This window comes from Bubalus kerabau, chromosome 1, assembly GCF_029407905.1.
Source record: "Bubalus kerabau isolate K-KA32 ecotype Philippines breed swamp buffalo chromosome 1, PCC_UOA_SB_1v2, whole genome shotgun sequence".
Classification (NCBI taxonomy): domain Eukaryota; kingdom Metazoa; phylum Chordata; class Mammalia; order Artiodactyla; family Bovidae; genus Bubalus; species Bubalus kerabau.
In genome coordinates this window covers 37,383,560-37,455,648 of record NC_073624.1, presented here as the reverse complement: position 1 = coordinate 37,455,648, position 72,089 = coordinate 37,383,560, and the positions used below count along the sequence as shown (strand labels likewise).

General features: G+C 38.1%; 1 protein-coding gene across 1 annotated transcript; it reads left to right on the top strand.

The window, feature by feature from the left end:
- The first annotated feature begins 13,993 nt into the window (after positions 1-13,993).
- Positions 13,994-70,412, top strand: LMNTD1 (lamin tail domain containing 1). The gene is made up of 10 exons (XM_055566311.1): positions 13,994-13,999; positions 14,168-14,286; positions 20,925-21,160; positions 25,164-25,356; positions 44,657-44,843; positions 45,904-46,023; positions 50,177-50,391; positions 51,351-51,516; positions 63,637-63,700; positions 69,539-70,412. The coding sequence occupies exons 1-9, from the start codon at positions 13,994-13,996 to the stop codon at positions 63,676-63,678; spliced, it is 1,284 nt and encodes a 427-aa protein (XP_055422286.1). The 3' UTR covers positions 63,679-63,700; positions 69,539-70,412.
- Positions 70,413-72,089: the final 1,677 nt, after the last annotated feature.

Genomic DNA, 72,089 nt, shown 5'->3' with positions numbered 1-72,089 from the left:
AAGAGGCTTCTGGCTGGAGCTTTGTGGTCTTTCAATGGAAGACTGAAATGTTATGCTCTCCACCTCTCTAGGGATCTGTTAATTTCAAAGCACCCTTACATCAGGCATAAAGAAGTCAAAGGATTACATTACTTCTAGTCCATGTTTGTTTACAGAAAAGGTAACTGATATCTACTGCCAGCCTGAGTTCTCATTTTTTCTAAATATATACATATATATATATTTTATTTTTGACTACTCTTTGTTTGTGCCTTTGTTGCTGTGCGTGGGGCTTCTCTAGTTGTGGAGAGCGGGGGATACTCTCTAGTCAAGGTGTGCGGACTTCTCGTGGTGCTTGTCTTGCTGAAGAGTGTGGACTCTAGGCGCATGGCTTCAGTAGTTGTGGCTCCCAGGCTCCAGAGTGCAGGCTTGGCAATTGTGGCACTTGGGCATAGTTGCCCCATGGCATGTGGTATATTCCCAGACTAGGGATCAAACCAGTGTCCCCTGCATTGCAAGGCAGATTCTTAACCACTGGACCACCAGGGAAACCCTCATTAATTCTAGAACAATTATGGGTAGCTTGAGTAGGGTTGGAAAAATCTGAAACCATCAGTAGGCAGTTGAAACCATCAGTAGGTAGTTGAAATTGCTCGATTAGTTTAAGAGGAGAGCATAAACAAGAGATTTTAAAGTCATGAAGATACAATGTGTGTGTGCTCAGTCATGTCCAGCTCTTTGAAACTCCCTGCACTGTAGCTTGCCAGGATCCTCTGTCTGTGTAATTTTTTCAGGCAAGAATACTGGAGCAGGTTGCCATTTCCTCCTCCAGGGGATCTTCCTGACCCAGGGATTGAACCTGAGTCTTTTGCATCTTCTGCATTGGCAGGCAGCTTCTTTACCACTGCACTACCTGGGAAACCCCTAAATAGATACAATGGTTGCAAGTATTTTTTTTTTTTTTTCTTTAAGTGAAATTGTTGAAAGAAGTAGGATAGGGAAAAGGCAAACAGAGGGAAGATCCAAGGACTGACACAAAGGGATCCTCTGAACATGGAGAAAAAGAGGAGGAAGGGGAGTTGGACAAGAATTTGGAGGGAAGGAGGACAGGGGAGAATGACAGATGTCATACAGAAACAGAGAAGGAATAAAACCATTAGATGGTCTACTAGGAGGTCATTGTGACCCCTAAGAGCAAGCATGAGTGAACAAATCATACCACAGTGGATGTAACATGAGTAGGCAGTAAGGAAATGAAAGCAATATAGTTTTTTCCCCTCAAAGATACTTGGCTGTGGAAGGAAGGAAGGAAGGAGGGAAGGAGAGGCGGGGAAGGAACTCTGAGCATAGAAACTCAGAGTTGAGAGAAGTTTTTCTTTTTGATTTTCAAATCTTTGAAGTGTTGTCTTTGAAAAGAATTTTATCTAATCTTCAGTGTCTTACTGCTTCTATTTTAGGCCATGGGATTAGAGTCAGAGGGTCCTGGATTCAGTTTATGCTGCTGTGTACTAGCTTTATCTTTCCCATGGAGCATAAGGTGTATGATTTTGACACGTTACTTAATCTTACTTATTTCACATGCAGATGAACATTACGCTTTGTTTACTTTGTGATCCTTCTTCCCAGGAGAAGGTCTGATTAAATCACTTGTCATCATTCAATGAAGCACAACACTTCTGCAGAGAACAGTTCACCAAGACGTTCTCAGAGGTGCTGCTAATCTATGTGCACAAGGTTTTTACAAGATAAATGATTTTGAGTCTAGAATAGTAATACCACCTTATACATGCATTTTTCTTTAAATATTTACAAAGAACTTTCACAGGCATGTTCTAATTAAATTTGCATAACACACTCTCTGAAAGCAGAAAGAGTGAAGTAGCTGAAAAAAAAAAAAAAGAGAAAGAAAGAAAAACTATAATGAGGCCAAATAAAAATTGCCAAGTAGTAAAATAAATTGAATTTCACCTTGAATTTGTCATGGAACCTATAAGCTATAGGACCAGTTCTTTTGCCTAAGCACAATACCAAAGGGAATATTTCTTTTGTTGACTCCAATATATATTGTAAAGAGTTGAGCCAAAAGACATACAAATATTTTACTTAAGCAATATGAGAATCAGGATTTAGTAAGGGCTGCCCAGGTAATTTGGACTAATTCTCCTATACTGAAAACAAATAGAAAAACTGGGGAATTGTAATAGAACTAAAGATACCAAAATGCTATCAAGTCAGTCAAGCATTGTGTTTCCAATATACAGAAGAATGAAAAAGACCCAGAAAGATAACTAATCTGTAAAGTCAGATTTGCCCTAAATTTGTCAGGTTATTTTAGGAAGAACTGGTTGAGAGAATAAACAGAGATTTTACAGATTTATGGATACAGAGGACAAAAGTTGGAGTTCAAGGCCCAACAAAGAGAATAACTAGTAACATCTCCTTCCAGATTCTTGTTGGAACCTTGAAAGTCCAACCTAGGATTAAGAATAGACCAGACAGAGACTGGCCTTCAATGAAACAGAAACCCAGCTCCAAACTGTCATAAGTCCTAATTGAATTAATTAAGTTAATATGGATTTTCTGTGTCCCCAGCCATCAATTAGATATTCTCTAAAGGAATATATCATCTTAGGTCTAAATTAGATCTATAATTTTTTTCATAAACTATAATTGTTAATCAAGAGTACTCAGAAATATGAGGAAACAAGACGGGTGCCTAACACTAAGAAATAATAGATATAAAGAACTTACACTACTCAATAGGGAAAGATATATATGGTTGTTAGTTATTTGCTGACTTCTGTCTGACTCTTTTGCGACCCTATGGACTGTAGGCCACCAGGCTCCACTATCCATGGGGTTTTCCAAGCAAGAATACTGGAGTGGGTTGCCATTTCCTTCCCTGGTAGTTCAGACAGTAAAGAGTCTGCCTGCAACGCAGGAGAGTTGGGTTCAATCCCTGGGTCAAGAAGATCCCCTGTAGAAAGGAATGGCTACCCACTCCAGTATTCTTGTCTGGAGAATCCCATGAACAGAGGAGCCTGACAGGCTACAGTCCATTGGGTCACAAAGAGGTGGACAAAACTGAATGACTAACACTTTCACTTTTTCTTTCTCCAATACACACACACACACACATACATAGATATAATCGAGTTTAAAAAAAAAAAAATGGGAAAAGACCTGAATAAACATTTTCACAAAGAAGACATACAGATGGCCAAAAGGTATGTGAAAAGATGCTCAACATCACTAATCCATTGGAGAAATGCAAATCAAAACCACAATGAGATATCACTTCACACTTGGAGATGGTTTTTGTCAAAAAGACAAGCAATAACAAGTGTTAGTGAAGATGCTGGAAAAAGGGAATCCTTTCACACTATTGGTAGGAATGTAAAATAAAGACAAAATCTGCAAAAAATTGATGAATCTTCACTGTCTGTAATTTTTATAAGTGGGAAAAAAATCAATGAGGATAAAAATAACACAATTATTGCTGTTACTTTAATTGAGACATATAAAACCCTCTACTCAACAAATTCAGAATATGCACTTCTTTCAAAAGCAATAAAAAAAACTTTACAAAAATAGACCATATGCTTTCCATGAGGTAATAAAATTTCAAATAAATTATTCAAAGTATGAACTCTGGCCACAGAGGGATTTAATTAAAACTTACTAACAAAAAATAACTTGAAAATCTTTATATATTTGGGAATTAAGCAACAGCTATCTAAAAAACTATGTAAATTTAAAAATACATATTTAAATAAATGATAATGAAAATACTGAATAGTAACATTTATGGAATAAAGTTCTGCCTATATTAGAAAATAAAAATATGATGCAATTCTCTAACTATCCATCTCAAATATTCACAAAAATAATAGAAAACTGAACCCAAAGAAAATTTAAAATGTATAATAAAGAGAATCAAAAGCCAGTGCTTGGTTCTTTAAAAAGACTGAGCAAATTAATGAGGGGAAAAATATAGAAGAGCTAAATAACCAGTATCAGTAATGAAAAGGAGAACATCATGGATTCCACTAACATCAAAGAGACTATAGGAAAGCACAGCTTACCAGAAATCAATGAAGAAGAAATAGAAAATATAATCAGCCATATAACTATTACTGCCCAGTAAGTAAAGTCCAAAATATTTCATGAATAAATTCTACACAGGACATAAGGAAATCATAATGCCAATCCTGAGCAATGGAAAAAGAGAAAACATTTACCAATTTGTTTTAAGAGACAAACATAATCTTTCTTTTCTCTTTTTGGAGAAGGTAATGGCTATAATTACCTGTGTTGTACAATGTATTATTGATGCTTACTTATTTTATACATAGTAGTTTTTATCTTTTAACCCCTTTCCCCTAACTTGCCCCTTCCTCTTCCCCACTGGTAACCACTAATTTGTTTTCTAAATCAGTGAGTCTGTTTCTGTTTTGCTACATACATTCATTTGTATTATTTTTTAGATTCCACATATAGGTAATATTGTATCCCAACTCAGGGATCAAACCCAGGTCTCCTGCATTGCACACAGACTTCGGCATTGCAGGTGAATTCTTTACTGACTAAGCTATGAGGGAAGCTCATTTATGGCTAATATTCTATTGTGTGTGTGTGTGAATATATATGTGTATGTGTGTGTGTGTGTATAAAACACATCTTATGTATCCATTCATCCATTCTTGGACACTTGAGTTACTTCCATATATTGGCTTTTGTAAATAGTGCTGCTAAGGAATATTGGGATGCATGTATTCTTACAAATCAGTGTTTTCATCTTTTCCAGATACATACACAGGAGTGGAATTGCTGGATCATCTGAGAGTTCTATTTTTAGTTTTTTTAGAACCCTCCATACAGTTTTCCACAGTGACTGAACCAATTTACATTCCCCACCAACAGTGAACAGGTGTTCCCTTTCCCCCCACATCCTTCCCAACATTTGTTATCTGTAAACTTTTTAATGATAGTCATTCTTATAGGTATATACAATAGCTCATTGTTGATTTGATTTGCGTCTCTCTAATAATTAGCAATATTGAGCATGTTTTCATGTACCTGTTAGCCATCTGTATGTATTCTTTGGGAAAATATCTATTCAGGTCTTCTGCCCATTTTTAGTGGGTTATTTGTTTTTTGATTTTGAGTTGTATGAGCTGTTTATATATTTTTGGATATTAACACTTTGTTCATTGTCATTTGTGAATATTTTTTCCCATTCTATAGGTTGTATTTTCATTTTGTTTATGGTTTCTTTTGCTGAGTAAAAATTTAAAGTTTAATTAAGTTCCATTTGTTTATTTTTGCTTTTATTTCAGAGACCAGCATAACCTTCATACCAAAACCTGACAAGACTATTACCGGAAAGGAAGACTGCAGGTAATCCATTCTTTCCAAATTGACCCGTACGGTCAGTGCAACCCCAAACAAAATCTAAGCTGGTATTTTCACAATTGACAAAGTGAAAGTGAAAGTCACTCAGTTGTGTCCGACTCTTTGTGACTCCAAGAACTATATAGTCCATGGAATTCTCCAGGCCAGAATACTGGTGTGGGGAGCCTTTCTCTTCTCCAAGAGATCTTCCCAACCCAGGGATAGAAGCCAGGTCTCCTGCATTGCAGGTGGATTCTTTACCAGCTGAGCCACAAGGGAAACCCATAATTGACAAGATTATTCTAAAAATTCACATGGAAATCAAAGAATCTAGAGTGGTCATGATACTAGTAAATTTTTTTGAAAGACTTGTATACAATACTGGGGCTTTGCAAGTGGCTCAGTGGTAAAGAATCTGCCTGCCCATGCAGGAGATGAGGGAAGATCCCCTGGAGAAAGAAATGGTAACCCACTCCAGTATTCTTTCCTAGGAAATTCCATGGACAGAGGAGCCTGTGGGCTACAGTCCATGGGGGTCTCAAAGAGTAGGACACAACTTAGCGACTAAAATGACAACACAAAATATACTACAAAGTTACCTTAAGATAGTGCGGTAATGGCACAAGGACACATACACTCTACTCATAAAATGCATCTTTCAGAGAGTGAAAATATAAATTATAATCTGAGAGAATATATTTGTGATACATAAATTCCAGCAAAGAAATTTGATCTGGAATAAAGAGCGCCTACGAATCCAAAACAGAAAAAGAAAAACACACATATTCTTACATATAAATAGAACCAAGAAACTCCTGAAATATCCTGTTCAGTTCAGTCGCTCAGTTGTGTCCAACTCTTTGTGACCCCATGTACTGTAGCACGCCTGGCCTCCCTGTCCATCACCAACTCCCAGAGCTTGTTCAAACTCATGTCCATCAAGTCAGTATGTCAACCAAGGAAATATTCTGTAATTAATCTAACTATTGACATTGTTGTTGTTTAGTCCTTAAGGCATGTCCGACTCTTTTGTGACCCCTTGGACTGTAGCCCAGCAGGCTCCTCTGTCCATGGGATTCTCCAGGCAAGAATACTGGGGTGGGCTGCCATTTCCTTCTCCAGGGGGTCTTCCTGACCCAGGGAGCAAACCTTCATCTCCTGCATTGGCAGGTGGATTCTTTCCACGAAGCCACCAGGGAAACCCATGCAGTGCATACTGAGAGTGTATTCTACTCCTTGGCCTGGGTTCACAGCCCTCTCTGATCTGGTCTCCACTATGTATCTGACTCGAGCACTGCACACTCAGGTCATCTCTCTGTCTCAGTCAATAATATGCCTGTACCAGGCCTATCTTGGATTTGGATGCTCACAGAAAAAGTACATTCAATACTGTCAAGTCACAACAAGGAATTAATATGTCTCTGTTGAGTGAATGCATGCATGAAAGAATAAAATAATATCTTCCTTCCTGTTCTCTGCTTTTCAAAATCCTATCTATCCTTTGAGGTCCACACATACTGCATATCCCATCTCTTCTGTGAAGGCTTTCCTACTAATTCTTCTCTGAGTTCTTCTAGCTCTTAACAGAACTATCCTTTGATTTTTATCACATTCTATAATACATTATTTTTTCATACTCACAGATACTATTGTCTCATCAAAAGAATAAATTCCAGAAGAGCAAGGAACATGTCCTCAATTCATTTATATTATAAAGTATCTGTCCAACTGTCTTGTAAACAGTGGTGCTCAATATTTTTCAGGGAAAGGAGTGTAATGATGAAAAATCCAGTCCCGAAATTCAGATAGACCTGAACTCTGGCCTTGGTTCTGCTGTGTGACTCTGGGCAGTTACCTGACTGCTCTAATTGTCGGTTTCCTCGTCTGTGAAAGATGGATAATATTACATCCTTCAAAGGATGCAATGAAATAATATACCTAGAGTGCATGTGTGTGTGCATGCTCAGTCTTGTCTGACTCTTTGTGACCCCATGGACTGTAGCCCTGCCAGGCTCCTCTGTCCATGGGATTGTCCTGGCAAGAATACTGGAGTGGGTTACCATTTCCTCCTCCAGGGGATCTTCCCCACCTAGGGATCAAACCCACATCTCTTGAGTCTCCTTCATTGGCAGGCAGATTCTTTACCACTGTGCCACCTGGTAAGCCTATAATATACATAACACAAATAGGAAATACATGTTAAATGATAGCTAGCAGTAGTAGTATTCAGTATTAATTATGGCTCTGACTTGTAAAAGCATTCACTCTGAAAATTAACAGAGAGACAAACATGAACACAGAACAGTAACCATAAAACTAAGGCTAATAGAACAGCCAAAGAAAATTTCCAGCATGTAAAAATGTCCAGCTTGTCTTTCTTCTACTGCAGACGAATCTACACATGGCCAAAGGTCTTCAGGGACTTCTGTTTCCTAACACTGCAGGAATTTTCTCATTCCATCTCAGATGTCTGCTTTCTCCCCTCTTTCGGATATACATGGTCTCAAACAAATGACACAGGATAGCTTCAAACACAGTATTATCCACCCCAGTAATTTCTTTTCTGTTCTTAGTGAAGGTCAGAAGTGTCCTTCTCTTGCAAAAGACATAATGCAAACCTCAGGGTTCTTATATCCTTAGGATTCTCTCAATTTCTTCTCCTGTCTCATTAGCACACGAGGAGAAAAGCTGCTAAACAACTTACATTTAATTTACTGATTTATATTTGTTTATACTTCAAATTAAATGGTTAGATAGTATCACCGGCTCAATAGCAAATTCTGGGAGATAGAGGACAGAGGAGCCTGGCATGCTACAGTCCACGGGGTCACAAAGAGTCGGACACAACTTTGCAACTGAATGACAACAAAAATACCTTCAGATTGTCAGGAGAATAATGAAAGCATCTTCATTTATGTATCTAGTATTCTCACGGGATTTCTCAAGAGTAACTGATCTATCCTTAGTAAACTGTACCCCTTATTGCCACCTATTGCCATCATTATCATCAATGATGAATAATGCTGAGAGTAGCTACCACAGATAAAATTTGTTATGTGTGCCCTAACCAAGAAGGAAGGGGTGAGTCGGGATTGAAGCCCTTCTTACCTGGATATGCTTCCACACTGAGTTGGGAGAGGCTCCATTCAATCTTATATTTGTGCTTAACACCATAGGCAGAGCCCATATTCAGATTTCTAATAACTCTCTTTCATACTCCTTTAATCCATGGCTACTCACACTTGTTCCCAAGGGGCACTAGTGTTCCAAGCTGTAGAGAGCAAGCGTTTGACTGTAATATTGAATGATTGCCTTTACCCTGTTTGCAAAGGAAAAATGTTAATGGATCACATATTCTCAATTCAAATTTTTTCTCCAATCATTTTTTACAAGTCCTTGTCTCCAGACACCACTTTCCTGCTTAAGGTTGCTAGTAGATGAGAGAAGAAAATGAAATTGCAAATTCCTATGAATAAGAAATCTCAAAACCAATCATTTGCTCTTGGCTGAACACTTTGTTGGGTGAAATATTTTATTTTAAGATGTTTGAGCTGGTAGTTGTGAGTTTATATGGTATCCAAATAATATAGGTACATTTCTTTTTGCTAGTAAAATGTATATAAAACTAGTGTGTAGAGGAAGTAAAAATGTATTGATTTGTATTTTTGAAAATATTTAACAAAGAAAATGTTCTGCAAATAAGAGCATATGTTCTGGATCTCTGCCCTTCTGAACAAGTCTGAGATGCCCTGTCTCAGAATAGATATTTTATTCCTCCAAAGAACATGGATAGAAATGATTCATGGATAAAGGCTGAGCCTCAGTACATGTACTTATTTATTTTACATGTAATTGCATGTATCTATGTAGTTATTTATGAACTGTTGCTGAAACTGATATGAATGTTTGAGGATTCAAGCCATTGTTTGACATTTAGTATCGTGTAAACAAATCTGAGTTCTTAGTGTTTTTTGGCAATAGAATTTTGTGATTGGGAAGGGCCATGAAGGTATTCAGAGCAAGATATCTGAAACTTGAACCTCCTAATAACTGGCCCTCTGTCCTCTCCTGTGAACACCTCCAGTAGAACCTTCACGTGACCCTGACTTCAAGGTGAAATAATAGCATCTCTGTCCAAGGCTGTGTTATTTACATGTGGATCTGTGTGAAGGATATGAAGCAATACAGCACATTTTTAGACTAGCAAGATGCTTTACAATAGGAATTTGTACTATAATATGTGTGCAAATGTGAAAGTGTATCCCTATATATACAGATTCTTTGAATCATAGATAGTGGAGCAAAATCATGTTTTAAATTGTAATCTTCAATTACATGATACTCAATTTGGAAATTTCCATCCATGGCCTGAGAGGGGGAGTAAACTCTCTTTATATATACTACCTTCATTCCCACAAGACATTTTATTTATATTACTGATTTAATAAAAATCTCCTACTGTGCAAATGTTCTCCATATGGGGAAACAGAAGACCAGAGTGCATAAAGCCAGTTCTTTGTGTCTTTCAACTTTTAAAAAATTATGGACATATAATGTTTTGCCTACTTTTTTTAGATTACAGAATATGGTATTTTTTTCTTAATCAAGGTAAAAGCTCACAATATAAAACTCATTTATCATCATCTTATTTTGCCCTATATATACTCTTTCAATTTCTTATGCAAAATTCAGATGTCTTCCCAATAGAGGATATGGCCAAAGAGAAATGACACAGAGTCTGGATAATGGGAGAGAGTGATCTGAGACCATAGCAAAGAGAAAGATCAGGACTGAGCTGGTTCACGGGCAGAGAAGTAGTAACAAAGATACCATGGAAGGAGTTAGGAAGCTATTGGACAGTAATTACAGCAGAGAAACAGGAAGTAGAGTGAAGGAAATTTTGTAAGAAATGGATGTGAGACCAAATCCTGGCTCAGCCATCCAGTGGTCATATAGCCTTGAAAGAGATTTTCATCTCTTTGGACTGTCACTTCCTCAAATGGGGAGACTCCCATCTTCCAGAGCTGTGGTGAAAGGACCTGTGTGAGGCCGGTGAACCTCATAAACAGTGTTTTTGCTTTTCCCTTTCAGCTCTAACTTGACTCTGTCCTTCCTGAATTAGAGACAGCCATGAAGATGATGATATCAATGTAAGGAGTCTGTTGTTGCTATTGTTCGGTTGCCCAGTCGTGTCCGACTCTGCGACTCCATGGACTGCAGCACACCAGGCTTCCCTGTCCCTCACTGTCTCCCAAAGTTTGCCCAAGTTCATGTCCATTTCATTGGTAACGCCATCCAGCCATCTCATCCTCTGATACCCTCTTCTCTTTTTGCCCTCAATCTTTCCCAACGTCAGGGATTTCCCAGTGAGTCAGCTGTTCATATCAGGTGACGGAAGCTTCAGTATCAGTCCTTCCAATGAATACAGAGTCTACACACCCCCAAATGACCCTCCCTTTTCACTACAGAGAATTTCAAAATTTATAGAAAAAAATAAACAAAATTTATAGCAAACCTCCATGTACCCATTACCTAGCTTCAACAATTACAAGCCACTGCCCATCTTTTTCATCCACAACTCCATCCACTCTCTACTTTGTGCATTATTTTGAAGCAAATCTAGACATCATATCATTTTATCTACAATGTTTTAGGATGTATCTCTAAACAAGGAATCTTTTTTTAAAAATACAGTCATAATACTATTGTTGGTTGTTTTGTTGCTAAGTCGTGTCTGATTCTTCTGCAATCCCATGGACTGTAGCCTACCAGGCTCCTCTACCCATGGGATTCCCCAGGCTTGAATACTGGAATGGGTTGCCATTTTTTCTACATAATACCATAATGCATATTAAATATGTAACAGTTACTCCTTAATACTATTAAGTATCCAGTGTACTTAAATTTCCAATGTCTTTTGCATTTTTTAGTTTGCTTGAATTCAGATATAAGTTATATCCACAAATTACATAGGTTGTCTTCTAAATATCTTGATCTATTAGCTAACGTGCTCTTCTGTTTTCTGTATTTTATGTAAATTAGAAGATCTATCAGATTCATGTTGATTTTGTTATTGTTGCTACTGTTATTACCTATGTCAGATAAATTATATCACATGAACACACCAAGTGGTACTGCCTTTGATGATGCAAAATTTTCCAACTGATGAACAACTTTTGGAAAAGGTCTAAACAAACCAATCTACAATCTTCCCTCACTGTAAATAATGCATAATTACTTCCTGTAAAATTTGGTAAATATTAAAATGTTACAAAAATATTCTTCACTTATATGTAATACAGAGTTGGGCTTTAGACTCAGATAATTATAAATTATTTTTCATCTCCATTAATGTCTGGCAAGTCAGATGGTACATGGGAAAATTCTTTACCAAGGAGGATTATCTGCCATGTTGTAGAAAGTCTAACATTTCTGGATCCTGTCCACTAAATGCCAGTAGCACCCCACCAAATCTTTATGACTACTATTAATGTCCCTTCCTGGGATTTCCTGATGGGTCAGATGGCAAAGAATCTGCCTGTGATGTGGGAGACCCAGGTTCAGTCCCTGGAAGACCCTCTGGAGAAGGGAATGGCTACCCACTCCAATATTCTTGCCCAGAGAATTCCATGGACAGAGGAGCCTGAATAATGTCCCCTCATATTCACAAAATTCCCTGTGATTCACTTCATCTCCTGTTGAAAACTACTGGCTTAGTTTGAGCAGCAGCAAAAGAGGAAATTGATTTTAATTGCATTTATGTTCTAGCTTGGGAAGTAGATAAAGAAAACGTCTTGTGTGGGGAATAACTATTGAAACCTTCACAGTTTTAAAGCTTTTCAATCTTTTTCCCCATTGGCAGATTTTTCTTTTGCCAAACAATATTGGAAAATGTGAATAGGTTTTCTGATAAAACATCACGGGAATATATGTATTTCAAGTACAAAATTGTTTAATAGCTAGGAAACCATCCCCATAGGAAGATGTAAGGAAACTGGGATGGTGGCAAAAAGTAATAAATTCATTTTAATTCTTTTCTGAACATAAATATAAATTTATAAATCTCTTTGTGCTGATATAATTGGCCTGTAAGCCTAATAAGGAATTTCCCTTCATCTCTGAGATGAAGAAAATATAGTTAAATGTTTGCTCTCCTTAAGTTTACTTGTATCATTATGTGATATACTTCTTGCCTTTTTCTTTTATTAAAACAGTTACTTTCTTCATTGTCCTTTGTATTGATATTTAAATACTACTGTGCATCATTCCAAGATGGAAACCATTTTCTAATCTAAATTAGAAGATATTTTATCATTATTCCTTGAGGCAGGAACTGTTTGTTCATAGCACCTTGATGGTTCCTGGTAATAGTAAATGCTTGTTTAAATATCTATTGAATGAACTTACTCATCCGGTAATCATCATTAATATATCTTATTACTATGACCAACCTAGATAGCATATTCAAAAGCAGAGACATTACTTTGCCAACAAAGGTCCGTCTAGTCAAGGCTATGGTTTTTCCTGTGGTCATGTATGGATGTGAGAGTTGGACTGTGAAGAAAGCTGAGCACCAAAGAACTGATGCTTTTGAACTGTGGTGTTGGAGAAGACTCTTGCAAGTCCCTTGGACTGCAAGGAGATCCAACCAGTCCATCCTAAGGGAGATCAGTCCTGGGTGTTCATTGGAAGGACTGATGCTGAGGCTGGAGCTCCAGTACTTTGGCCACCTCATGCGAAGAGTTGACTCATTGGAAAAGACTCTGATGCTGGGAGGGATTGGGGGCAGGAGGAGAAGGGGACGACAGAGGATGAGATGGCTGGATGGCATCACTGACTGGATGGACGTGAGTCTGAGTGAACTCCGGGAGTTGGTGATGGACAGGGAGGCCTGGCGTGCTGCGATTCATGGGTTCGCAAAGAGTCGGACATGACTGAGCGACTGAACTGAACTGAACTGATGCACAATTATGTACTTTCATATGTGTTAATTGTATCTCCATGCCATTATTATTATGACACATTAAATGTGGATCTTTTACTCAAGGTAGAATCTTAATTAAGTGATCTCTTCTAAATCATTTTGCTGGAATAACTAGGAGAAGAATTTAGAACTCCTGGCTTTGGTTTCATTATTTCTACCAATAGGTTTCTTTTTGCCTCAAAATATACAAGTTTTTAGTTGTTGCCATGTCCTCAAAAAGCATTTGTCAAAACAAATGAACCAACCCACCCACCTCCAGAACAGTGAGTAACTCCCCTTAAATTTGCATACTAGCTTCAACCCTCAGAAATTCAAAATAGGATAACAAACATTTTGATGACAAAATTTGCCTGGTAGGAGAAATGGCTCTCTTAAAAGCAAGTTATGTTATTTGATGTGTGCAAACTGCAAAACAGGTGCAGTATTAACACAGCAATTGTTCAGAGGCTGGAACTTTGTAACTATGGAGACATTACCTCATAGCGTTCTAACAGGCAGTGTCGGCCAGATGTGAAAGTTGTGATCATAAAGGTAGCTTTGCTGGGTTACCGCCCTGTCTCTTGAGTTGCTTCCAGTGAGTGCTACACACCTTCATCTTGATTTATTTAACATTCTTAGCCAGCATCAGTGTTGGCTATGTCGGTACTTACACATTCACATTAGAATCCTGGCATCAGCTTGGTGAAGAAATAATAATGTCTGGAGAGTGCTTTAAGGTAGTTAGATTAACAAGTGAGGTCACTTGAAAAAGAAAATCTGTCTTGAATCTCAGTTCTCTTCATTGTCTAATGCCATAATTTATTTTTCCAGAAAAGAAAAGATTCTTGTTTTCCAGCCAGTGCGAGAGACTCAGAAACTGTTCAGGAAATGTCAGCTGTGCTGCAGAGTGGAGTCCATGAGCTAGAAGATAAGATGGAGACTCAAGCACAGTAAGAAAGTCACAAATGAGTTTCAGAGGATGAGGATGGAGCATTTGACCTTTTTGTTTCAAAACAGCTTATAAAATAGAACTAGAATTGAGTCTACAAATTTCTTAAAATTAATGATAACATACTACAGTTTCCTCAACCACTGTTTTATAATGTTTTGTCCCTGAGTAATAGAAAAAATCACCTAGACAAATCTCCATCATATCAGACCTGGTAGAGTTTCCAAAACTCATATCTAAACATGTTAAAGTAATTTGCAGTTTCTTTTTTTTTTTTAATTTAAATTTATTTATTTTAATTGGAGGCTAATTGTTTTACAATATTGTATTGGTTTTGCCATACATCAACATGAATCTGCCACGGGTGTACACGTGTTCCCCATCCTGAACCCCCCTCCCACCTCTGTCACTATACCATCCCTCTGGGTCATCCCAGTGCACCAGCCCCAAGCATCCTGTATCATGCATCGAACCTGGACTGGTGATCCGTTTCACATATGATATTATACATGTTTCAATGCCATTCTCCCAAATCATCCCCCCCTTCCCTCTCCCACAGAGTCCAAAAGACTGTTCTATACATCTGTGTCTCTTTTGCTCTCTCGCATACAGGGTTATTGTTACCATTTTTCTAAATTCCATATATATGCGTTAGTATAACGTATTGGTGTTTTTCTTTCTGGCTTACTTCACTCTGTATAATAGGCTCCAGTTTGATCCACCTCATTAGAAAGCTGTGGTACATATACACAATGGAGTATTACTCAGCCATTAAAAAGAATACATTTGAATCAGTCCTAATGAGGTGACAGACAGTTTCTTTAAACTACTTTACTAACAGAACTGCTTGAGAATTTCGGTTTAGGAAATGTTTAGGAGGATATTAAAATTACAACTCTCTGTTTTTACTACTAATGTAAATCGTTTATCAACTAAAGCATCAGCATTTGTTTTCCAATGTTTTTTTAAAAAATGATCTTTAAGAAAAACAACCGTATGTTAATGCATATATATAGAACCTAGAAAGATGGTACTGATGAATCTATTTGCAGGGCAGCAGTGGAGACACAGACATAGAGACCAGGCTTGTGGACACAGTGGGGGAAGGAGAGGGAGGGACGAATTGAAAGAGTAACATGGAAACTCGTGGATTACCATATGTAAAACAGATAGCCAGTGGGAATTTGCTGTATGACACTTGGAGCTCAAAGCTGGTGCTCTGTGACAGCCTAGAGAGCTGGGAGGGAGGGGACATATATATATCTATGGCTGATTCATGATGATATATGGCAGAAACTAGCATAATATTGTAAAGCAATTATCCTCCAATTAAAATTTTTTAAATGATCTTTAATACTGAATATACAAAATTTAAACCTAATGTTACTTTGGACCTGGATGTCCTGTGTTTACTGATCAGTTCAAGTCCATTTTAAAAATATTTGTTCGTAGAGGTCATCTGAGAAATATTAGTAATTGTTGTCAATATGACCAATGCCACATTGAAATAACATTGAAATGCTGGAATTGAATATTTATAACTACCTCTGTTTAGTGTTAACTAGTTACAGAGGAAGCAAAATACCAAGTAAGGGCCTGGAAAATTCCACATGGGAAAGGGAAACCTAACCAAGCACCAGGAAGAAAGTCTCATCTTCCAAAAGGAGTCTAAGAGGTCTGTGAGGGCAGGGTTCAAACAATGGGCTGCCCCATGCTCATCCCTTCCTGAAATGTTTTAGCTTTTCCAACAGTGCATGCTGCCATTAGAAACTTCTTGTTCAGCTACAAAAATAAGAACCCCCCTGTGGCCTTAGACCAGATTTCTTTGATCACAACATTTGCAAAAGCTCATTGGGAATCTTTCATGGAATTAAATTTATTTGGAAATGCAATTATTTTATCAAAGGAAGAAAAAAAATCGGAGCTTATAAAATGAACATGCTGAAAAGATAGTCAGTCGTCTTTAATGAAACCCAGATGTAAGGAACTTTGAAAGAGAAAGGTCCTTTTCCTGCTTATTCTAGACAGTGTCAGGGAAAAATTATGTCATATGATCTGTCTCATTTTAGACAGAGATGAAATGTTTGCAATTTGACAATAGACCTCTGTAGTCTCCTTTTCATTACCACCCCTGTCATACTCAAGAGGGTGTCTTCATGGGTTAGAGCTTCTTTGACAAAAGATGAGTGGTTGGGAAGTCAGTAGAATGGCATGTGCCGAAGCTTTTTAAGTTTTGAACAGTAATAATGCAGGCTTTCCAGGTGTCACTTGTGGTAAAGAACCTACCTGCCAATACAAGAGACACAAGAGACATGGGTTCTATCCCTGGGTGGAAAGATCCCCTGGAGAAGGGCATGGCAACCCACTCCAGTATTCTTGCATAGGCAATCTGGTGGACAGAGGAGCCTGGCAGGCTACAGTCCACAGGGTAGCACAGAGTTGGACACGACTAAAGCAACTTAGCATGCAGAGTAATAATGCAGCTGCCAATGCCATTTAATTCTTTTTTAAAGTTGCCTGAGATCTGTGCCTTGTGAGAAGGACACTTAGAGAAGTCTGATTTTGAGTAGAAAGCTCTCTAGATATACAACATTTCTGATGAAGGAACTTACCAATTATAGAATAAAACAATTGTGACTACCTCTTGGTAAACAAAGAGATTGAGAGCAACACCAGAAAGACGGCAGATTAGGAAGTTTCAGGCCTTTGTTCCCTTACATAAAGATTTGGAAAAACAAAAGAGTACTGGCTCAAATAACATTATGGAAACTCTGGAAAATGAGATCAAAATAGAGATGGTGCATAGAGGCAAAACACTTAGTTCATAACTTATAGATATGTGGCCCCCAGGAAGGCAGGGCTTAGGCTGGCCGTGAATCTGGTTTTTCAGAGCTAAAGGATGGGACTCCGGGACCTTGCATTAAAAACACACACAGTCACAGGCACATGGATTGCTTTGAGGTTACTGAGAACAGCCTCAATATGAGTCATAAAAAGCAGTTGCCATAAGCCTTTTCATGAACTACCCCATGAAAATATTGTTTTACTCATAAAATATCTGTATTGTGGTTTACGGACTTTGTTTAAATCAATGCATACTATACTTTTATATTTATAAAAAAGAAAAAAATCTCTTTATTCATAGTAAGATTTACTTACAGAAATAATGTCTGAAAAGTAATCCTTTCTTCTCTCTTTTGTGCTATTCCCTTCAGCATCCACACACACACACACACATACACAAATACACACACACGTACACATGTGAGCTGTATTTGTAGTTATTAATTTGTAGCATGTATTTGAAAGCATACATTAACTGTAGAATCTTTGCAAATGCAAGACAATTAAACAACAGGAGAAAATAAAGGGAAAAGGTATAGTAAACAGTGATATATTAAACAGAAATGATAATCATGTTTTTTCATGTTAATGGAAAGGGGAGACATAATACGTGATGAAAGTGGGATGGATGAATTTAATTCAGAAGACCATTATATCTACTACTGTGGGCAAGAATCCCTTAGAAGTAATGGAGTAGCCCTCATAGTCAACAACAGAGTCCAAAATCCAGTACTTGGGTGCAATCTCAAAAATGAAAGAATGATCTCTGTTCGTTTCCAAGGCAAACTATTCCATATCGCAGTAATCCAAGTCTGCCCCAACCACTAGTGCCAAAAAAGCTGAAGTTGAACAGTTCTATGATGACCTGCAAGACCTACTAGAACTAACACCAAAAAAAAAGATGTCCTTTTCATCAAAGGGGACTAGAAGGCAAAAGCAGGAAGTCAAGAGATACCTGGAAAACAGGCAAGTTTGGCATTGGAGTACAAAATAAGCAGGGCAAAGGCTAACAGAGTTTTGCCAAGAGAATACACTGGCATAGCAAACATGCTCTTCCAACAACACAAGAGACAACTCTACACATGGACATCACCAGATGGTTAATACCGAAATCAGATTGATTATATTCTTTGCAGTTGAAGATGTAGAAGCTCTCTACAGTCAGCAAAAATAAAAAGACTGGGAGTTGACTATGGCTCAGAATCCTGAGAATCGTGAATCCTTTATTGCCAAATTCAGAATTAAATTGAAGAAAGTAGGGAAAGCCACTAGACCATTCAGGTATAACCTAAATCATATCCCTTACAATTATACAGTGGAAGTGACAAATAGGTTCAAAGGATTAGATCTGATAGAGTGCCTGAAGAACTATGGTTGGAGGTTTATGACATTGTACAGGAGGCAGTGATGAAGACCATCCACAAGAAAAAGAAATGCAAAAAGGCAAAATGGTAGTATGAGGAGGCCTTACAAATAGCTGAGAAAAGAAAAGAAGTGAAAGGTAAGGAGAAAAGGAAGATATACCCATCTGAATACAGAGTTCCAAAGAATAGCAAGGAGAGATAAAAAAGCCTTCCTCAGTGATCAATGCAAAGAAACAGATAAAAACAATAGAATGGGAAAAACTAGAGATATTTTCAAGAAAATTAGAGATACCAAGGGAACATTTCATGCAAGATGGGCACAATAAAGGACAGAAACTGTATGGACCTAACAGAAGAGATTAAGAAGAGGTGGTAGGAATACACAGAAGAACTATACAAAAAAGATCATCATGACCCAGATAACTACTATGGTGTGATCACTCACCTAGAGCCAGACATCCTGGAGTCCAAAGTCACATGGCCCTTAGGAAACATCACTACAAGCAAAGCTAGTAGAGGTAATGGAATTTCAGCTGAGCTGTTTCTAGTTCTAAAAGATGATGCTGTTAAAGTGCCGCACTCAATATGCAAGCAAATTTGGAAAATGCAGCAGTGGTCACAGGACTGGAAAAAATCAGTTTTCATTCCAGTCCCAAAGAAAGGCAATGCCAAAGAATGCTCAAACTACCACACAATTGCACTCATCTCACAGGCTAGGAAAGTAATGCTCAAATGTCTCCAAAGAAGACTTCAACAGTATGTGAACTGAGAAATTCCAGATGTTCAAGCTGGATTTAGAAAAGGCAGAGGAACCAGAGATCATATTGCCAACATCCATTGGATCATCGAAAAAGCAAGAGAGTTCCAGAAAAACATCTATTTCTGCTTTATTGGCTATGCCAAAGCCTTTGACTGTGTGGACCACACAAACTGTAAATTCTGAAAGAGATGGGAATACCATACCACCTTACCTGTCTGCTGAGAAATATGTATGCAGATCAGGAAGCAACAGTTAGAACCAGACATGGAACACTGGACTGGTTCCACATTTGGAAAGGAGTATGTCAAGGCTGTATATTGTCAACCTGCTTATTTAATTTATACACAGAGTACAACATGCAAAATGCCGGGCTGGATAAAGCACAAGCTGGAATCAAGATTGCCAGGAGAAATATCAAAACCTCAGATATGCAGATGACACCACCCTTATGGCAGAAAGTGAAGAGGAACTGAAGAGCCTTTTGATGAAAGTGAAAGAGGATAGTGAAAAATTTGGCTTAAAATTCAACATTCAAAAACCTAAGATCATGGCATCTGTTCCCATCACTTCATGGGAAATAGATGGGGAAACAGTGGAAACAGTGACAGACTTGATTTTGGGGGCTCCAAAATCACTGCAGATGGTGACTACAGCCATGAAATTAAAAGATGCTTGCTCCCTGGAAGAAAAGCTATGACCAACCTAGACAGCATATTCAAAAGCAGAGACATTACTTTGCCAACAAAGGTCTGTCTAGTCAAAGCTATGGTTTTTCCAGCAGTCATGTATGGATGTGACAGTTGGACTACAAAGAAAGCTGAGCGCAGAAGAATTGATATTTTTGAACTGTGGTATTGGAGAAGACTCTTGAGAGTCCCTTGGACTGCAAAGAGATCCAACTCGTCAATCCTAAAGGAAATCAGTCCTGAATATTCATTGGAAGGACTGCTGCTGAAGCAGAAGCTCCAATATTGGCCACCTGATGGGAAGAACTGAGTCTCTGGAAAAGATCCTGATGCTGGGAAAGATTGTAGTCAGGAGAAGAGGACGACAGAGGATAAGATAGTTGGATGGCCTCAATGACTTGATGGACGTGACTTTGAGCAAGCTCTAGGAGTTGGTGATAGAGAGGGAAGCCTGGCATTCTGCAGTCCATGAGGTGGCAAAGAGTCAGACATTACTGAGCGACTTAACTGAACTGAAAAGTGGAATATAAATGGTTTATAGAGTCTCAATTTTGAGTGAAAAAAAAAGTCCTGGAAGGAAAAAATATTGAATCAGTACGTTGTACATCTGAAACTAATATAATATTGGAAATCAATTGTATTTCAATTTAAACATTTTTAATAAAAATAAAAAGCCTGGAAGGAAATGGTAAAAATTTTAGTTGGTGGAATTGTAATAATTTTTATTTTCTTCTTTCAGGTTTTACACTTTAGTAAAACTATCTGAAATAGGAGTTTATTGATTTTTAAATAGAAAAAAAGCTTGACTTTATGCTGAAGTGTTTTATTCAGATTGTTAAAACTAAAAATATAAGATACTCTTCTGTTAGATGCATACCTTTGAAAAGCAAAATCTTGAGTAATAATGACAGTTAATGCTTCTTGTGTTCATAGTCTATCATTTTGACTGTCTCACTTTGTTTGTTATACTCATTTTTGTACACAGAATAGAAGACTCACAGGACGACGTCCCAAAGAAACTGCCATCTTTAGTACATTTCTTTCCAACGTTGACAGATTCAGATAGCACGACACTGGCATGTTCACGGTCATTCTCTGATGAAATTCCTCTCAGTTACTGTCTGTCTAGCCCTCAAGTTAGTGGAGCAACTATATCAACAATTGGACCAAAGCCTCTTAAACCTGCTCTAGTGACCCATTCCCACTCAGAAAACAGCTTGGGTAAGCAAAACACAAACTTTTTTAGAGTGTTTTTAAAGCATATAGTTTGAGTAATTATACGCCTCAAAGTCAGAATGATGTTTTATTATTTATCTTCAGTATCAATCGGTCAGTTCAGTTGATCAGTTGTGTCTGACTCTTTGTGACACGATGGAATGCAGCACGCCAGGCCTCCCTGTCCATCACCAACTCCCGGAGTTCACTCAAACTCATGTCCATCAAGTCAGTGATGCCATACACCCATCTCATCCTCTGTTGTCCTCTTCTCCTCCTGCCCTCAATCTTTCCCAGCATCAGGGTCTTTTCCAATGAGTCAACTCTTTGCATCAGGTGGCCAAAGGATTGGAGTTTCAGCTTTAGCATCAGTCCTTCCACTGAATATTCAGGACTGATTTCCTTTAGGATGGACTGGTTGGATCTCCTTGTGGTCCAAGGGACTTTCAAGAGTCTTCCCCAACACCACAGTTTAAAAGCATCAATTCTTTGGCACTCAGCTTTCTTTACAGTCCAACTTTCACATCCATACATGACTACTGGAAGAACCATAGCCTTGACTAGATGGACCTTTGTTGGCAAAGTAATGTCTCTGCTTTTTAATATGTTATCTAGGTTGGTCATAACTTTCCTTCCAATAAGTAAGCACCTTTTAATTTCATGGCTGCAAGTCACCAACTGCAGTGATTTTGGAGCCCCCAAAATCAAGTCTCTCACTATTTCCACTGTTTCCCCATCTCTCCCATGAAGTGATGGGAACAGATGCAATGATCTTTGTTTTCTGAATGTTGAGCTTTAAGCCAACTTTTTCACTCTCCCCTTTCACTTTCATCAAGAGGCTCTTTAGTTCTTCTTCACTTTCTGTCATAAGGGTGGTGTCATCTGTATATCTGAGGTTCTTGATATTTCTCCCGGCAATCTTGATTCCAGCTTGTGCTTCATCCACCCAGCGCTTCTCATGATGTACTCTGCATGTAAGTTAAATAAGCAGGGTGACAATATACAGCCTTGACATGTTCCTTTCCATATTTGGAACCAGTCTGTTTTTCCATGTCCAGTTCTAACTGTTGCTTCCTGACCTGCATACAGATTTCTCAAGAGGCAGGTCAGGTGGTCTGGTATTCCCATCTCTTTAAGAATATTCCAGAATGTCTCCAGTATACTCATTTCTTAATGCCAAATGCAGAATAATTTAACTATACTCACCATTTATTCTAGCACTGGGAATCATATTCAGGTCACATAAATATATTGGCCAAGTACATCATCTCTATGATTAAAATATCTTATCTTGTCATAATGGTTCATGGCTTGACCAACTAGATGATCTAGAATTGCTGGATAACTGAAAATTTTGTTGTATGGAATTAACTGCCCTTCCTGTGAATGCCACCAGGAAGATTAACAATATTGTCCATATTGTGCTTTAGAACTATGGCTTAGGGAAGGAAAGACAGATAAGAAAAAGAAGAAATACAAAGTAGGTAATAAAATGGTGGAGAGAAAGGGAGAAACAATCATTTGGAAATGAGGAAAATAACAGTAAAGTTTTGGCAGTTGCGGCAGTGCACTCAGCAGTGTTCACAGTATGAGGTGTATGTTCCCTACTGTGTTTGGGAAACTTTGAGTTTTCAGTGTTTAATGAAAAGACCACTGTCTTTGGAAACAGAGAACCTTGGTTCAAACCTACAACATGAAACATTTGGAATTAAATTAGTTCATTCCCACTCGAAGGAGAATTTGCTTAATCTTTACATGAGACATTAGTTTAGATATTTGGTATCTCTGAGTCTCATTTTCCATAACCACAAAATGCAGGTTAAAATATCAACTCCAAGGGCTATTTTAAGTATTAAATGAGATATTTATTAAAATCACCTAGCACATAAGTGTGCTCAATAAAGTTGTGAATCTGAACGTATCTGTACCTTCTCATGCTGCTGCTGCTAAGTCGCTTCAGTCGTGTCCGACTCTGTGCGACCCCACAGACGGCAGCCCACCAGGCTCTCCGGTCCCTGGGATTCTCCAGGCAAGAACACTGGAGTGGGTTGCCATTTCCTTCTCCAATGCATGAACGTGAAAAGTGAAAGTGAAGTCGCTCAGTCGTGTCTGACTCCCAGCGACCCCATGGACTGCAGCCTACCAGGCTCCTCAGTCCATGGGATTTTCCAGGCAAGAGTACTGGAGTGGGGTGCCATCACCTTTTCTGGTACCTTCTCATAGAATAGGCTAAATTTGAGGTTTGTATTACCTCAACTAACAAATTTCAAAATTGTTAGCACAAATACACCCATGACTACTTGATGTCTTCATTTTCCCTTACCATTCTGTGTGCATCTACAACCTGTATATTTCACTTTGTTCCTGATATCGTCCTAAGATTTTGACACAGTGTCACACAAGATTTTGATCTTCTGCCATTATTGCCGTATTCCCTGTGCTTCAGTGTTTGTATGCCTAAGGTACATTTTTCAAAGCAGCCTCCTAAGTTCACCCTGACCTTGAGCAATGACCAGTATCTCCATGCTTAAAAGTAAAAATACACCTTTTATGTCTAAGGAGGTAATATTTCTCATCCTTTGACACTGTGTCATTGTGTATGTTCTCTATTTGTGTTGAATTGTGGAAGCTCCTAGTATGGAGGGAAAAATAAATATACTGGTTTCCCCTTGCAAGATGAGAGTGGTGCTGGAATAGAGTCTTTTCCTTCAATTACTGTAGATCCTGACTCTGCAGATAGGTATCTGAGTCTCCCAAGACTTGTTTTGCATTTGGTCCATTTCATTTCTAGATAAGATGACAAGTGGAACCCAAGATCCATGTGCCTTCTTCCCTTTCAAAGTACAAAGATTTTCATCCCTCAAGATGAGCTGTTAACAATGCTAAATAGTCTCTTTCGTCAAAGGAATTTAAAGATTTAGCAAATACTCACTTGAATAGTAATGAACTAATTTAATTCCAAGTATTTCTTCTAAACAAAATCCTCTAAGGAATCCTCTTTAGGAACTATGTGTTTTTGTTTTTTTTTCATATTTTGCCTTGCTTTGGTTTTGTTAAAGACAGAAGATAAAGCACACTCTAGATTGTCTTAATCCTTTGATGATTTTGGACCCAGGGTCACGTTAGCCAAAGTCCCTGTGCTACAACAATCGCCATCCTTTACTGAGTACCTGCTAAATGCCAGACACTCATCTATATTATCTGCAATCCTCACATTGCCTCACACAAGGTAGTATTATCCTTATTTTATTTTCAAGAAAACCGAGAATTAGAAGGTTTAAATCATTTGGTTTAAATCAGTAAGTGACAAAGCTGGGATACAAGTGTGTCTAAATCAAAGACACAGTGCTCTATTTCATCATGATGTCTCTCTGTAATGTTCCTCTCTGCAGATACACAATTAGATTTATCCAGCATGATTCCTTCTATGCAAAATAATGAAACCCATTTTATGTTTGAATCTTAGTATTGAGAATTTTAAAAGAGTAAATTTCCAAGAGGACATTAGAATCTGATTAAGTATTACTTTATCTTCCTAATAAAGTATTTCAGTTGAATAGAGGAAATTTAAGTCTGCCTGGGAAAACATACACCATTTATAGGAAATAACTCATTTGAGACTTTAATTTATGCATAGCAATTTGGGGAGAAGAGGTAATTATAAAATAGAATAAACTGTACATATCCAAATTTGAGAGACTCAAATGTTTTATCTACTCACAAACTTACACTGCTTCTATTACATCTTAATTAAATTATAATTATGCTGGTGATTTGATAGTTTTAAGATAACTGAAATAATCTCTAGGAACTGAGTGTCACTAAAAATAATCAATTACTGGTTATTTTACAGACTTTGGTTTAAAGTTTCTAACTATCCTCATTGAGTTTGACTGTGACAGTAAAGTGTATAAGGAATATTGTTTTGTATAGAAGCAAGGAATAAAGATAGTAGCTTTGGGTCCTTTTACTCTTTTATCTACTTCTCTATATTTGGTTTCTTTGAAAGGACTCAACGTAGTCAAAATTCCAAAGAAACACTCTATTCCAGTCCTTGCTGGTGAGCCAGCTGTGATTGGGGAAGGGGAAGATTATTTCCTGTCTTTGTTTGGTGATAAAAGGAAACTTGTGCACTCATTCCACGAGAAAAGTTGGAAGCACTTCTCTACGATTCTTGAAGAAGTGGGCCAATCTAGATCCAGGTATATACTCTATTTGAAATATTTTTGTCTTCTATTGGAGTAGGAGTAATAAATTAGTAGAAAATAAAGATCTAATCTGTTTTTAGATCCAAGGTCTCTTCTACAAACCCTAAGCAATCCATTAAATATAACTATTTAATATTCTGGGCAATTAAAAGGGATAAATACAACTTTCTAGGGAACCAAACAAGGAATGTTAATTCTTCTAAGATGCCAGAGAAAACAGCACTACATAAGTCTTACCAATAAAGTTAACTCTATATAAGAACCTTTTTATTATTAGCAAATCATTCAGATGGATTTAGAATCTTTTTTTCATCTGCTTTGAGTTCAAGACAGAGGGAGAAAGGTGGACCTATAACTCACTTATAAAAATATCCATTTTTATGGTTGTTAGTATCTACAGAAAAAAGAATTGTCAGAAAGAAAGTTGATGTTAGAATCAAAATAAAAGATGACTCATTTAATGCATTTACTTCACCCTGGTTTTCTTGTTGCATGAGCAACAGATTAAATTGTGAATTTTTAGTAATAAATATATTTTTTAAAACTTTTCTAGAAGAATCGTTGGTTTACAGTGCTGTGCTAGTTTCAGATGTACGTCACATTATTTGTGGACTTTTTAACGACAGCCACTCTGATAGGTATGAGGTAATTCCTCATTGCGGTTCTGATTTGCATTTCTCTATTAATTAGGAGTGTTAAGCATCTTTTCATGTGACTGTGTCTCTTCTTTGGAGAAACATCTATTTAGATCTTTACCTATGTTGGATACATTTTTTTTTTCCTATTAAGTTGTATGAGCTGTTTGTGTACTTTGGATATTAACCCCTTGCCAGTTGCATCATTTGAAAATGTTTTCTCCTATTCCATAGATGTCTTTTCCTTTGTTGATAGTTTTTGTTGATAGTTTCCTTTTCTGTGCAAGAGCTTTTAAGTTTGATTAGGTTCCGTTTTTTAAATCTTCCTTTTCTTTTTGCCTTGGGAGATTGATCTAGGAAAATATTTCTACAATTTATGTTAAATTATGTTCTGCTTATGTTCTCTTCTAGGAGAAAATGGCAATCCACTCCAATATTCTTGCTTGGAGAATCCCATGGACAGAGGAGCTTGACAGACTATGGTCCATAGGGTTGCAAACAGTCAGACATTACTGAGCAACTGATCATGCATGCACAAAGCTACAGCAAACAAAATGGTGTGGTATTGACACAAAGCTAGACATAAGGATCAATATAACAGGAGAGAAAGCTCAGAAACAAACCCACACACCTATTACCAATTAATACTATGACACAGGAAGTAAGAATATACAATGAAGAAAAGACATTCTTCAACAAGTGGATATGTTTTTACAAGTGAGTTATACATCCACTTTTCTCCCTCTCTTGAAATCAAGATAGATGAAAAAAAAGATTCTAAATCCATCTGAGTGATGTGCTAGTAAGGTTATGGTCAAAATCATTTAAGCTAGGCTTCAGCAGTATGTGAACTTTGAGATGTGCAAGCTGGGTTTAGAAAAGGCAGAGGAACCAGAGATCAAATTGCCAACATTCATTGGACCATAGAGAAAGCAAGGGAATTCTGGAAAGATATCTATTTCTGCTTCATTGACTACACTAAAGCCTTTGACTGTGTGGATCACAACACACAGAATATTCTTAAAGAGATGGGAATACAAGACCACCTTACCTGTCTCCTGAGAAACCTGTATGCAGGTCAAGAAGCAACAGTTAGAACTGGACATGGAACAACAGACTGGTTCCAAATTGGGAAAAGAGTATGTCAAGGCTGTATATTGTCACTCTGTTTATTTAACTTATATCACAGTAGATCATGTGAAATGCTGGCTGGATGAATTACAAGCTGGCAGCAAGATTTCCAGGAGAAATATCAGTAACCTCAGATATACAGATGATACCACTCTAATGGCAGAAAGTGTAGAGGAACTAAAGAACCTCTTGAAGAGGGTGAAAGAGGAGGGTGAAAAAGCTGGCTTGAAACTCAACACTAAAGAAACAAAGATTATGGCTTCTTGTCCCATCACTTCATGACAAATAGAAGGAAAAAGAAAAAATGGAAGCAGTGACAGATTTTATTTTCTTGGGCTCCAGAATCACTGGATGGTGACCACAGCCATGAAATTAAAAGAGGCTTACTCCTTGGAGGAAAGCTATGACAAACCTAGACAATGTATTTAAAAGCAGAGACATCACTTTGCCAACAAAAGTCTGTGTAATCAAAACTATGGTTTTTCCAGCAGCCATGTACAGATGTGAGAGCTGGACCATAAAGAAAGCTGAGCCCTGAAGAACTGATGCTTTTGAATTCTGGTGCTGGAGAAGACTGTTGAGAGTCCCTTGGACCAAAAGGGGATCAAATCAGTCTATCCTAAAGGAAATCTACCCTGAATAGTCATTAGAGAGACTGATGCTGAAGCCATAGTTCCAGTACTTTGGTCACCTGATGCAAAGAGCTGACACATTGGAAAAGACCCTAATGCTAGGAAAAGTTGAGAGTAGGAGGTGTGGCAGAGGATGAGATGGTTAGATAGCATCACTGACTCAATGGACATGAATTTGAGCAAACTCCAAGAGATAGTGGAGGACAGAGGAGTGTGGCATGCTGCAGTCCATGGGTTCACAAAGAGTCAGACATTACTTAGCAACTGAAAAACAAGAAGAAGGAGCTATATGGTGTCATATCTTACATTTAGGTCTTCAAACAATTTTGAGTTTACTTTTCCATATGGTGTGAGGAAATATTCTAATTTCATTGATTACACCCAGCTTTAGCTGTCCAGCTTTCCAAACATCACTTGTTTAAGAAATGGCATTTTCTCCATTGTATATTCTTACATCCTGTGTCATACATTAATTGATGTTAGGTGTGTGGGTTTATTTCTCGGCTCGCTATCCTGTTGCACTGATCCATATGTCTGTTTTTGTGCCAATACAACACTATTTTGATTACTGTAGCTTTGTGCATGCATGCTCAGTTGCTCAGTCAATTCCAACTCTTTGCAACCCCATGGACTGTAGCCAGCCAGGTTCCTCTGGCCATGGGATTCTCCAGGCAAGAATACTGGAGTGGGTTGCCATTTCCTCCTCCAGTGGATCTTCCCAACCCAGGGATCAAACCTAGATATCCTGTGTCTCCTGCATTGACAGACAGATTCTTTATCACTCTGCCTTCTGGGAAGCCCACTATAGCTTTGCTTTGTAGTATAGCCCAAGACTGGAAGAGTAAAACTGCCAACTTTGTTCTTTTTCCTCAGGATTGCTTCAGTAATTCTGGTTTTGGTTTCTTACTCTTGTTTTGGCAGTTCCATATAAATTTTAGGATTATAAAAGTTCTGAAAAAAAAAATGCCATGGGTATTTTGATAGAGATTGCATTAAATCCGTAGTTTGCTTTGGGTAGTAGGACCATACATTTGAATCAGTTCTAATGAGGTGGATGAAACTGGAACGTATTATACAGAGTGAAGTAAGCCAGAAAGAAAAACACCAATACAGTATACTAACTCATATATATGGAATTTAGAAAGACGGTAACAATAACCCTGTATACGAGACAGCAAAAGAGACACTGATGTATAGAAGTCTTTTGGACTCTGTGGGAGAGGGAGAGGGTGGGATGATTTGGGAGAATGGCATTGAAATACGTATAATATCATATATGGAATGAGTCACCAGTCCAGGTTCGATGCACGATACTGGATGCTTGGGGCTGGTGCACTGGGACGACCCAGAGGGATGGTAAGGTGAGGGAGGAGGGAGGAGGGTTCAGGATGGGGAACACATGTATACATGTGGCGGATTCATTTCAATATTTGACAAAACCAATACAATAGTATAAAGTTTAAAAATAAAATAAAATAAATAAAAAATAAAAACAAACAAAAAAATAATAATATTCTTCCAATCCAATAGCACAAGATAGCTTTCCACTTCTTTCAATCATTTTTATTTTCCTTTATCAGTGTGTTCTAGTTTTTAGCATAGAAATCTTTCACCTCCTTGGTTAAGTTTATTCCTAGGTATTTTATTTTTTTGATGAGATTTGAGGGTTGTTTTTGAGGATTTAAAAAAATTTTTTTCTTTCTAATATTTCATTATTAGTGTATAAAAATTGAAGAAATTTCTGTATATTAATCTTGTATCCTGCTACCTTGCTGAAATCATTAATGAGTTCTAATAGTTTTAGAGTGGAGACTTTAGGGCTCTCCATATAGAGTATCATATCATCTGCAAATACGGACAGTTTTACCTTCTTCCCTTCCAATGTGGATATCTTTTATTTCTTTTTCTTTTCTGATTGCTATGGCTAGGACTTCCAGTTCTATGTTGAATAGAGGTAGTGAGAGTTGGAATCCTTGTCTTGTTTCTGAATTTAGCAGGAAGGCTTTTAGCTTTTCACCATTGAGTATTACTTGGCTATGGGTAGCTTTAACTATGTTGAGATATGTTCCTTCTATGTCTTGTTTGGAGAAATATCAATTTAGATCTTCCACCCATTTTTTTATTGGGTTGTTTTTTGTTGCTGTTATTAAGCAGTATAAATTGTTTGTATATTTTGGAAATTAATCCCTTGTTGGTAGCATCGTTTGCAAATATTTTCTCCCAATCTGTAGGTTGTCTTGACATTTTGTGATGATAACGTCCTATTTTACATTTTTTTTTTTTGCGTTTATCATTGTTTTTTTATTTTTTTATTTTTTTATATAATTTTCTGTATTATTCAAATGCTCCACATAATTGTTAAATGCTTATCCTTTTATTGTTTATTATCATTATAATCACTTTTACAATTTTTTCAATTTTTAAAAATCTACGTACTAACTTATTTAAGTGATTTTCAATCCTTCTATATATTTGCCTTTCCTATTGTGATTTTTTTCCCCTTTCCTATAGATTATTCTTTCTTTTCTATTTAGAGAAGAGATTTCAGTATCTGTTTCAGGGTAGGTTTGTGGTTGTTCAGTCGCTAAGTCTTGTCTGACTCTTTGTGACCCTGTGGACTGCACCACACCAGGCTTCCCTATCCTTCACTATCTCCTAGAGTTTGTTCAAACGCATGTCCATTGTGTTGATGCCATCCAACCATCTCATCGTCTGTCACCCCCTTTTCCTTCTGCCTTCAATCTTTCCCAGCATCAGGGTCTTTTCCAATGATTTGGCACTTCACATCAGATGGTCAAAGTATTGGAGCTTCAGCTTCAGCATCAATCTTTCCAATAAAAATTCAGGGTCGATTTCCTGTAGAATTGACTGGTTTGATATCCTTGCAGTCCAAGACTCTCAAGAGTCTTCTCCAGCACCACAATTCAAAAGCATCAATTCTTTGGTGCTCAGCCTTCTTTAGGGGTTCAAACCTCACATCTGTACACTAGTGGAAAAACCATAGCTTTGACTATATGGACCTTTGCAGCAAAGTGATGTCTCTGCTTTTTAATATGCTGTCTAGGTATGTCATAGCTTTCCTTCCAAGGGGCAAGAGTCTTTTAATTTCATGGCTGCAGTCATTGTCTGCAGTGATTTGGAGTCCAAGAAAATAAAATCTGTCACTATTTCCATTTTTCCCCCATCAATTTGCCATGAAGTTATGAGATCAGATGCCATGATCTTAGTTTTTTTGAATGTTGGGTTTCAAGCCAGCTTTTTCACTCTCCCCTTTCACCCTCATTAAGAGACTTTAGTTTCTCTTCACTTTCTGCCGTTAGAGTGGTATCATCTGCATATCTGAGATTATTGATATTTCTCCCAGCAACCTTGATTCCAGTTTGTGATTCATCCAGCCTGGCATTTTGCATGATATACTCTGCATATAAGTTAAATAAGCAAGATGACAATATAAAGCCTTGACATACTCCTTTCCTAATTTTGAACCAGTGCTGAATTCTTTTTGCTTGTCTGAGAAATTTTTTCTCTCTCTTTCCGTTCTAAATGATAATCTTTCTGGGCAGAGTATCCTAGATTTTAAGTTTTTTTCCTTTCAGGACTTTGAATATAGCATGACACTCCTTTCTGGTCTGTAAACTTTCTGCAGAGAAACCAGCTGATAGCCTTTTAGGGGTTCCCTTGTGAACTGACTTTTTGTTTTTCTCTTGCTGCTTTTAGAATCCTCTCTTTATTGTTAACTTTTGTCATTTTAATTATGACATGTCTTGATGTGGGTCTGTTTGGTTTCACCTTGTTTGGTACTCTCTGTGCTTTCTGTGCCTGGAGATCTTCTTGCTTTAAGTTTGGGAAGTTTTCAGCCAAAATTTCTTCAATACCTTTTTGATCCCCTTGTCTCTCTCTCCTGCTTCTGGAACCCCTCTTATGTATAGGTTCACATGTTTTATTTTATATTATTCAGTAGATTTGTTGCTTTCTTTTCTTCTTCTTCTTCTTCTTTTTTTTTTTTTTTTTTTTTTTTTTGGTTTTTCTGTCTGCTGTTCTGATCGGTTGATTTCCGTTATTCTACTTTTCAGATCACTTATTTGTTCTTCTGTGTTATTTAATTGGCTACTCATTGCTTCTAGATTGGTTTTTATCTCAGCAGTTGAATTCTGTATTTTTGATTAGTTCATCGTTATCATTTCTAATTTCTTGTTTCTGTGATCTGCATTTATATCAATAATCTTTCTTAGCTCATCATTTTTATTATCACATTTTCTGAACTTGGGAGTCTAGTAGACTGGTGAACTCTGTTTCATTATTCTTGCAGAGATTTCTCTTGTGCTTTTAACCAGAATTAACTCTTCTGCCTTTTCATTTCACTCAACTTTCTCTGTCTGTATGAATTCAGGAAAAATAGTTATCTAATGTAGTCTTGAAGAGGTGTTTTTATGTGGGAATATTCCTGTGTAGATGTTTCCAGTGTTCTTGGTGTGATGACTGCTTTTGCTATGGATACCTGCGTATATTTTCTAAGGGTATGCTGGCCATTATCCCTGTGATAAGTGTGTGGTTGGTGTTACAGTGTCTAGAGTCTGTGCAGGTTGTGAAACAGGGCTTGCTGCTGTGCTCCGTGGCTGTTGCTGTACACCTTACCAGAAGCAAGTTGTACTCCTCAGTTATTGGAGCAGAAGCCCTGAGTGTCAGACTCTGTTGCCCTTAAGTGCGTGCCCCGCCTCAAAGGAGGTAATTGCTGAAGCAAATGAGGTCTGTGCAGTCTCAGAGGACCTTTGAACCACCTGTGTAGGTGTCGGCAGTTCTGCTCAGAAGCAGCCCCAAGGTCATGTACCTTTCTTTGTTTTGTTTGTCCCAGATCTAGTGCAAAGCTGATGTGGAGTTGCCTGGGGTTAGGGCTTGAGGTATTGTGGCTACTGAAGTTGAGGTGGTTCAGCTGCTGAGATCTGGGCTGCTTCTGTGCCAGGGCACTCTCACTAGGAGAGCTGCTGCATACTCCTGACTGTGCTGACCGCGGCCACTCCACCCAAACCACACTTCAGGCTCTCCTTATTGTCTCTGCATAGTGAGACTGAGTCTTCTTCCAGGGCCTGTCTGCCCAAGATTCAGTGCCTACTGATGGCATCAAAATACTTGCTAGTTTCCATTTTTATGTCTTCTTTGTTCCTTGAGTATTTAGAAGTGCATTATTTAGTTCCCAAATAATTTTACAGATTTTCCATTTCTAATGATTTTCCAGATAGCCTTTTAAATTAATTAATTAATCATTATTATTATTGGCTGTGCTCAGTCTTCATTGCAGCACTCAGGCTTTCTCTAGTTGTGGTGAGCAGGGGATACTCTTCGTTGTGGTGCACAGGCTTCTCATTGTGGTGGTTAGCCTTGTTGCAGCTCACGGGCTCTGGAGTGCAGGTTTGGTAGCTGTGGCACATTGGCCTAGCTGCCCTATGGCAAGTGCACTATTCCCAGACCAGGGATCGAAGGATCCCCTACATTGGCAGACGGACTTAATCACTAGATCACCAGAGAAGTCCCAGATATCTTTTGTTATTGATCTCTAATTCAGTTTCATACTGGTCAAAGAATATAATTTGTATGACTTAAGTCATACAATTTTAAATGTATTTAGACTTACTTTTTAGCAGGATATTGTCTATACCGGTAAATGTTCATTTTACAAAGGATGTATATTCTGATGGTGAGTAAAGTGTTTCATAAGTATCAATCAGGTCAAATTGGTTGATGGTGCTTTTTGTCTTTTTTTTTTTTTTGATGTTGTTGATTTTATGTCCATCAGTTATTGAGAAAAAGGTGTTAACATCTCCAACTCTAATTGTGGATTTGTTGATATCTCTTTGCAGGTCTTTCAATTTTAGCTTCGTGTATTTTGAAGCTCTGTTTTTAGGTGCATAAACATTTAGGATTCTTACTTCCTCTTGATGAGCAGATGTCTATATCATTATGAAATAACCTTTATCCCTGGCATTATTCTTTGCTCAGAAATCTGTTATGTCTGATATCAATATAGCCATTCCAATGCTGGTATTAACATGGTTATTTTTTTATCCTTTTAGTTTTAGCCTGTCTCTTTATATCTAATGTTATGTTTTATAGGTAGCATGTAATAGGCTTGCTTTTTCACCTTCTGACAATCTCAGTCTTTTAATTTGGGCCTTTAAACTATTCACGTTTAAAGTAATTATTAATATGGTTGATAATGTATGTTATTTGTTAATTGTTTTTGATTTGCTGCAACTGTTCTGTGTTCTCTTTTTCCCTCTGTCTTCTTTGGAATTAATTATTATTATGAATTCCATTTTGTCTCCATTGTTGGCTGATTTACGACAACTGTTATTTAGAAGTTCGTTCCAAGTTTATAGGATACATCTCGAGACTATTGCAGAATACTTTCATGTTATCTTTTACCACTTCTCAAATAGTATAAGAGCCTTCAGTTCAGTTCAGTTCAGTCGCTCAGTCGTCCCTGTCCATCACCAACTCCCGGAGTTTACTCAAACTCATGTCCATCGAGTCAGTGATGCCATCCAGCCATCTCATCCTCTGTCGTCCCCTTTTCCTCCTGCCCCCAATCCCTCCCAGCATCAGTCTTTTCCAATGAGTCAACTCGCCGCATGAGGTGGCCAAAGTATTGGAGTTTCAGCTTTAGCATCAGTCCTTCCAATGAACACCCAGGACTGATCTCCTTTAGGATGGACTGGTTGGATCTCCTTGCAGTCCAAGGGACTCTCAGGAGTCTTCTCCAACACCACAGTTCAAAAGCATCAATTCTTCAGAGCTCAGCTTTCTTCACAGTCCAACTCTCACATCCATACATGACCACTGGAAAAACCATAGCCTTGACTAGATGGACCTTTGCTGGTAAAGTAATGTCTCTGCTTTTGAATATGCTATCTAGGTTGGTCATAACTTTCCTTCCAAGGAGTAAGCGTCTTTTAATTTCATGGCTGCAGTCACCATCTGCAATGATTTTGGAGCCCAAAATAATAAAGTCTGTCACTGTTTCCATCATTTCCACATCTATTTGCCATGAAGTGATGAGACCAGATGCCATGATCTTAGTTTTCTGAATGTTGAGCTTTAAGCCAACTTTTTCATTCTCCTCTTTCACTTTCATCAAGAGGCTCTTTATTTCCTCTTCACTTTCTGCCGTAAGAGAGGGCTCATCTGCATATCTGAGGTTATTTGTATTTCTCCCAGCAATTTACTTTTCTATAATTGCTTTTGTTGCCTATGCTTTGGTATCTTACCTAAGACACCAAAGAATGTCAGAGTTCTTGACAATAAGAAATTATTGTCAAGACTGATGTCAAGAAGGTTTTCCCCTATGTTTTCTTATAGAAGTTTTATGGTTTCAAGTCTTATTAAGTCTTTAACCCAGTTTGAGTTGACTTTTATGTATAGTGTGGGGTAGAGGTGCAGTTTATTCTTTTGCATGTGGATATCCACTTTCCAGCATTTTTTGAAGAGACTATCCTTGCTTTTGGCCCTCTTGTTGAACAGCAGTTGACCATAAATATATGGGTTCATTTCTGGGTTTTCTATTCTGTTCCACTGGTCTATATGTCTTTCTTTATTCTAGTACCATATTGTTTTAGTTACTTAAGCTTTACAATATAATTTGAAGTCAAGAAGTGTGATATCTCCAGCTTTGTCCTTGCTCAAGAATGCTTTGGCTATTTGAGATCTTTTATAGTTTCACATAAATTTTAAGATTGCTTTTTTACAGCTTCTGTTTAAAAACATCATTTATATTTTGAGAGGGACTGAATGGCACCCCACTCCAGTACTCTTGCCTGGAAAATCCCATGGACGGAGGAGCCTGGTGGGCTATAGTCCATGGGGTCGCGAAGAGTCAGACATGACTGAGCAACTTCACTTTCACTTTTCACTTTCATGCATTGGAGAAGGAAATGGCAACCCACTCCAGTGTTCTTGCCTGGAGAATCCCAGGGACGGTGGAGCCTCGTGGGCTGCTGTCTATGGGGTCGCACAGAATCGGACACGACTGACGCGACTTAGCAGCAGCAGCAGCATTGATTTGGTTAGTATAAACACTTTGACATTACTTCTTCCAATCCATGAACATAGAAGAATATTTTTTCCATTTTCTTGTGTCTTTTTAAATTTCCTTCATCAGTGTTTTATGGTTTTTGGTATATAAGTCTTTTATTTTTTGTTTAACTTAATACCTAAGTATTTTGTTCTCTCATTGCTAAGGTAAATGGGATTTTTTAAGTTAATTAATTTATTTTAATTGGAGGCTAATTATTTTTCAATATTGTAGTGGTTTTTGCCATACACTGACATGAATCAGCCATGAGTGTACATGTGTCCCCCATCCTGAACCCTCCTCCCACCTCCCTCCCCATCCCATCCCTCTGGGTCATCCTAGTGCACCACCCCTGAGCACCATCTCATGCATCAAACCTGGACTGGCGATCTGTTTCACATATGGTAGTATACATGTTTCAATGCTATTCTCTCAAATCATCCCACTCTCACCTTCTCCCATGGAGTTCAGAAGTCTGTTCTTTACATATGTATCTCTTCTGCAGTCTCGCATATAGGGTCATCATTACCATCTTTCTAAATTCCATATATATGCATTAATATATTGTATTGGTGTTTTTCTTTCAGACTTACTTCACTCTGTTTAATAGGCTCCAGTTTCATCCACCTTATTAGAACTGATTCAAATGCATTCTTTTTAATAGCTGAGTAATATTCCATTGCATATATGTACCACAGCTTTCCTATCCATTCATCTGCCGATGGACATCTAGGTTGCTTCCATATTCTAGCTATTGTAAACAGTGCTGTGATGAACACTGGGATACACGTGTCTCTTTCAATTCTGGTTTCCTTGGTGTGTATGCCCAGCAGTGGGATTGGTGGGTCATATGGCAGTTCTATTTCCAGTTTTTTAAGGAATCTCCACACTGTTCTCCATAGTGGCTGTACTAGTTTGCATTCCCACCAAGAGTGTAAGAGGGTTCCCTTTTCTCCACACCCTCTCCAGCATTTATTGTTTGTAGACATTTTTTGATAGCAGCCATTCTAACCGGTGTGAGATGGTACCTCATTGTGGTTTTGATTTGCATTTCTCTGATAATGAGTGATGTTGAGCATCTTTTCAAGTGTTTGTTAGCCATCTGTATGTCTTCTTTGGAGAAATGTCTGTTTAGTTCTTTGGGACAAGTAAATGGGATTGTTTTCTTAATTTCCCTTTTGGTTAGTTAGTGCCCAGAATCATCACTGATTTTTGTATGTTGATTTTTGTATCCTACAATTTTTTTTTAATTTTATTTGATTTTTACATTTTACATAATTGTATTAGTTTTGCCAAATATCAAAATGAATCCGCCACAAGTATACATGTGTTCCCCATCCTGAACCCTCCTCCCTCCTCCCTCCCTATATCATCCCTCTGGGTCTTCCCAGTGCACCAGCCCCAAGCATCCAGTATCGTGCATCAAACCTGGACTGGCAACTCGTTTCCTACATGATATTTTACATGTTTCAATACCATTCTCCCAAATCTTCCCACCCTCTCCTTCTCCCACAGAGTCCATAAGACTGTTCTATACATCAGTGTCTCTTTTGCTGTCTCATACACAGGGTTATTGTTACCATCTTTCTAAATTCCATATATATGCGTTAGTATACTGTATTGGTGTTTTTCCTTCTGGCTTACTTCACTCTGCATAACAGGCTCCAGTTTCATCCACCTCATTCGAACTGATTCAAATGTATTCTTTTTAATGGCTGAGTAATACTCCATTGTGTATATGTACCACAGCTTTCTTATCCCTTCATCTGCTGATGGACATCTAGGTTGCTTCCATGTCCTGGCTATTATAAACAGTGCTGCGATGAACATTGGGGTATACGTGTCTCTTTCCCTTCTGGTTTCCTCAGTGTGTATGCCCAGCAGTGGGATTGCTGGATCATAAGGCAGTTCTATTTCCAGTTTTTTAAGGAATCTCCACACTGTTCTCCATAGTGGCTGAACTAGCTTGCATTCCCACCAACAGTGTAAGAGGGTTCCCTTTTCTCCATACCCTCTCCAGCATTACTTGTAGACTTTTGGATCGCAGCCATTCTGACTGGTGTGAAATGGTACCTCATAGTGGTTTTGATTTGCATTTCTCTGACAATGAGTGATGTTGAGCATCTTTTCATGTGTTTGTTAGCCATCTGTATGTCTTCTTTGGAGAAATGTCTATTTAGTTCTTTGGCCCATTTTTTGATTGGGTCATTTGTTTTTCTGGAGTTGAGCTGTAGGAGTTGCTTGTATATTCTCGAGATTAGTTGTTTGTCAGTTGCTTCATTTGCTATTATCTTCTCCCATTCTGAAGGCTGTCTTTTCACCTTGCTAATAGTTTCCTTTGATGTGCAGAAGCTTTTAAGGTTAATTAGGTCCCATTTGTTTATTTTTGCTTTTATTTCCAATATTCTGGGAGGTGGGTCATAGAGGATCCTGCTGTGATGTATGTCGGAGAGTGTTTTGCCTATGTTCTCCTCTAGGAGTTTTATAGTTTCTGGTCTTACGTTTAGATCTTTAATCCATTTTGAGTTTATTTTTGTGTATGGTGTTAGAAAGTGTTCTAGTTTCATTCTTTTACAAGTGGTTGACCAGATTTCCCAGCACCACTTGTTAAAGAGATTGTCTTTAATCCATTGTATATTCTTGCCTCCTTTGTCAAAGATAAGGTGTCCATATGTGCGTGGATTTATCTCTGGGCTTTCTATTTTGTTCCATTGATCTATATTTCTGTCTTTGTGCCAGTACCATACTGTCTTGATAACTGTGGCTTTGTAGTAGAGCCTGAAGTCAGGTAGGTTGATTCCTCCAGTTCCATTCTTCTTTCTCAAGATTGCTTTGGCTATTCGAGGTTTTTTGTATTTCCATACAAATTGTGAAATTATTTGTTCTAGCTCTGTGAAGAATACTGTTGGTAGCTTGATAGGGATTGCATTGAATCTATAAATTGCTTTAGGTAGTATACTCATTTTCACTATATTGATTCTTCCAATCCATGAACATGGTATATTTCTCCATCTGTTAGTGTCCTCTTTGATTTCTTTCACCAGTGTTTTATAGTTTTCTATATATAGGTCTTTAGTTTCTTTAGGTAGGTATATTCCTAAGTATTTTATTCTTTCCGTTGCAATGGTGAATGGAATTGTTTCCTTAATTTCTCTTTCTGTTTTCTCATTATTAGTGTATAGGAATGCAAGGGATTTCTGTGTGTTGATTTTGTATCCTGCAACTTTACTATAGTCATTGATTAGTTCTGGTAATTTTCTGGTGGAGTCTTTAGGGTTTTCTATGTAGAGGATCATGTCATCTGCAAACAGTGAGAGCTTTACTTCTTCTTTTCCAATTTGGATTCCTTTTATTTCTTTTTCTGCTCTGATTGCTGTGGCCAAAACTTCCAAAACTATGTTGAATAGTAATGGTGAAAGTGGGCACCCTTGTCTTGTTCCTGACTTTAGAGGAAATGCTTTCAATTTTTCCCCATTGAGGATAATGTTTGCTGTGGGTTTGTCATATATAGCTTTGATTATGTTGAGGTATGTTCCTTCTATTCCTGCTTTCTGGAGAGTTTTGATCATAAATGGATGTTGAATTTTGTCAAAGACTTTCTCTGCATCTATTGAGATAATCATATGGTTTTTATTTTTCAATTTGTTAATGTGGTGTATTACATTGATTGATTTGCAGATATTGAAGAATCCTTGCATCCCTGGGATAAAGCCCACTTGGTCATGGTGTATGATCTTTTTAATGTGTTGTTGGATTCTGATTGCTAGAATTTTGTTAAGGATTTTTGCATCTATGTTCATCAGTGATATTGGCCTGTAGTTTTCTTTTTTTGTGGGATCTTTGTCAGGTTTTGGTATTAGGGTGATGGTGGCCTCATAGAATGAGTTTGGAAGTTTACCATCCTCTGCAATTTTCTGGAAGAGTTTGAGCAGGATAGGTGTTAGCTCTTCTCTAAATTTTTGGTAGAATTCAGTTGTGAAGCCATCTGGACCTGGGCTTTTGTTTGCTGGAAGATTTTGATTACAGTTTCAATTTCCGTGCTTGTGATGGGTCTGTTAAGATTTTCTATTTCTTCCTGATTGAGTTTTGGAAAGTTGTACTTTTCTAAGAATTTGTCCATTTCTTCCACGTTGTCCATTTTATTGGCATATAATTGTTGATAGTACTCTCTTATGATCCTTTGTATTTCTGTGTTGTCTGTTGTGATCTCTCCTTCTTAGGGTTTTTTACTTATAAAATCATGTCATCTGCAAACAGAGATGATTTACTTTTTCCTTTCTTATTTGACACCTTTTATTTCTTTTTCTTGCCTGAATGCTTTGGGTAAGATTCCCAGTGCTATCTTGAATAGCAGTGGTGAGAATAGGTGTCCTTGCCTTGTTTTGGATATTAAAGGAAGTTTTATCTCATTGATTGTGTTAGCTGAGGTGTTTTCAAATATGGCCTTTATTATGCTGAGGTATGTTTTTTCTTTACCTATTTTTTGAGTTGTTATAGTGAAAAGATGTTGAATTTTGTCAAAAAAATTTTTTTTCTGCATCTGATGTAAAAAGTGTGATCATGTGGTCTTCGTCTTTCCTTTTGTTAATGGCAGCTATAAACATAGGTGTCAGTCTTCTCAGATAATGTTAGATACATGCATATTGGAGGAACTGAAATGCTAAAGGTAAGTTTAGTAAGCTTTAGAGTAGCAAAACCCTAAAGGCAGATAAGTAGCATGGAGCTATCTAGTAGAACCCTACAAGTAGAGAAATTAGAGCTTAAATAATGAAAAATTATCATTTAAAAAATAAAAGTTATGGCCATTTGTCTTTTCAATATCTATAAATCAAGACCATGCAAAGGCTACTGACAGACTGTTTAGTATATCACTCTACACTCAACCCATCTCACTCAACTTATAAGCAGAGGTTTCAAGTCATTTTCCCACTAAAGAAATAATGGGAGGGCTTACAGGGAAGAAAAAAGATAACTATAAAAGGCTGTGTGATAGATTAACAGCCCTGGCTCTGTGAATTTCCTTGTATTGTATGAAGTATTTTTCTGTAACTTTTGGCATTATATCAAAAGGAAGGCAAATGAAATTACTAGCTCTGATATGGACAATAGTATTTTTTCTTTCAGACAAGCTAATCTATGCTACTTATATACATAAAATAAAAATTTAGCATCACTGAATAAACATTTCACTTGAATAATAGAACATTTTTGAAAAGCAACTATACATATCCAAATACATACAGATACCAAAGGGATAACTGTTGAAAAGAAAAACTCAACCTACTGCTCATCATCCCAGGCAGAAAAGGCAAGTATGAAAAACAAAAAGGAATTCTGTCAAGAAATGAAAACATCCCACAGAGAATTCAATAGCACTAGAATGAGGATGACACTGAGAAATTCAAGGGCTATCAAAGAACCGTAAAAATGTTATATATACAACTTAGTAAGAACCATAATGCTAATGTAAAAGAAAAGAACTGGTATATAAATTGCTCACAAATGAACCTCTACAAAATAGGCATCTTTGTACAATGTAGTATGGGTATAAAATGAGACTGCTGAAAGCCATTTGCTAGTGTAGATTAAGATTTCATAGATCTTAATTTATTCTCCTTTATTCTCACATAAATCATCCTTTATTCTCACAAGCCCTCTTCTAGGAGAGGGAACTCAGAGAGATAGCCTGACATTTGGAGCCACTTTTCTCCTCAAAACAGTTGTCGATTTGAAAGCAGCAGCTAAGAGGCTGAGAATTTAATCAGAAATTTTGGCCGTCTCACTAGCTTTCCTGGTGGCTCAGCAGTAAAGAGTTCACGTGCAGTGCAGGAGACTCAGGTTCGATCCCTGGGTTGGGAAGATCCCCTGGAGAAGGAAATGTCTATCCACTCCACTATTCTTGCCTGGGAAAACCCAGAGACAGAAGAATCTGGCAGGCTACAGTCCATGGGGTCGCAAGAGTTGGACACAACTTAGTGACTAACCTACCACCACCAAGAGGCTGAGAATTTAATCAGAGACTTTGGCAGTCTCACAAGACTGGATGAATAAAAACTGAATTTCAGGGCCTGTCAAGAAGGAGGGTCATCCCAGATTTTCAGTTATGACTTCAAAAGTACATCCAATAGTAAGGCTATATTCAAAATAAATGGCTGGCCACCTGAAGAAATGCAGTTCCAATATTGTAGAGAAGCGGGAAGAAGCGATCCCACTGCCACTTTATGTGTGTGATACGAGAACTCGCTAAAGAAGGACGTTCACTTCACCCAGTGAAACCTGTACTTAAAACTCTAATTCCACCTGAACATACATGCAAGCACCTAGCATAAATTCTTTGTAATATGTGATACTTTATTAATGTATTAAAGATTACAACTAGCTAAATTTATTGTCACTATGTATATAATGTTTTGAAGTGACATATATTTTTATAAAGTACTGTTTGGTTGGGGAAAAGTTGCCTTAATGTTTGAAATGTGTGAATTTTTTGGAACTTACTGGACAGAATGATTTAACTTTTAGCTACATTATTTTCAGATTTAGTATTTTTAATGGTGGCATGTTTGGTTTTTAAATTTTTTGCTTCTTAAATTAATAAGACCCTGACCAAACAATATACTCCTCATTTCTGTGGGTTACAACCCATGCATTCAAAAAGTAAAACTCAGATTCTAATTTTTATATCATAGATTCTTCAGATAAAACATTTAATTGATGAAGCACTGCATAAGAACATTATAAAGTTTTATTTTCTAGTGTTCCTCTTACATAATTGCTGCTATGTAGATGATCTCTAATGTATACATAATATTTAAATTATGAGTAATGTTGATAATGCCATTTATCATGTTTTAAAAATAGTACACAAAAATGTTGTCACCTTATGTATTTACACCTTTCATACAGAGAGTGACCATATTCAGCCTTTTTGGTTAAATGCCACATCCAAAGACTCATGGCAGTATGTTACAGATTAAAGCAAAATCAAACCAAAAAACCCCACCCTGTTAATTTAGTTTAATTTGAAACTGTATATAGTATTATATATTTGCTAGGAATTTGATATTTGGAGAAAAGAAAGTATAGCTGACTCTTCATATGGAAAATATTTGAAAAAAATTCCATGAAATTCCAAAAATTAAAACTTGAATTTGGTACTCTTCTTCAACTATTTATATAGCACTTACATTATATTTGGACTTCTCTGGTGGCTTAGACAGTAAAGAATCTGCCTGCAATGCAGGAGCCACAGGTTTGATCCCTGGGTGAGGAAGATCCCCTGGAGAAGAAAATAGCAATCCACTCCAGAATTCTTGCCTGGAGAATTCCATGGACAGAGGAACCTGGCAGGCTCCAATCCATGCAATCACAGAGAGTTGGACTGAGCGACTAACACTACTAGTAATTTGGGCCAAAGCTTAGTGTCAAATTATTTTACACCTTGATTGGGTTAAAGTGATTTCCCCTCAATGTCGATGGCTGCCAGAGCTAAAGTAAATCCTCTGTGGACTGAGAAAACATTATACATAGCTTTATATTACCTCTGCAAAGTTCAATATATTATACTGATACTAGGCACTAAGTCAAACATAACAAGATACAGTTAAAACTTGACCCAAAGCTAAGATTAAAAATGAACACAAAAAACAGGCCTAGGTGATCCAGATATTATGATTATCTGATAGGGATTTTTAAATAACATTGACTAAAATAGTCAAGAAATTAAGTGGCAAGATAAACATTTTTAGCATAGAATTGGAAACTAAAATTAAAGAATCAATAGGAAATTCTAGAAATAAATCCAATAACAGAAATTACTATTTCAAAAGTATATGAGTTTAACAATATATTTGATGCAACAGAAGAGAGAATTATTGAACTGGAACATTCTCAGAAAAAAAATCCAGACTGAATTATAGAGAACAAAGAGATTTGGGAGAAAAAACAGAAAAAATAAAACCAAGCATAAGGACAAATTAGGCCAACATTTTAAAAAATCTAAATTCTTGCAATTGAAGTCACTAAGGAGAAGCGAGATTGAGGTAGAACAGTACTGGTGGAAGTACAGCAGAGAATTTGCCTTCCTATGGCATCTTTGGACTTCCTAGGTAGAGTTAGCAGTAAAGAACCTGTCTGCCAATGAAGGAGACATAATGAGATGCAGGTCCAATCCCTGGGTCAGGAAGATCTGGAGGAGGACATTACAACACACTCCAGTATTCTTGCCTGGAGAATCCCATGGACAGAGAAGCCTGGCGGGCCACAGTCCATAGCATTGCACAGTCAGGCATGACTAAAGCAACTTAGCATAGCATGGCATGGCATGGCATCTTTAGGGCTTCCCTGGTGGTCCAGTGGTAGAATCTGTCTTGCAATGCAGGGGACACAGGTTCAACCCTGGATCAGGAAGATCCTTTGGAGAAGGAAATAGCAACCCACTCTAGTATTCTTGCCTGAAAAATCCCATGGACAAAGATGGTGGGACAGAGGAATCCCATGGGCTACATCCATCCATGTCCACAAAGAGTTGGACACGACTTAGCAACCAAACACCAACAATGGCATCTGTACCTTGGTATCTGAAGCATTTTTTAAAGCTTTCTTTAAATATTTTATATAAAAATAATTCTTTTCCACAGATAAACATGCAGAACTAAGAAATCACACCATTTGCGTAGGGCACAAAATACACTATTTCTACATGGAATTTGTCCAACAGGATACAGTGCTCAGCAACAGCTTCCAAAGCATATTTATTTTTCTGTTCTTAAAGTGAGCTAAACACCCACTCTTCTGAATGCAGTTTGTAATCTTTGCATTTTATTTGCTAGTGCTCTTGGAGACATTAAAATAGCTGAGGTGAATGTCAAGGGTTTATTCGTGAAGCTCATTAACTCTTCCCGTGACAAAGAGCTGGAAATTGGAAATCATACTCTCCGACAAAATGTGGATGGACAAACAATCTCTCTCTACCGATTCCTTCCCGGTATCATAATGCAGGCCAATTCCACAGTAACCGTGAGTATAAGATATAAATAGATATATAGATATATATCTATATATCTATAGCTAGATATATAGATATATATATAGAATTGTACAGGAAACACTTCATTTCCTCAGTCAGACTGTGGCTTAAGCGCTGGTGGTTTCTTTGATCTCTCTGTTAACTGTGACTTTTGGGTTGTTGTTAGTTAATTGTGTCACTTTGTCCATCTCTGAAAATAAATTCTTATAATTAAATTTCTGTAGCTTTCTTCAATTTGGCGTACAATACTTTGTGTTTTTATGCTTTAACTATCAAAACGAAATATCTAAGTTCTTAAAACTAAGCAGCATAGTCTTTAAAAGAAAGGAAAGAGAAGGTTTCCTTAGGTGATACTAAAGAGCTCCTCCCTCTTTCTCAGGCATCCCTCTAAACCACATACACTAGCTTTGCAGTTATACAACTTGACATTACAGATTATTGTTGTTGTTCAGTCGTTAAGTCATGTCTGACTCTTTGCGGCCCCATGGACTACAGCACGCCAGGCCTCCCTGCCCCTCATCATTTCCTGGAGTTCGCCCAAGTGTGTGTCCATTGAATCAGTGATGCTGTCCAACCATCTCATTCTCTGCCAGCCCCTTCTCCTTTTGCCTTCAATCTTCCCCCAGCATCAGGGTCTTTTTCAATGAGTCAGCTCTTCGCATTACGAAGCCAAAGGATTGGAAATTCAGCTTCAGCATCAGTCTTTCCAATAAGTATTCAGGGTTGATTTCCCTTAGGATTGACTGGTTTGGATGTCGGTATATTTTAAAGACCTCTGGGACCTCCCTGGAGGTCTAGTCATTAGGACTTCACCTTCGGATGCAGGGGCTGCAGGTTCAATCCCTCATCGGGAAGCTAAGACCCCACATACCTTGCAGCCAAAAAACCAAAACATGAACCAGAAGCAACATTATGCCAAATTCAATAAAGACTTTTTAATCTTAAAAAAAAAACTCACCTGTTTAAAAGATGTGTTGCAATAACTCTTACAGTTATAAAACTACATTAAACTCCACTGGCAACTGTCATTAACAAAATCTTTTCTTACAGGTCTGGACAGCAGCATCTGAAGTAAAGCATCAGTCACCATCTGATTTTCTTTGGAAGGAACAAGACAGGTTTCAAACAGGCCCAAACTGTACCACAATCCTGTGCAAACCTAACGGTGAAGTCAGTGTCCAGTCCTTAATAATGGTTTTTAATAAGAACAGATAGCTCTGCTTGTGTCCTCCTTTCCCCTCTTAGCTCGCTCAATGAGTTTTTCATCTTTAAAAGCTTGGAAAGAACCGTCACTAACTGTCATAACATGTCAGGCAAATCAGTAGCAGCCTCTCTTGAGTGCCAAAGAGGTGCTTATAGTTTGGCAAAGATAATTTTAATATCCTGTATTTCTAGAAGTGACTTCAAGTTTCAGAATCAAGCATGGATTTTATTTATGGCATTTGGCCTTCTCCTGAAGAGAAGGATGAGAAAGGAAGGAACTACATGTGGGCTTTTTTCTATTAGTTTCTTCATTTCTCAATTGCTTGTCGAGATTCTTCTCTATTCCCAGGGCTGTGATAAGTGTGATAAATGTGGGGAATATAACACAGGTCAAGATTCCTACTCTCAGAGGACTATAGACTCTAACTTGTAGCGACTATATAATTTATTCGGGCTTCCCAGGTGGCGCTAGTGTAAACAATCTGCCTAACAATGCAGGAGACGCAAGAGACGCTAGGTCGATCCCTGGGTGGAGAAGATCTGCTGGAGGAGGAAATGGCAACCCACTCCCAGTATTCTTGCTTGGAAAATCCCATGGACACAGGAGCCTGGTGGGCTACAGTCCACTGGGTAGCAAGGAGTTGGTCATGACTGAGTGACTAAGCACACACACACACATTATACTTTATTCACTGTAAAATTAAGTCTCCTAGAAATAACTCCATGATTCAGGAGGGAAGGGACCTTTTTTTAAGGTCACATCTTATTGGAATTTCCACCCCATGGTAAAGCAATCAGCATTGTTTAATTCAAATAGAAAATATTTCTATTAAATACACTGAGGTGTGACATTGTCAATCGAAAAACCCTAATATAAGCACAAAATTCTCCCCCTTTTTTAAAAAAACAATTAATTCCTGTTCTCACCTCAGTGATACTGGATCTCACTATCTGCAGTTGGCAGACAAATTTTCCTTGAAATTAGACATGCTGAAAAACAGACAGATCCAAGCTTTCTTTGCGATCCTGGAATGGCTTTGTGTTGATATAACTTGTGTGTTGAAAATAATGTATATCTTGTGGGAAAAGTTACGGAGCCTGAAATCTGACTAAAACAATAGTAGACAATGACATAGTAGACAATGACATACATTAGAACAGGTCCTGAGTCTGGACTTGAAAAATACTCTTAAAAAAAAGTGTGGCAAAGAGAAGTTATATTGCTGTTCAGTCATATCGTTGTTCAGTCACTAAGTCATGTCTAACTCTAAAAATAGAAACCTAAATAAAGTATGACAGACTGCTTTTTGGTTCATCACTAACTTGCCAATGGTTAATATTCAATCAACTACAAGCCATATGGTGTAATATAAAGGTAGATTTAGTCCTGCTCTGTCATGAGTTTATGTAAGATTATGTAGCACAATCACTATGATTCTATGAGGCTACTGATTTTTAAACAAGGCTAGATTTTTTTCACCAACCACATTTTTGTCCTATATGATTTTTAGCCTCTACATTACATGCCAAAAATGTAATAGGCATCTCATATGACTGAATGCCTTGAATTTTCCCAATACATTGTTCTCAGAAAATATGGAGCAGCGAATTCCAGTGCTGTAGCAACTCATGAAGGGCTGTTTATATGTGCATTATCTCCTTTGGTTCTCAGATTAAGCATTTTACAAAGGAAGAAATTGGGGCTTGGAAAGTTAAATGGCTTTCTCAAGGTCACATGACTGGCAAAATGGCAAAAGTAAAATAAAACCAGACATTCCAACTCCAAAAATTTTTCTATTAGGCACTAAAAATAGCCCACAAGGTTCATATGGTCAACATTTCAGAAGTGAGATTAAAATTATATCATTTTATTTGATCACATTATCATTATCAGTAGATATTTTTAAGTCCCTTATAATACAGGAAGAAATTAAATATTGCTCTTAGCTAGGAAAGGCTTACAATCTAATTGAGAGAGATTTCACTCAAAAGATGATTAACATATTTTCCACAAAAATATCTATTTGAGCTGCAAAAGAGGAGAATCCCTAACTGATGACCTGAACCAAAAGTGGGGTTTCCTGCTGTGATCTATGAAATTAAATTTTTTTAAAAAATCTTTCATCTTTCTCTTTCTTTGCCTAGCTGAACTTGCCTTGTGTTGTCTTTACGTGTGTTTAACTTATCAAGGCAAACAGAGGGTTTTTCAAAGGATACAACATCAATCTAAGCCTCTATAATTTTATAAACTAAAAACAAAACACAAGAACAAGTAGATCGCTTGTGTATACTGCACTGCTTAACTTTCTCTGTTGAACAAAGACATAATTATCAGTCCCTACACAAGATTTTTCTGAATGATTTTTGCACATATATGTTGTATACATGCCACATATTCAGGAAACCAAAACAAACTGCCCACCTAGAATTCTAGCTTGGAGAACATGGTTTCCTCTTCATGTCTTTAGTTTTAACACCCATTTCCCATTTCAAATAATATATGTATATATTTATATATGTTTGTGTGTGTATATGCTAGTCACCTGGGATTTCTTTGGAAGGAATGATGCTAAAGCTGAAACTCCAGTACTTTGGCCACCTCATGCGAAGAGTTGACTCATTGGAAAGGACTCTGATGCTGGGAGGGATTGGGGGCAGGAGGAGAAGGGGACGACAGAGGATGAGATGGCTGGATGGCGTCACTGACTCGATGGACGTGAGTCTGAGTGAACTCTGGGATATGGTGATGGACAGGGAGGCCTGGCGTGCTGCGATTCATGGGGTCACAAACAGTCGGACACGACTGAGCGACTGAACTGAACTGAACTGAACTGATGCTAGTCACTCAGTTGTGTCTGACTCTTTGTGACCCCATATACTATAGCCCGCCAGGCTCCTCTGTTCATGGAATTCTCCAGGCAATAGTACTAGAGTGAGTAGCCATTCCATTCTCCAGAGGAGTTTCTCCAGGGGTCAAATCCAGGTTTGAAGATGAAACCCTGAATTGTAGGAAGATTCTTTACCATCTAAGGTGGATTCTTTACCATCTGAGCCACTAGGGAAGCCCATATTTATATTATCTAATATATATTTTATATTTATACTATATTTAACATATAATATATTTAATATTGTTGCTGTTTAGTCACTGGGTCGTGTCTGATGCTTTTACGACCCCATGGACTCTAGCCTTCCTGGCTCCTCTGTCCATGGGATTTTCCAGGCAAGAATACTAGAGTGGGTTGCCACTTCCTTTTCCAGGGGATCTTGCCAACCCAGGGACTGAACCTGTATCTCCTGCCTTGCAGATGGATTCTCTGCCACTGAGCCACGAGGGAAGCCCCATATTTAATATATTTATATTTAATATTTATATTATATTTACTCTATATAAATTAGTATATAAATATATAATATACAAATATATTAACTAATAAAATTTAACTTATTAATATAACTTTTTGCACAGTTCCTTTTAATTATGAAATTCAGTAGCTTAACTGAATCTCAAAATGCCATCATATAGCCACCACCTTCCCCATTTTATATATGAGGATATATTCCAAGGGAATAAGTGATAACCTGCCTGAGGAGATGCAGCTTGAAATTTTCAGAGTTGGAAACTAAGGCAGGATGTCTCACTATAGCCTCATTGTGTGTTTCACTAATCATTTCACAGTACATAAATGACATTACAGTTTGACTGAAATTTTATTGCAATGAGCGTGAAGTGAAGTGAAGTGAAAGTCATTCAGTCATGTCCGACTCTTTGCGACCCCATGTACTGTACAGTCCATGGAATTCTCCAGGCCAGAATACTGGAGTGGGTAGCCTTTCCCTTCTCCAGGGGATCTTCCCAACCCAGGGGATCGAACCCAGGTCTCCTGCATTTCAGGCAGATTCTTTACCAGCTGAGCCACAAGGGAAGCCCAAGAATACTGGAGTGGGTAGCCTATCCCTTCTCCAGAGGATCTTCCCAACCCAGGAATCAAAACAGGGTCTCCTGCATTGCAGGGAGATTCTTTACCAACTGAGCTATCTGGGAAGCCCACAATAAGCCTATGTCATTTTAAAAACCTAACTCTAATAGTATTTAATATTAATGAATCATTTTTATTAGGCTGTTGCCTGGTACACTCCCATTCACTGGAAGCAAGCGTGGGAGAAATTAGAGACTGACATCGAATTTGACAGATGCTCAATAATAAGTGCAACCCCTCCAAGGCACGTGTTTCATTGGCCAGCAGTTGTAACTATGAGTAAAGAAAAACAAGATCAGTGTAAGCGAGATTCCTCAAAATGCCAGGTGGAACAAGTTCAAGCTTTTCTTAAGAGGTAAAAGTTGCTCTTTTTTTCCATCTCATTTTTGGCTGTGCTGGGTCATTGTTGCTGCACAGGCTTTTCTCTAGTTGTGGAGAGCGGGGGCTACTCTCTAGCGGTGGTAGGCAGGCTTCTCATCGTGGTGGCTGCTCTTGTTGCAGAGCACGGGCTAGGGCATGTGGGCCTCAGGAGTTGCAGCACATGGGCTCAGTATTTGCTGCCCCCAGGCTCGAGAGCACAGGCTCAACAGTTGTGGCACACGGGCTTAGTTGCTCCTTGGCATGTGAGATCTTGCCAGATCAGGGATCACATCCATGTCTCCCGGATTGGGAGGCAGATTCATTACCACTGAGCCACCACGGAAGTCCGCTTGATTTTTTTTTTTTAATTGAGTCCTTCCCACAATTAATAAGGGTTGAAAAGGTGGGAATGACTGGGTGACAATGTGATGAACAGATAAATTGATAAAGACAAAAAAAAAACTTCTATTTTGAATTTTTTGAATAGGACCATAAAAACCATAATAGCTTTTATGTTTTGAAACACGATAACACAGAGCAAGCAGAGATACACTCATGAGAAAATAAAGGCTGGCAATTTCCACAAGTTGATATTAAGACCCCCTCTGGTTGTTTCATTTCATAACAGCCCTGCTGTTAGAGGTAAGGCCAAGGAGCAGTGCAGAGAGGAAGTCATCACCATGCCTTTCATAGTGCTTAGGTGGAGGAAGATTTGCATCATCTAGAACTTTCATCTTGGATCAAGAGCTGGCTGTGGCTGAAAGTACAGAATTTATGTTATTTATTTATATGTAGTCAAATGCTTCTGATGTAATAACAGTGATGCCCACAAGACTGGAAAAGCCATGCTGTCTGATCTTGGAACATGCTTTCACTCTAATGGAGCCTTCATTATTCACATCACTGGATGAAGTGGCTTTTGAGTTCAATTTGGGCTCAATTTTTCTTTTACAGAGAAAAAGAAATCCCACCAACCCTTTTCCCCACTCGTAGCCCATGGTGCCGCAGTCCTAATGTCCCTGCACACCCCTACTGTGCACTGACCAAAGCTCACAACACCTCCGTGGCTGAACACAGCTTAAGCAGACAGCCCAGGTCAACCCAGACGGATCCAGTCCAGGTAGGTCAAAGGGATACTATTCCAGTGGAGGGTAAGTGATGTATGTGTGTGTGTAGAACTAGTAAAAACGTGGTTAAGTAGTAAAAGTGTTAAAAATTATTCATATCCTCAAGAATAGATGGCCTCTAAAGTCAGTACCATGAGCTTGTTGACTTATGTCCATTCGGGTTTTCCATGCAATGGCGTGGAAAACCCCAAACAAACTTTTAGCCAACCTAGTACTCCTGCTCTAGCATAGTGTCTGAGTTACTGTTGTTGCTGTTCAGTTGCTAAGTCGTGTTCGACTCTTCGAGACCTTATGGACTGCAGCATGCCAGGCTTCCCTCTGCTTCACCATCTCCAGCAATTTGCTCAGATTCATGTCCAATGAGTGGGTAATGCTATCTAACCACCTCATCCTCTGCTGGCCCCTTCTCCTTTGGCCTTCAGTCTTTCCCAGCATCAGGGACTTTTCCATTGAGTTGGCTCTTGGCATCAGGTGTCTGAATGCATCATCAAAAGAACATCATGAACGACAAGAGGACATAGGATTCTTTAAGTGTTGTTGAAAGTATATTTTGTTTCTCATTAGACAGGATAAATGGGACCTATAAGTTAAGCTGTGCTAAAAAAAAAATCCATTTTTTCTGAACACATTCTAATATGAATCCCAAATTCTTACTCTTCTTTCAACCAGAAGTTTCTTATATAAGTCCTTTAAGTAACGCTTTTAGAGTTGGTGTTATTAGCCCAGGATCTGTTCATGGACTTCAGGAAGTCCACGAATCTGTTAAACTTGGAGGAAAAAAAAAAAGTAAACCTATGTGATGTTTTCTGGCAAGAAAGTTCACAAGGTTCACCAGGGGCTCCCAAATAATTAATAACTGATTAGATATGGTGCCAGATCCTAAGCTTTCATATAGTAGTGAAATCCTGGAGAAGTTAAAATTATTTATAAACATATTTAGCAGAAAGATGCTTTTTTAAGTGAAATCTTGGGCAGAATCCCAATATATGAAATGGATGAAAACAGACCCATCCAAGTTGAAGAAAAGTGATTCCCACTACCCACTACAGCTATCTTCTTCTTTTATTTACTCATTTATATTAATTTTGGCTGTGCTGGGTCTTAGCTGCCATGCACAGGCTTTCTCTAGTTTCAGTGAATGGGGGCAACTCTCTAATTGTTGTGCTCGGGCTTCTCATTGCAATGGCTTCTCTTGTTGCAGAACTCAGGCTCTAGGGTGCTTGGGCTCAGTAGTTGTGGTGCATGGGCTTAGTTGCCCTGTGGCATGTCGGATCTTCCTGGACCAGGGATCGAACCCATGTCCCCTGCATTGGCAGGTGGATTCTTATCCTCTGCACCACCAGGAAGTCCCATCCATTTTCTTCTCTCCTTCTTCCCTGTGACCTCTGAGGCACTTATTTGGAATCACAGGATTCTGTACACTTAGTATGAAAACCACCATGCTAGTATGCTAACGCATGCTAGAAATAGCACCCCCCAAAATAATGCCTTTTAGAAGTGGAATGATGGAAATTCTGTAAATTCCTAAATATATTCCATTTCATAAAATTAAGTATCCTATGTCTTTGTGCCTGAGTTGCTTCATCTATAAAGTATGAGACTTGGATATGAAATTTAAAAAGCTTTTTCAGCAATAAGTTATATGTGTGTATATATATATACATTTAATATACATATATATTTTATAGATACACATTTTTAGGACTTTATGACTTAGACTTGAGATTTTAAGAAGTATCTTCATGTTTTTCTCCAATTATTGATAGCCTTCACTTATTCTCAACAACTTGTTTACCAAAGAAATTTGACTTCAAATTTTCTTGATACACCTTTCTATAGTGATGGCAACTTACATTGATTATTCAGTAAATTTTTTGTTCAACATAAATTGCACTGTATTTGTATATTATAAAGTGATAATTTTAAAAATTTATTTATATTTTTTACTGTGCTGGGTCTTTGTTGCTGTACTGGGGTGTTTTCTAGTTGTGGCCAGTGGAGGCTACGTTTTGTTGCAGTGTGAGGTCTTCTCGTTGTGTGGCTTCTCTCACTGCAGTGGCTTCTCTTGTTGCAGAGTATGGACTTTAGGGTGCATAGGCTCAACAGTTGCAGCTCACAGGCCCTAGAGCACAGGCTCAGTAGTTGTGGCTTACAGACTTAGTTGCTCTGCAACATGTGGGATCTTTCCAGATCAGGGTTCAAACCTGTGTCCCCTGCACTGGCAGGTGGATTCTTAACCACTGGACCACCAGGGAAGTCCCATGTAACGATAATTTTAAAAGACAATTGCTTTAATGTTTTCAGCGCGTCTGTTCATTACATACCTTTAAAATTTTCTATTCATTAAATTTTCGCTATTAACAGATATACATCAGAATTTTAAGAGGTTTTCTTTGACTTCAGTTGAGAAAATTGCAAATACATTAATTCATAAAATATATTGTATAATTGAAATATTTTAATTTACATAAACAACACTAAATACGGCACATGACATATAGTAATTGTTTAATGCATGTTGATGAAGGACAGAGTAGGTGACACTGAAGGTTTTTAAAGACAAATCTTTTAGAGTTTTATCTGCATTTTAAAAGAGAATTTTATTTATTTTATTTATTTTTTTTGTATGCGAGACAGCAAAAGAAAGAATTTTAGAAGCAGTGTTGAAAATGAAGTGGAGTGGAAAATATTCCAAAATCTAGGAGGAAAGAAGGAAGGAAGGAAAGAATAGAGGAGGAAAAATAAGGAAAAGAAGAACAAAGCAGGTTTGAAAAAGAGACGGGACAAGAGTTGTAATTTGAGTCCCAAAAGGACAGGAGAGTAAGTTTGAGGCAAGAGTTATAATTAAAGAAATAATGACAAACGTCTCAAAAACTGATGAAAGACATCAAGCCACAGAATTACGAAAAATAAATTCTAAGCAGCACAAATTCAAAGGTAGCTCTATATTATAATAAAACTTTACAAACCAAATACTGGAAATCTGAAGACTAGGGAATGATATCTTCAGTGTGCTAATGTGCTAAAAGAACTCCTGCCCTAACATAGAAAGATACATGTGAGTGCACGGCTGCGTCACTCTGCTGTGTGCCTCAAACTGTCATAGCATTATTAATCACTATACTCCAATATAAAATAAAAAGCTAAAAAACTTTTAAAAGAACTATTATCCTAGAGTTCTATACCAATTAAAAATCAACTTCAAAATATGAGATGAAACAAAGACATTCTCAGGCCAACAGAAACAGAGAATTCATCAACCACAGACCACATTAAGAAAATACTTCAGCTGGAAAGAGAATGATCCTAGAAGGATGCACAGAGATGCTGGAAGAAGTGAAAAAAATACAGAGTCAAAACATGGTTCAACATAAATGCATATTCACTGCACAGAATTATACTAAGATTGCCTTGTGGGGGTAAAATAGAGAATTTAAATACGTGACAGCTGTGTTAGTTTCCCAAGGCTACCGTACAAAGTACTACAAACTCGGCGGCTTAAAACACATCTATTCTCTCACCGTTCTCGAGACTAGCAGTCTGAAATCAGGTTTTCAGCAGGGTCACGCTATTTCTGCAGGCCTTAGGGGATTATCTTCCTTGCCTCTTCCTACCTTCTGATGGTTGCCAGCATTCCTTGGTGTTCCTTGTCTCATGGATTGCATCACTCTAACCTCTGCCTCCATCTTTCCACAATCTGTGCATCTGTATCCATATTTTCTTCTTCTTATAAGGACATCAGTCATTGAATTAGGGCCCACTCTAATCTACTAGAAATTCTTCTTAACTTGATTACATCTGCAAAGACTCAATTTTCAAATTAAGTTACATTCACGACTTCAGTCAAGAGGTTAGGACATATACATATACATATACATATACATATACATATACATTTGGAGGGATACTACTTAACCCAAATAACAACATCAATAGCACAAAAATTAGGAGTGGAGAAAATGGAGTTAAAGTACTCCAAACGTCATGATTTGTTCAGTAAGTTGTAAAAATATCCATTTATATTAGACTTTAGTAAACCAATTATGCATGTTGGAATTTTGCATAAACACTAAAAGAATAGTATATGAAATGTTGTGTTTCTGGCATGATGTATGCCATACTTTCATTATCATTCAGTTCAAAATATATCCTAATTTTCAGTGTGATTATCTTTGATATGTGGGTTATTTGGGGATTATATCATAAAGTTTATTTTAAGAATGCAAAGTTGATTCAAACTTTGAAAATTAATTAACAAAATAAAAAATAAAATTATATACTTTCTTTTATGTCTACAAAATTCCTATCATACTAAATGGTAAAGTAATTGAAGTTTTCCCCTTGAGATCCAGCTCAAGGTAAGAATTTTCATTATTACAATTCCCACTCAGCATTGTACTGGAAGTCTGAGTGCAATAAGACAAGAAAAATAAATTAACAAATATCCCATAATTCATCAGTTTTAGTCCCAGGAATCATATATGCCTAACAAATAGACACATATGTGGACCAAATGACAAAGACGATAATAATCACAGCAACTCTTTTTGTAATAGGCAAAAATTAGGAGCAATACTTGGAGATCAAACCAGTCAATCCTAAAGGAAATCAGTCATGAATATTCATTGGAATGACTGATGCTGAAGCTGAAACTCCCATACTTTGGCCACCTGATGCAAAGAACTGGCTCATTAGAAAAGACCCTGATGCTAGGAAAGATTGAAGGTGGGAGGAGAAGGGGACGACAGAGGATGAGTTGGTTGGATGGCATCACTGACTCAATGGACATGAGTTTGAGTAAACTCCGGGAGTTGGTGATGGACAGAGAAGCTTGGTGTGCTGCAGTCCATGGGGTCACAAAGAATTGGACACGACTGAGTGACTGAACTGAACTGAGAAGCAATACAGTTGTTCATTAAGAATATCATGGATTAATTATGATATATTAATACAATCCCATCAGCAATGAAAATGAACTACTGTTATATGCAATAATACCAATGAATTATATAAGCATGATATTGAACAAAAGATGCCAGTCTGAAAGGAACATGCAAAATATGATTTCATTTATATAAAATTCAAAAACATGAAAATTAAACCATGGTGTTAAAGGTCATAATAACATTATCTCTGGAAGAAAAAAGGAAATAGTACTTGACACTTAAACAAAACTGCTTCTAGAATACTAACAATGTTCTGATTCTTGATCTGAGTGGTGTTTACATGAATCACTGCTTTTATCATGCTGTGCAGTTACGACTTGTGAACTTCTCTGCAAGTAAGTTATCCTTAAATAAAAGTTTATTTTTAGAAGCTTGATAACCAAAAACGGCATATTAGAAAGGAAAGGAAGCATAGTTACAGTAATGAACCCTGACAGCTTATATCTTGTCTAGGAAGGAGAAAGAAAACCTAAAATTATAGATCATTTATTAATATTCAAAGTAATATTCACTTTGAATAATAATAATATGAGGCACATTTAGTGTAAGAGAAAAATAGTCTTACCTGAAACATATCTAAGCATATCAGTATATTGCAATGTATTAGTCTTACGATGGTTCATCAGAGCTCAGTTATTTCCGGAAACACTCATGGCAAAGATGGCTAATTACTGCCCCTAAACTATTGTTCCTTTAGACACAAGACCCATAGGTCCAGGGAAACCTAAACTCATGGCCACCAAGAATAAAGCCTGTTTTTCTCAGTCTCTGCAGCTAGGCAGGACAATGTGTCTACATTCTGTAGGACGGAACATGAACAGAAGTTGTGTACACAGCATCTGGATCATGGCCTTGGACAGTGCGTTCCTCCGTGTCACCTCTGTACCATGATTACAGAGTGGAGCTGCCATAGTTCAACCTAGGGATGAAGCCATGTGTTGAGGATGCAAACGCCATCCTGAACGCCTGTTGGCACATCTCCAGACTAAGTGAGAGAGAAACCATCTTGTGTAGGCCATTATGATGTCTGAACCTGATGGCCCACATGGGGTCACTACCTTTTAGTTTTACTTAATAGACTATTGGCCAGAAAGAAAGCAAAGCAAAATTCTCAGCTAGATAACACATTTTAAGATAATTAGGTAAATTTGAATATAGAATGATTAGATTTGACAAATCTTTGTTCTTTCCTTAGCTGTGTTTATTGTGTTGCAGTCATATTGATTGTTCTTAGATCAAATACAGAATCTTTGCTTGATTCCTAGTGGTTTGGTGTGACATAAGCATGGATAGATAATGCAAATGTGCCAAACTATTAATTATTGAATCTGGGTGACAGGTATACAGATGTGCTTGTGTTATTCCTTCATATTTCCTGCATGTTTGGAATTATCCATAATAAGAATTTGAAAAAATAAAACAAGTAAAATATTTTTGATAGAATGTAGTATGCACTTGGCACCCCACTCCAGCACTCTTGCCTAGAAAATCCCATGTACGGAGGAGCCTGGTAGGCTGCAGTCCATGGGGTCGCGAAGAGTCGAACACGACTAAGCGACTTCCCTTTCATTTTCACTTTCATGCATTGGAGAAGGCAATGGCAACCCACTCCAGTGTTCTTGCCTGGAGAATCCCAGGGACGTGGGAGCCTGGTGGGCTGCCGTCTCTGGGGTCGCACAGAGTTGGACACGACTGAAGTGACTTAGCAGCAGCAGCAGCAGTATGCACTTGGAGCTATCAGAGCACTGACTACAGCATAAAAGACTCATTCTTGGAAACATTAAAGGCCCTTCAAGAAAGCACATGTGTTTGCATTGTGCTGCCACCATTGTTCCCAGACCAAGTGTGTGCTTTCATCTTGCTGAGAAGAGCCAACAGACTATGGACAACTTGATCAACTTTCTTCTGTTAACTCAAATGGCAGAAACTAATTGGAAGAGAATATCCTACAGACACTGCTACAAGCTAACAGTGTGGGTGTGTGTACTGTTTGAGGCATTTTCAGTTCAGTTCAGTTGCTCAGTCATGTCCGGCTCTTTGCGACCCCATGAACTGCAGCACACCAGGCCTCCCTGTCCATCACCAACTCCCAGAGTTCACCCAGACTCACGTCCATCGAGTCAGTGATGCCATCCAGCCATCTCATCCTCTGTCGTTCCCTTCTCCTCCTGCCCCCAGTCCCTCCCAGCATCAGAGTCTTTTCCAATGAGTCAACTCTTCGCATGAGGTGGCCAAAGTACTGGAGTTTCAGCTTTAGCATCATTCCTTCCAAAGAAATCCCAGGACTGATCTCCTTCAGAATGGACTGGTTGGATCTCCTTGCAGTCCAAGGGACTCTCAAGAGTCTTCTCCAACACCACAGTTCAAAAGCATCAATTCTTTGGTGCTCAGCTTTCTTCACAGTCCAACTCTCACATCCATACATGACCACAGGAAAAACCATAGCCTTGACTAGACGAACCTTTGTTGGCAAAGTAATGTCTCTGCTTTTGAATATGCTATCTAGGTTGGTCATAACTTTCCTTCCAAGGAGTAAGCATCTTTTAATTTCATGGCTGCAGTCACCGTCTGCAGTGATTTTGGAGCCCCCAAAAATAAAGTCTGACACTGTTTCCACTGTTTCCCCATCTATTTCCCATGAAGTGATGGGACTGGATGCCACGATCTTTGTTTTCTGAATGTTGAGCTTTAAGCCAACTTTTTCACTCTCCTCTTTCACTTTCATCAAGAGGCTTTTGAGTTCCTCTTCACTTTCTGCCATAAGGGTGGTGTCATCTGCATATCTGAGGTTATTGAGATTTCCCCCAGCAATCTTGATTCCAGCGTGTGCTTCTGCTAGCCCACTTTATTTGCTCACTAATGCATTTACCTACCATCTGTGATCCATATTGCACATTGCAGTGCGTTCATTTTAACTGGGGACTCAACGGCTGCTACCATCTTCCATACCAATGTTGTTACAGTGTTGTTTTGTTGCTAAGTCATGCCCTACTCTTTGGCAACCCCATGGACTGTAGCCCACCAGGATCCTCTGTCCATGGGGTTTCCCAGGCAAGAATACTGGAGTGGGTTGCCATTTCCTTCTCAGGTGATCTTCCCAACCCAGGGACTGAACTTTCGTCTCCAGCATTGCAGGTGGATTCTTTGCCACTGAGCCACCAAGGAAGCCCATTATTATAGTAAGAATGACAATAGCGTTCCTTGATTTCTGAGGCTTACAAAGCCACACTTAAAAAATCAATTAAAAAACAGATGAAACCAGAACATAGATTACGCAGGAATGAAAGAGTTAAAATTTCATCAGTGTAAGCTCTATATTTAGATCACATTCTTGGAATTTTACTTTAGTTTAGACTGTGGGCCATTTCTGACTCATTACAGTTCAATAAATTCAGCTTTATCTGTCCTGAGATCAAAGTGTTTTTCTCCCATAAGAATATACTTCCAATCCGTAATGGTAACAAAGGGAAAAAAATGCATCCTCCATATTAGTGTCTGTTCTGGTTACTACTGTTTAGACTTGTATTGCATTATTTACATTTATCAGATTAAGAATTTAGAATGTCATATGTCACTTTGCTATGAATGGCCATATTTTCAGTTAATATCATATATATGTATATATGTATACATATATATGTGTGTGTGTGTGTGTGTCTATACATATATACAGATGGCAGTATTAGTCAACAGTATTACTATAATTGATACACAGAAATTTTAAAACAAAACTTGACTGTCATGTGGAGTATAGAAGGCCAATTAGTTGGACCTTTTAAAATCAGACTGAGTAGAAAATAATTGCTTGTAAGAATATTACAAAATGCCAAAGCTTTCTGTTCATTTTTTATTATTGAATAATAGCATCAAGAAAAGGAGGAGCTCTTACAAGAAAAATTATATTAAATCATATGTTTAAAAGTAATTATTTTTCTCTTCTGCATGATTTCAGAAGATTTAGATTGTAATATCACTATAACTTCTGTAGGAGTTTCTTTTAAAAAATAGAAAGGAGAGAACCATTTATGCATCTCTTCTTACAGCTGAAATACAGGTTTGTTTAATGACCATATAAAGAATTCCAAGATATTAGCCCTAATGATAAAATGATTAGGTAACTTCCTGACTAGATCTTGTATTTCAAAACATTTCAACATTATAAAACAGAAGTGTTTTAAAGTTATGAAAGATTATAATCTAATTTATGAAAATACATCATTAATGACCCCTTGCTTCAGAAAAGTAAAAATACTATTTTCGGAAGTCAAAACATTCAGATTAAAGTTACTAGGTGCTAAATATTTCAGGATCAAATAACCCAAGAAATTACCACCATCACACTCTGAAATGAAAGCACTACCAGTAATAATCCCATCATTAAAATTCAAGACATTATAGATGGGAATTTTCTGTAAGTGTTTGCAGCTCTAAAATACAATACTCTGCTGAATAACAAGCTTTTGGGGTGCAATTCAAAACCTTCATCTTCAGGCTCGTCATTCTGGAAGGACACACATAAAATATTTACAAGAGTGTTTCACGCCAACAAATTGCTCCAGAAGATGAGTAGCGATGGCTAGATTGTTCTGTCTAAACAATTGCCTGTATAAGGAAAATATCTTAGAAGCCTGTTTATATTCCAGGTCCATAACTCACTGTTCAGAAAGTTAACACTATGATGTGCCAAACAGCATCCTGATTCATTAGATTTAGAAACCTATTAGTGGCTAAGAGAATCACTGTGTTAACCAGCAACACCCTGTGTTTTTGTTATTCTTTCTTGCACATCACATTTTCACACTTTGTAATCAGTTCAGTTCAGTTCAGATCAGTTCAGTCGCTCAGTCATGTCTGACTCTTTGCAACCCCATGAACCACAGCATGCCAGGCCTCCCTGTCCATCACCAACTCCCAAACCCATGTCCATTGTGTTGGTGATGCCATCCAATCATCTCATCCTATGTTGTCCCCTTCTCCTCCTGCCCTCAATCTTTCCAGCATCAGGGTCTTTTCAAATGAGTCAGCTCTCCACATCAGGTGGCTGAAGTATTGTCCTGGAATGTCAATGTTCACTCTTGCCATCTCCTGTTTGACCACTTCCAATTTGCCTTGATTCATGGACCTAACATTCCAGGTTCCTATGCAATATTGCTCTTTAAGCAGCGAACCTTGCTTCTATCACCAGTCCCATCCATAACTGGGTGTTGTTTTTGCTTTGGCTCCATTTCTTCATTCTTTCTGGAGTTATTTCTCCATTAATTTCTTTTTTTTTAAATTTAATTTAATTTTATTTTTAAACTTTACATAATTGTATTAGTTTTGCCAAATATCAAAATGAATCCACCACAGGTATACATGTGTTCCCCATCCTGAACCCTCCTCCCTCCTCCCTCCCCATTCCATCCCTCTGGGTCGTCCCAGTGCACCAGCCCCAAGCATCCAGTATCGTGCATCGAACCTGGACTGGCAACTCATTTCATACATGATATTTAACATGTTTCAATGCCATTCTCCCAAATCTTCCCACCCTCTCCCTCTCTCACAGAGTCCATAAGACTGTTCTATACATCAGTGTCTCTTTTGCTGTCTCGTACACAGGGTTATTGTTACCATCTTTCTAAATTCCATATATATGTGTTAGTATACTGTATTGGTGTTTTTCTTTCTGGCTTACTTCACTCTGTATAATAGGCTCCAGTTTCATCCACCTCATTCGAACTGATTCAAATGTATTCTTTTTAATGGCTGAGTAATACTCCATTGTGTATATGTACCACAGCTTTCTTATCCATTCATCTGTTGATGGACATCTAGGCATTGATTTCTAATAGCATATTGGGCACCTACTGACATGGGGAGTTCATCTTTCAGTATCCTATCTTTTGGACTTTTCATACTGTTCATGGGGTTCTCAAGGCAAGAATACAGAAGTGGTTTGCCATTCCCTTCTCCAGTGGACCACATTCTGTCAGACATCTCCACCATGACCCGTTCATCTTGGGTGGCCCCACATGGCATGCCTTAGTTTCACTGAGTTAGACAAGGCTATGGTCCACGTGATCAGATTAGCCTGTTGTCTGTGATTGTGGTTTCAGTCTGTCTGCCCTCTGCTGCCCTCTCTCAGCACATAACATCTTACTTGGGTTTCTCTTACCTTGGATGTGGGGTGTCTCTTCATGGCTGCTCCAGCAAAGTGCAGCCTCTGCTCCTTACCTTGGACGTGGGGTAGCTCCTCTCGGCCGTTGCCCCTGACCTTGGACATAGGGTAGATAGCTCCTCTTGGCCACACTTGTGGGCTACCAAATACTAGCAATTCACTTGACAATTCTTCTGAACTCACAGAGAAGGAAAAGAGATAGGCATGACTGAGCAGCTTCCCTAGAGTGGTCTTTTCCAGAGGAGTGCATTGTTATCTGCACCTAAAATATTATTTTTCTTTCCTCTCTTGTTTTATAAGAATAAAACAACATTTCATCTCTGGGCTAGAAGTAATTTATACTTGGGATCATCCATCCAGTACTATTTCAGTTTGATACACTTGGTTTTTTCTATGTAGGAATTATATTTCAACAAAGTGACTTTCAGTCCCTGCCCAAATAGATGGAAGTGAGGGAGGCCACCACCCTACCCTGGTGATGAATAGTCAACTCATTCATCACCAGCATAGAGCCACCTAAATTGGCAGGCTAGGTCGTGTCTGCTTCTGTCCACACATCTCCTTGTATTAATAACTCTCTCCTGATGCAACCTTATTCCTGAACCTCCCTTCACTGGCTACTGCATCATTGTGGCTGCTGGAATTGTAGAAAGCATTTGAGGAAGTTTACAGGCTGGTAAGATTATTCTGCAACCTCAGTTTTTAAAAATACATCTTCCAGATATTTTTTCTCTCAAAGTTTTAATTATATCTTGAAATTTATGTTCCCTTTTAAAATGACTCAAAGTTTGGACTTACCAATCAAATAATACTTTTCCAGTGGTATTTAAACACTTTGATTCAAGTTACTATTAAATATTGTCCTTATACCTTAGATTTTTTTCTTCAAATGAAAATAATCCTTTGGTTGTTAGTTTATTCCAGGGTTTATTTAAATGTGGAAAAAATAATGCTCAGCATATAGGATCTTGCCCATCTGCCTAACCTTGAGCCTTTTTTGGGGTTTGCAGAGATCAAGAAAAAACAGGACGTCTGAGTTACGAAAGCAATAGGCAGTCAATTCAACATCTAAAGGTGAGTATATAGAGATATTGCAAATTTGCCTTCTTTGCAGAAAAAGAAAGCTAAAATAATTTGTAGATACATCTTTAGAAGCCATCAGATCATGGAATTTTTTCATGTATCTGTAGTGATTAATTTTCTGTTAAATATTTATGTTGCTTTTGGAGCCATCAATTTTTGTCATCTCTGTTGTATGATAAACTTTCTAAGAATGGGAAACAAAGAAATAGCACATCTTTACTTTTTTCCCTCATTCTACCTTTTATATCCTCATCCTATCCTTGTTGATGGGTAAGTAAGAGTGACTGAAATTCAGAGTCAGTTAGAATACTTACAGAAATGCTCTGTGACAACCTAGAGGGATGGGATGGCGGTGTGGGTGGGAGGGAGGTTCAAGAGGGAGAGAATATATGTATATTTATGACTGATTCATGTTGTTGTACAGAAGAAACCAACACTTGTAAAGCAATTGTTCTCCAAATAAAAATAAATTCAAAAAAGTTTTAAAACCTCAAACATTAAAAAAAATAATAACAGCCAGTGTTGGCAAGGATAAGGAGAAACCTCCATTCTCATTCATTGCTAAAGAGAGAATAAAGTCCTTTCCAAACTTTAAAAACCATTTTGCAGCTATACCAGTACATTTTAGTTCCTATGAGCAACAAAGTATTAATAGTATAACAAACTTATTCTGGTTAAGGAGACTGTGGAAGCTGTGTAGTTGTATATCTTTTAAATGGAGATGAAAGAGTAGGAGCTCTGGCCTGTGCTATTTAGTTGATAAATGACTTTGCATTGTTTAACCAGTCACTTCCTACCTTGCCTCATCTTTTTCATGCTGATATTTACATCTAAGTGATATCTACAATGACTTTCTGTTTTGTAAGTGGTTGTGTTTAAACTCTTGTCCCAAGAGCTGATGACAAGACAATTTGGGGTCAAGGAATCTTTTTGGTCAGTATCCTTCTTTAGTTGACTCCTGTATTGCCCTAGTCCATGACTGATCTACTTATATGTCTTATTGATCTTTTTTTCTGATGAAGCTTTGTGTTTACTCCTTGATTTCAGAATAAAGCTACAGGCACTGGATCCCTAAATTGCTAATATTCTAGACTCTGCTGACAAAAATGACTTAACACTACTACCCTACACAGCCTGCTGGCCTTTCATGGTCCCACTAGCCACCCATGTCTATGTACCAACCTGCTGAGTTTTCTCTGGTTGCTCAGCTGTTAGTTTCTTTCAGTTTGTCCCTGCCTTGGTTTTTCCTGATCATCTTCTATTTTTCTGAATGTTACCTACTCTTACACAAGTCCAGTCTTTCCATTTCTATAGCCTCATTATCCTTGAGCTTCCAACCTCTTAAAAACGTGATGGCTGCCTCTTCCTATTCTTCTGGGAAGTGGTCTTCTCAGACACTTCTCATAAAACATCAGGGCTGTAAAAGAATTTATTTTAGCTACTTCATTCTAGAGTGAAAGAAACGGAAGTCTGTGGAGACAAGTTTATCAAAATTCACCTAGTAATCAACCACAAGGCCAAAATTAAGGATTTTTTCATTGCAAAGAACTGGAGAATCCAGCCTTGGCCCCCACTGATATAATTTCCACTCCCAGAAGTCTTCTAGACTTCTAGTCTATCTACACAGGGATCCGTTTCTTCCAGTTGGCATAGCCCTGAGCAGGGGGGTCACTGAAATGCAGAGGATGGGATCTGAAATCTGCCACAGGCATTAGGAACCAGCACGTCTATACTTCAATTACCCTTCACTTCCTGTAACCAGAAGGCAATTGCACTGTATACTGAAAGTGCAGATGAGTTGGAATAGGGACATTATATTAAAAACAAAAACAGGACTTTGTTCTAGTCGGTTTTGGTTGGAAAAACCTGTTCTAAATCCTCTCATGAGATATAGAATAACATAATTTTGGCAAAAGTTTTTAACCTTTGTTGGTCTTCTTCAGTCATTATTCTGCTTAACTACCATGTTCTCTGAGCCTCTCTGTGGGAAATTCTTCGGTAGCTCTGAGTTTTTTTGTACCTACTCTGTTTTGAAAAGTCCTAGTTTTCTTGAGATGCCTTTCTTTTGTTTTCTCAGAGCCTCCATCCCCAACTGGTGACATCTTTAGGATGGGTCATTAATGTGCTCTCAGAATATTTTCTGAAGCTTTTAGTGGGAGCAAAATTTTACCTCATCTGTCTTTGTCTGATTGCACCCCACCCACTTGTCTGAAAGGCAAAAACACCCCAAGTTTAGAAGTAGGACTAGAAAAAGACATCTTCATTCATATGAAAAAAGCAATTTGCTACCATGAGACTCTTAAGACATCTCCTTACACCAAAAAAGATTCAAGTCTTATTTCCAAAACTACTAATTGAAGAATGTCAGTTACAAACACAGAAAATCAAAGTTCAATCTCCAGCATCTCTGACTGCTAATTATATTTTTACACTAACCACATTTCTATGCTACAACCGAATAAATCCATGCCCTGCACTTGGAGTCACAGCTCCCAGAAGCTCTTTGCTCAGTTCTTTGCAAGGAACGTGTGAGAGTTCTACTGTCTGACTAATGGGCCATGCAGATGGATGATGCCACAGAAGGCTGCAGGAATAGAACTCCTCACAGGTTAGAGTAGAGAACTTTGGCAAGGCCAAGTCATGTCTCTGTCTGCCACCTGCCCCATGAACTCTCAGACTTGCCATGAGACACTGAGGAATCTAGAATGGAGAAAGAAGGAAGACAGATCAAGGGCAGAAGTGGAACTTGTTACATTTCATCAGTACTGTCCTCAAGAGTATGCCATTGCAAAAAAAAGAGAGAGAGAGAGAGAGAGAGGGAGAGAGTATGCAATTGCTTAGGACCTGGGAGGAGAGCAGCAAAATTGCAAACATGGCATACTAAGTTCATAATTGGCTAAAGTTCTTACACTTGTAAGGCACTCTTGTATTCAGTTCAGTTCAGTCGCTCAGTCGTGTCCGACTCTGCGACCCCATGAATTGCAGCACGCCAGGCCTCCCTGCCCATCACCACTGTTGTATCAGGGCTCCTAAAAAAGTAGTACTGATAGAGTCCTTCCATGAACTGGTCTGTGTTCACACACCACTTACTGTTCTAAATGGCCCAAACTGGACAGCTCAAACATGGGATGTCCTTCTTGTCCTCCTCTGAACCTTCCTTGGGACCCTGACAAGAACTTGTGAATATGTATGTTAGTCATTCAATCATGTCCAACTCTTTATGACCCCATGAACTACAGCACGCCAGGCTTCCCCGTCCTTCACCATCTCCTGGAGTTTACTAAAATTCATGTCCATTAAGTCAGTGATGCCATCCAACCATCTCATCCTCTATTATCCCCTTCTCCTCCTACACTCAATCTTTCCCAGCATTAGGGTCTTTTCCAATGAGTTGGCTCTTTGCATCAGGTGGCCAAAGTATTGGAGCTTCAGCTTCAGCACCAGTCCTTCCAATGAATATTCAGAGTTGATTTCCTTTAGGACTGAGTGGTTTGATCTACTTGCTGTCTAAAGGACCCTTCAAGAGTCTTCTCCAGCACCACAGTTCGAAAGCATCAGTTCTTTGGCACTCAACCTTCTTTATGGTCCAACTCTCACATCCATAGTTGACTACTGGAAAAACCATAGCTTGGACTATTTGGACCTTTGTTGGCAAAGTGATGTCTCTGTTTTTTAATACATTGTACATTGTCTAGGTTTATCATAGCTATTCTTCCAAGGAGCAAGTGAATTTTAATTATGTGGCTGCAGTCAATGTCTGCATTGACTTTGGAGCCCAAGAAAATGAAATCTGACACTGTTGCTAATTTTTCCTCAACTATTTGCCATGAAGTGATAGGACTGGATGCCATGAACTTAATTTTTTGAATGTTGAGTTGTAAGTCAGCTTTTTCCACTCTCCTCTTTGACCTTCATCAAGAAGCTCTTTAGTTCCTCTTCACTCTCTGCCACTGAAGTGGTATCATCTGCATATCTGAGGTTGTTGATATTTCTCCCAGCAATCTTGATTCCAGCTTGTGAGTCATCCAGTCCAGCATTTCATATAATGTACTCTGTATATAAGTTAAATAAGCAGGGTGACAAACGTACAGCCTTGACATACTCCTTCCCCAACGTTGAATCAGTCAGTTGTTCCATGTCTGATTCTAACTCTTGCTTCTTGTCCTGCAAACAGGTTTCTCAGGAGGCAGGGAATGTGGTCTGATATTCCCATCTCTTTAAGAATATTTCACAGTTTGTTGTGATCCATGCAGTCAAAGGCTTTAGCGTAGTCAGTGAAGCAGAAGTAGATATTTTTGGAATTCCCTTGCTTTTTCTATGATCCAGCATATGTTGGCAACTTGATCTATTTTTCCTTTGCCTTTTCTAAATCCAGCTTGTACCTCTGGAAGTTCTCAGTTCACATATTGCTGAAGCCTAGCTTGAAGGGTTTTGGGCATAATCTTGCAACCATGTAAAATGAGTGCAATTGTACAGTAATTTGAACATTCTTTGGCATTGCCTTTCTTTGGGATTGGAATGAAAACTGACCTTTTCCAGTCCTGTGGCCACTGCTGAGTTTTCCAAATTTGCTGGCATATTGTGTGCAGCACTTTCACAGCATCATCTTTTAGGATTTGAAATAGCTCAGCTGGAATTTCATCACCTCCACTATCTTTGTTCATAGTAATGCTTCCTATGGCCCACTTGACTTCACATTCCAGGATGTCTGGCTCTGTCAGGTGAGTGACCACAACATCCTGGTTAACTGGGTCATTAAGAGCTTTTTTTGTACAGTTCTTCTGTGTATTCTTTCTGCCTTTTCTTAATCTCTTCTGATCCTATTAGGTCCTTTCCATTTATGAAGGGAGTTTTGAAAGTCTAGTGATTAAATTTTCTGATGTCAGCATTTTCTATGTAGATTTTGTTGTATGTTTCTTCCATCTATGTCTTTCTCCTCTCAGTGCTCAAGGTGGACTGTTTGCAAAATTCTTCAGTCAGTTGAAATTTCAAGAATATTTGTTTCTCATAACCTCCTTTCTTTCAAGTCTGTCAGCTACCCTGTTCTCTGTGTTCCCAGCCACACCTTCCTGTGCCACAGCAAGGTTGTATGAGAGAAGTAAAACCACCTACAGTTTAGACTCTTCTCCATGCTGGATCAGAGATACTCCATAGGTTAGAGGAAACTACATGTAGGTGAGGTGTCTTCACTCCATTTCCTCAGAGGAAGGAGAATATAAATATCTCAGACTGAGAAGTCTCCTGCTAAGACTCCTAGATAAGACTCAAGCAATTGCAACAGAGAAACAAAACTTTCTCTTCTTTTTTATGTGTGTTACCTGGTATGTTGTAAATCTGGGGCATATCTTAGCTATTTAGTGGAAAAGCTAATCAGATACTACTTAAGTACCACCAAGAAGGAAATGGAGGGGTGAAAGTTTAGGAATGAGTTATTAAGCTGGTTGTCTCAGAATCATTGGGATTTTCATAGTTAAGACCAGAAAGAAATAGTATCCATGATCAGGTAGTGAAGTAGCTACACTGCTTAGGAGTCATGACTCAGCATAAGAACTGTAACCTGAATAAGCACACAAATTACCAAGTTGAGTTAGAAAGAGAGAAAAGTGAATTCTCCTTTTACCCTGGCAAAAGGTAAGGCATCAGCAAATAACTTCTTCCTGTTATTGTCCCCCATCCATGAGTCTGTTCTAGATCTGCTGTTTCCATGTCTTCATTTAAGAGGAATATGAAGAACTTGATCATTTCTACTTTATATTGCTCTGACAATTTCAACATGTTTACAGTCTATATTATATCTCACCATGCGTTTCCATTTTATCTTTTGTTCAGGATGATAATATTCTAGTCTGGAGAACAACACAAGGATGCCTAACATGATGCAGCCTGCCTTCCACACGGGAAAGGAGAGGAAGCCAGCAGCAAGCAAGAACATGGTTTCCTTTAGAAAAGATAATTCCTCAGGACTTTCCTCATACCATTTGTTAAAGAAGGGAGATAAGAGTTTGTGCACAAATTGAAACATTTGTTGTCCAGGCTGTTACAAAGAAAAATACTGGTCAAAAGCAAAACCATCACCATTTCCATTTTATGCACATGAAGTTTCCCAATCATTAATTTCAGTCTTTTATACCCTGCCCAGATGTTAGGTCAACCACTTCTGCCATTTCTGCAGATGCATTTTCCAAAAGCACATGTTTTAGGAATTCCAAATCTTGTGGTCTGTGTGATTTTCTACACTTGGAATCTATCTCCCTAAAGCATGTTTTAATCTGGCTTCCTAATGTCCAGAAGTAATAGAGGATGTTTCTATGGGATAACTAGTTGGGAGTTTTTAAACCTGCCTGCACGTAACTCAGATTCAGCCAAAATAATCTCTTCTACCTTGTGACACTAGGTACAAAATCCCATAGATAGGAAATACCAGGAGTGTTTTTATTAAGTAATCTGATGGAGCTACTTTTTTTTTTTACACAATTCTCACTTCTTATTCTTTAGCGATCTTATTCTATACTTATTAAGAGTATACAAGTTGAAAAACTAATGAACTTGTTCATTTTTAATGTTGACCCTCTCTTCATAGGCAGAAGGTATGATTGCTTCTGTTTCTGAGAACAAATCCTGTCTATGCCTCATAGCCCAGCTTAATGTATTTTAATTTTTGTTTATTTATATAACACATGCAGAAGATGGGGCATATACAGTCTTGAAATGTGAGAAAGAGCAAGAAAAGTGAGGATTTTCCCCAAAGATACTCTGTTTGAAAAAACTCAAGAAATGTAAAGTGAAAGTGAAAGAAAGTGAAGAAATGTAAAATAACCCCCAAACCCCATTAGTGGTGACCACTGAGTTTTGTTTATTATATCCAAATATCAAGGGCTAAAAATACTTTATTTTTAAAAAGTCACATTCCAAGGAACTCAAACATATACTTGTATACCAGTATTAATAGCAGACTATTCATAAGTAATAAAAGATGAAAACAACTTATGTTCATCAACAGATGAATGGATTCTTAAAATGTGGTATATACCCATCAGTTCAGTTCAGTTCAGTCACTCAGTCGTGTCTGACTCTGCGACCCCGTGAATCGCAGCACGCCAGGCCTCCCTGTCCATCACAAACTCCCGGAGTTCACTCAGACCCAAGTCCATCGAGTCAGTGATGCCATCCAGCCATCTCATCCTCTGTCGTCCCCTTCTCCTCCTGCCCCCAATCCCTCCCAGCATCAGAGTCTTTTCCAATGAGTCAGCTCTTCACATGAGGTGGCCAATGTACTGGAGTTTCAGCTTCAGCATCATTCCCTCCAAAGAAATCCCAGGGCTGATCTCCTTCAGAATGGACTGGTTGGATCTCCTTGCAGTTCAAAGGACTCTCAAGAGTCTTCTCCAACACCACAGTTCAAAAGCATCAATTCTTCAGCGCTCAGCCTTCTTCACAGTCCAACTCTCACATCCATACATGACCACTGGAAAAACCATAGCCTTGACTAGACTGACCTTTGTTGGCAAAGTAACGTTTCTGCTTTTGAATATGCTATCTAGGTTGGTCATAACTTTCCTTCCAAGGAGTAAGTATCTTTTAATTTCATGGCTGCAGTCACCATCTGCAGTGATTTTGGAGCCCAAAAAAATAAAGTCTGACACTGTTTCCACTGTTTCCCCATCTATTTCCCGTGAAGTGATGGGACCGGATGCCATGATCTTCATTTTCTGAATGTTGAGCTTTAAGCCAACTTTTTCACTCTCCACTTTCACTTTCATCAAGAGGCTTTTTAGTTCCTCTTCACTTTCTGCTATAAGGGTGGTGTCATCTGCATATCTGAGGTTATTGATATTTCTCCCAGCAATTTTGATTCCAGCTTGTGCTTCTTCCAGTCTAGCGTTTCTCATGATGTACTCTGCATATAAGTTAAATAACCAGGGTGACAATATACAGCCTTGACGTACTCTTTTTCCTATTTGGAACCAGTCTGTATATACCCATAACAGAATGTTATTCATCCATTAAAAAAAATGTTAATATATGCTACAAGATGGTTAAACCTTGAAAATATTATGCTAAATGAAATAAACCAGACACAAAAGGACATTTGTCTGAGGTACTGAGAACAGGCAAATTCATAGAAATAGAAAGTACAATAGCACTTACCAGGGGCCAGGTCAAGGGGAGAATGAGGAGTTGTTGCTTAAGGGGCACAAAATCTCTGTTCAAGATAACAAAAAAGTTCTGGAAACACTAATGATAGTTGTACAATATTGTGAATGTACTTAATGCTGCTGATTTGTATGCTTAAAATAGTTAAAATGGTAAACAAACAAATAAAACTCTAATAAAATCTTATCAGTATTTCCAAGATGGGAAAAAAGGCATGTGCCAGTTC

Excerpts from the sequence above, each read along its gene's own strand:
- LMNTD1 (XM_055566311.1), top strand. Across the intron at positions 25,357-44,656 it reads GTGGGCCAATCTAGATCCAG|TGCTCTTGGAGACATTAAAA; the intron begins GTATATACTCTA and ends TTTATTTGCTAG. Across the intron at positions 51,517-63,636 it reads CCCAGACGGATCCAGTCCAG|AGATCAAGAAAAAACAGGAC; the intron begins GTAGGTCAAAGG and ends TGGGGTTTGCAG.